The following is a 68,862-nucleotide window of genomic DNA, read 5'->3' on the forward strand; positions in this document are numbered from 1 at the left end:
GTGGAACTCGGCGACGCTCGGCCGTGACGACTTCAACACGTCCAGCCGAGATTGGAGCTCGGCGACGCTCAGATCCAGCACGTTCCAGCCGACGTGGAACTCGGCGATGCTCGGACGACACGACTTCGGCACGGCTAGTCGAGATCGAGCTCGGCGGCGACGCCTCGGCGGCGACGCCGCGACTTCAACACGTCCTGTCGAGTTGGAACTCGGCGGTGCGAGGCTCCAGCATACCCCAGCCGACGTGGAACTCGGCGATGCTCGGACGACACGACTTCACACGTCCAGTCGAGTTGGAGCTCGGCGACGCTCAGATCCAGCACGTTCCAGCCGACGTGGAACTCGGCGATGCTCGGCCGACACGACTTCACACGTCCAGTCGTGTTGGAGCTCGGCGACGCTCAGATCCAGCACGTTCCAGCCGACGTGGAACTCGGCGATGCTCGGCCGACACGACTTCGGCACGGCTAGTCGAGATCGAGCTCGGCGACGCTCGGCGGAGGCGACTTCAACACGTCCTGTCGAGTTGGAACTCGGCGGTGCGAGGCTCCAGCATGGCCCAGCCGACGTGGAACTCGGCGACCCACTGCTGAGCCGACTTCGATACGTCCCGATGAGATCAAGCTCGGCGACGCTCGGTCGAGCCGATTTCGACACGCCCAGTCGAGTTGGAACCCGGCGACGCTCGGTCAAGCTGACTTCGACACGTCCAGCCGCGAATGAGCTCGGCGGCACGAGGCTCCACCACGCTGTGGCCGACGTGGAACTCGGCAACACCCGGCCGTGACGTCCAGCCGAGATTGAGCACGGCGGCGCGAGGCTCCACCACGCTCTGGCTGACGTGGAACTCGGCGACGCTCGGCCGACACGACTTCACACGTCCAGTCGAGTTGGAGCTCGGCGACGCTCAGATCCAGCACGTTCCAGCCGACGTGGAACTCGGCGATGCTCGGCCGACACGACTTCACACGTCCAGTCGTGTTGGAGCTCGGCGACGCTCAGATCCAGCACGTTCCAGCCGACGTGGAACTCGGCGATGCTCGGACGACACGACTTCACACGTCCAGTCGTGTTGGAGCTCGGCGACGCTCAGATCCAGCACGTTCCAGCCGACGTGGAACTCGGCGATGCTCGGACGACACGACTTCGGCACGGCTAGTCGAGATCGAGCTCGGCGACGCTCGGCGGAGGCGACTTCAACACGTCCAGCCGAGATTGGACACGGCGGTGCGAGGCTCCAGCATACCCCAGCCGACGTGGAACTCGGCGATGCTCGGACGACACGACTTCACACGTCCAGTCGAGTTGGAGCTCGGCGACGCTCAGATCCAGCACGTTCCAGCCGACGTGGAACTCGGCGATGCTCGGACGACACGACTTCACACGTCCAGTCGAGTTGGAGCTCGGCAACGCTCGGATCCAGCACGTTCCAGCCGACGTGGAACTCGGCGATGCTCGGCCGACACGACTTCACACGTCCAGTCGAGTTGGACTCGGCGGACGCGAGGCTCCAGCATACCCCAGCCGACGTGGAACTCGGCGACGCTCGGACGACACGACTTCACACGTCCCGTCGAGTTGGAGCTCGGCGACGCTCAGATCCAGCACGTTCCAGCCGACGTGGAACTCGGCGATGCTCGGCCGACACGACTTCACACGTCCAGTCGTGTTGGAGCTCGGCAACGCTCAGATCCAGCACGTTCCAGCCGACGTGGAACTCGGCGATGCTCGGACGACACGACTTCACACGTCCAGTCGAGTTGGACTCGGCGGTGCGAGGCTCCAGCATACCCCAGCCGACGTGGAACTCGGCGACGCTCGGACGACACGACTTCACACGTCCCGTCGAGTTGGAGCTCGGCGACGCTCAGATCCAGCACGTTCCAGCCGACGTGGAACTCGGCGATGCTCGGCCGACACGACTTCGGCACGGCTAGTCGAGATCGAGCTCGGCGACGCTCGGCGGAGGCGACTTCAACACGTCCTGTCGAGTTGGAACTCGGCGGTGCGAGGCTCCAGCATGGCCCAGCCGACGTGGAACTCGGCGACGCTCTGCTGAGCCGACTTCGATACGTCCCGATGAGATCAAGCTCGGCGACGCTCGGTCGAGCCGATTTCGACACGCCCAGTCGAGTTGGAACTCGGCGACGCTCGGTCAAGCTGACTTCGACACGTCCAGCCGCGATTGAGCTCGGCGGCACGAGGCTCCACCACGCTGTGGCCGACGGGGAACTCGGCGACGCTCGGCCGTGACGACTTTGACACGTCCTGCCGAGATTGGACTCGGCGGCGCGAGGCTCCACCACGCTCTGGCCGACGTGGAACTCGGCGACGCTCGGCCGTGACGACTTCAACACGTCCAGCCGAGATTGGACTCGGCGGTGCGAGGCTCCACCACGCTCTGGCCGACGTGGAACTCGGCGACGCTCGGCCGTGACGACTTCAACACGTCCAGTCGTGTTGGAGCTCGGCGACGCTCAGATCCAGCACGTTCCAGCCGACGTGGAACTCGGCGATGCTCGGCCGACACGACTTCGGCACGGCTAGTCGAGATCGAGCTCGGCGACGCTCGGCGGAGGCGACTTCAACACGTCCTGTCGAGTTGGAACTCGGCGGTGCGAGGCTCCAGCATGGCCCAGCCGACGTGGAACTCGGCGATGCTCGGACGACACGACTTCACACGTCCCGTCGAGTTGGAGCTCGGCGACGCTCAGATCCAGCACGTTCCAGCCGACGTGGAACTCGGCGATGCTCGGCCGACACGACTTCACACGTCCAGTCGAGTTGGAGCTCGGCAACGCTCGGATCCAGCACGTTCCAGCCGACGTGGAACTCGGCGATGCTCGGCCGACACGACTTCACACGTCCAGTCGAGTTGGACTCGGCGGTGCGAGGCTCCAGCATACCCCAGCCGACGTGGAACTCGGCGACGCTCGGACGACACGACTTCACACGTCCCGTCGAGTTGGAGCTCGGCGACGCTCAGATCCAGCACGTTCCAGCCGACGTGGAACTCGGCGATGCTCGGCCGACACGACTTCACACGTCCAGTCGTGTTGGAGCTCGGCAACGCTCGGATCCAGCACGTTCCAGCCGACGTGGAACTCGGCGATGCTCGGCCGACACGACTTCACACGTCCAGTCGAGTTGGAGCTCGGCGACGCTCAGATCCAGCACGTTCCAGCCGACGTGGAACTCGGCGATGCTCGGACGACACGACTTCACACGTCCAGTCGAGTTGGAGCTCGGCGACGCTCAGATCCAGCACGTTCCAGCCGACGTGGAACTCGGCGATGCTCGGCCGACACGACTTCACACGTCCAGTCGTGTTGGAGCTCGGCGACGCTCAGATCCAGCACGTTCCAGCCGACGTGGAACTCGGCGATGCTCGGCCGACACGACTTCGGCACGGCTAGTCGAGATCGAGCTCGGCGACGCTCGGCGGAGGCGACTTCAACACGTCCTGTCGAGTTGGAACTCGGCGGTGCGAGGCTCCAGCATGGCCCAGCCGACGTGGAACTCGGCGACCCTCTGCTGAGCCGACTTCGATACGTCCCGATGAGATCAAGCTCGGCGACGCTCGGTCGAGCCGATTTCGACACGCCCAGTCGAGTTGGAACTCGGCGACGCTCGGTCAAGCTGACTTCGACACGTCCAGCCGCGATTGAGCTCGGCGGCACGAGGCTCCACCACGCTGTGGCCGACGGGGAACTCGGCGACGCTCGGCCGTGACGACTTTGACACGTCCTGCCGAGATTGGACTCGGCGGCGCGAGGCTCCACCACGCTCTGGCCGACGTGGAACTCGGCGACGCTCGGCCGTGACGACTTCAACACGTCCAGCCGAGATTGGACTCGGCGGTGCGAGGCTCCACCACGCTCTGGCCGACGTGGAACTCGGCGACGCTCGGCCGTGACGACTTCAACACGTCCAGTCGTGTTGGAGCTCGGCGACGCTCAGATCCAGCACGTTCCAGCCGACGTGGAACTCGGCGATGCTCGGCCGACACGACTTCGGCACGGCTAGTCGAGATCGAGCTCGGCGACGCTCGGCGGAGGCGACTTCAACACGTCCTGTCGAGTTGGAACTCGGCGGTGCGAGGCTCCAGCATGGCCCAGCCGACGTGGAACTCGGCGACGCTCGGACGACACGACTTCACACGTCCCGTCGAGTTGGAGCTCGGCGACGCTCAGATCCAGCACGTTCCAGCCGACGTGGAACTCGGCGATGCTCGGCCGACACGACTTCACACGTCCAGTCGTGTTGGAGCTCGGCAACGCTCGGATCCAGCACGTTCCAGCCGACGTGGAACTCGGCGATGCTCGGCCGACACGACTTCACACGTCCAGTCGAGTTGGAGCTCGGCGACGCTCAGATCCAGCACGTTCCAGCCGACGTGGAACTCGGCGATGCTCGGACGACACGACTTCGGCACGGCTAGTCGAGATCGAGCTCGGCGACGCTCGGCGGAGGCGACTTCAACACGTCCAGCCGAGATTGGACTCGGCGGTGCGAGGCTCCAGCATACCCCAGCCGACGTGGAACTCGGCGATGCTCGGACGACACGACTTCACACGTCCAGTCGAGTTGGAGCTCGGCGACGCTCAGATCCAGCACGTTCCAGCCGACGTGGAACTCGGCGATGCTCGGCCGACACGACTTCACACGTCCAGTCGAGTTGGAGCTCGGCAACGCTCGGATCCAGCACGTTCCAGCCGACGTGGAACTCGGCGATGCTCGGCCGACACGACTTCACACGTCCAGTCGAGTTGGAGCTCGGCAACGCTCGGATCCAGCACGTTCCAGCCGACGTGGAACTCGGCGATGCTCGGCCGACACGACTTCACACGTCCAGTCGAGTTGGACTCGGCGGTGCGAGGCTCCAGCATACCCCAGCCGACGTGGAACTCGGCGACGCTCGGACGACACGACTTCACACGTCCCGTCGAGTTGGAGCTCGGCGACGCTCAGATCCAGCACGTTCCAGCCGACGTGGAACTCGGCGATGCTCGGCCGACACGACTTCAACACGTCCAGTCGTGTTGGAGCTCGGCAACGCTCGGATCCAGCACGTTCCAGCCGACGTGGAACTCGGCGATGCTCGGCCGACACGACTTCACACGTCCAGTCGAGTTGGAGCTCGGCGACGCTCAGATCCAGCACGTTCCAGCCGACGTGGAACTCGGCGATGCTCGGACGACACGACTTCACACGTCCAGTCGAGTTGGAGCTCGGCGACGCTCAGATCCAGCACGTTCCAGCCGACGTGGAACTCGGCGATGCTCGGCCGACACGACTTCACACGTCCAGTCGAGTTGGAGCTCGGCAACGCTCGGATCCAGCACGTTCCAGCCGACGTGGAACTCGGCGATGCTCGGCCGACACGACTTCACACGTCCAGTCGAGTTGGAGCTCGGCGACGCTCGGATCCAGCACGTTCCAGCCGACGTGGAACTCGGCGATGCTCGGCCGACACGACTTCACACGTCCAGTCGAGTTGGACTCGGCGGTGCGAGGCTCCAGCATACCCCAGCCGACGTGGAACTCGGCGACGCTCGGACGACACGACTTCACACGTCCCGTCGAGTTGGAGCTCGGCGACGCTCAGATCCAGCACGTTCCAGCCGACGTGGAACTCGGCGATGCTCGGCCGACACGACTTCACACGTCCAGTCGTGTTGGAGCTCGGCAACGTTCGGATCCAGCACGTTCCAGCCGACGTGGAACTCGGCGATGCTCGGCCGACACGACTTCACACGTCCAGTCGAGTTGGACTCGGCGGTGCGAGGCTCCAGCATACCCCAGCCGACGTGGAACTCGGCGACGCTCGGACGACACGACTTCACACGTCCAGTCGTGTTGGAGCTCGGCGACGCTCAGATCCAGCACGTTCCAGCCGACGTGGAACTCGGCGATGTTCGGCCGACACGACTTCGGCACGGCTAGTCGAGATCGAGCTCGGCGACGCTCGGCCGACACGACTTCAACACGTCCTGTCGAGTTGGAACTCGGCGGTGCGAGGCTCCAGCATGGCCCAGCCGACGTGGAACTCGGCGACGCTCTGCTGAGCCGACTTCGATACGTCCCGATGAGATCAAGCTCGGCGACGCTCGGTCGAGCCGATTTCGACACGCCCAGTCGAGTTGGAACTCGGCGACGCTCGGTCAAGCTGACTTCGACACGTCCAGCCGCGATTGAGCTCGGCGGCACGAGGCTCCACCACGCTCTGGCCGACGTGGAACTCGGCAACACCCGGCCGTGACGTCCAGCCGAGATTGAGCACGGCGGCGCGAGGCTCCACCACGCTCTGGCCGACGTGGAACTCGGCAACACCCGGCCGTGACGACTTTGACACGTCCTGCCGAGATTGGACTCGGCGGCGTGAGGCTCCACCACGCTCTGGCCGACGTGGAACTCGGCGACGCTCGGCCGTGACGACTTCAACACGTCCAGCCGAGATTGGACTCGGCGGTGCGAGGCTCCAGCATACCCCAGCCGACGTGGAACTCGGCGATGCTCGGACGACACGACTTCACACGTCCAGTCGAGTTGGAGCTCGGCGACGCTCAGATCCAGCACGTTCCAGCCGACGTGGAACTCGGCGATGCTCGGCCGACACGACTTCACACGTCCAGTCGAGTTGGAGCTCGGCAACGCTCGGATCCAGCACGTTCCAGCCGACGTGGAACTCGGCGATGCTCGGCCGACACGACTTCACACGTCCAGTCGAGTTGGACTCGGCGGTGCGAGGCTCCAGCATACCCCAGCCGACGTGGAACTCGGCGACGCTCGGACGACACGACTTCACACGTCCCGTCGAGTTGGAGCTCGGCGACGCTCAGATCCAGCACGTTCCAGCCGACGTGGAACTCGGCGATGCTCGGCCGACACGACTTCACACGTCCAGTCGTGTTGGAGCTCGGCAACGCTCGGATCCAGCACGTTCCAGCCGACGTGGAACTCGGCGATGCTCGGCCGACACGACTTCACACGTCCAGTCGAGTTGGAGCTCGGCGACGCTCAGATCCAGCACGTTCCAGCCGACGTGGAACTCGGCGATGCTCGGACGACACGACTTCACACGTCCAGTCGAGTTGGAGCTCGGCGACGCTCAGATCCAGCACGTTCCAGCCGACGTGGAACTCGGCGATGCTCGGCCGACACGACTTCACACGTCCAGTCGAGTTGGAGCTCGGCAACGCTCGGATCCAGCACGTTCCAGCCGACGTGGAACTCGGCGATGCTCGGCCGACACGACTTCACACGTCCAGTCGAGTTGGAGCTCGGCGACGCTCGGATCCAGCACGTTCCAGCCGACGTGGAACTCGGCGATGCTCGGCCGACACGACTTCACACGTCCAGTCGAGTTGGACTCGGCGGTGCGAGGCTCCAGCATGCCCCAGCCGACGTGGAACTCGGCGACGCTCTGCTGAGCCGACTTCGATACGTCCCGATGAGATCAAGCTCGGCGACGCTCGGTCGAGCCGATTTCGACACGCCCAGTCGAGTTGGAACTCGGCGACGCTCGGTCAAGCTGACTTCGACACGTCCAGCCGCGATTGAGCTCGGCGGCACGAGGCTCCACCACGCTGTGGCCGACGGGGAACTCGGCGACGCTCGGCCGTGACGACTTTGACACGTCCTGCCGAGATTGGACTCGGCGGCGCGAGGCTCCACCACGCTCTGGCCGACGTGGAACTCGGCAACACCCGGCCGTGACGGCTTCGACACGTCCAGCCGAGATTGGAGTCGGCGACGCTCGGCTGAGGCGACTGCCACATGTCCAGTCATGTTGGAACTCGGCGGCGCTCGGCTCTGCCATGCTCCAGCCGACGTTGAACTTAGCATCGGAGCGAGTCGACACCACGTCAACTTCCATTCGAAACCGACTTCCTCGGCTGGCACTTCGCCTGCATCGGGTACGCCATGCTTTCACTCCATGCTTCTCGACTCAGTCTCCACTCAACTCCATTTCGGTATCATGCAATCATATAATCATACAGTTGACGCAGTATCCTTCATCGTCTCGACTCGGCCTGCTGTCTTCACCGAGTCGGCGGATCATCATTTGGTGCAATAGCTTTAGTTCACATCCGCAACTTGCGCCAATTGCAGACGGATTTCACGTGTCTTCTATTGCAGACAATCGAATGGCAAAATGCCCCACGAGATGTCTGACAACAGTTCCCAATTCGGGCTTTTCCCACTCGATGCCCTCGTCGCTCTAAGTAATAGGGGCGGACGATCCCCTGGAGCAACGTCTTGAATGTCGTCGTCCGCGTCATTACCGAGCTCAGCTGCGAAGTTACACTGGGCGGGACGCGAGTTACACACGTACCCAACCAGCGGCGAGATCTCACCGACTCCGCTAATCAACTCGGCGATCAACTTCGCATTGCCGAACTCGGCGTTTTCATCATCACCAACCCTTCCTCGATCTTGGGCATTGTCCCCGCCTAACTGGACAGTGCCGGTCACTTCCATCGTCATGTCAATGCTCGGCTCACCAGCTGAGTTCGTCCTCGCGAGAGGCGAACCTCCAGCCGTCGCTGGGCAGGCCCAACTCGGCGGTGACCTTCCCTCGACCATCCTGCTCAGTACTCGAAACTTGGTTTACTTGGCACCAGCGAATTCAAGCACACCCTGCTCCCGGGTCGCGGCACCAGTTGTGGTGTTGTAGCACACACAAAATCGTCAAATGTGGATACTAGCACAAACCACAACAATAGCCGAGCTAGTCGGCTCTTGTTGTTGGCCTGCGCTGAGTTGCCCCAAGCGGTTCGGCCCTTCTGGGACAGAAGTGGCTCGCCTCCGCCGAGACCAAGTACCTCAAGCCAGTCAAATCACGGAGGTCAGCTGAGCTACCTGCCTCCGGGTTCAGAAATCCTGTGCCCTCCACCAAAGGATGGACGACGGCGCGCGAGCGCTTTTACAGGTCGCCGGGGCAGAAGCAACCCGACTTGAAGAGTAACGGCACCCGGGCTGTCCGGCGTACCGGCTCGCCGACCTGGCGAGACTTGTTCCTTTCGCGCTTGGCGAGATTTGCCCAACCCGGGCCGACTTATCTCTTGGCGCTGCCAGTCGAGTACCCTACAAGCTATGCCTCTCGGGTACCGACGGCAGGCATAATCCGACCCCGTGCAGGGACTTACCGGAAAGTGTGCACGTGTTGTGGGCCTAGAAAATTCTGCTCTGTTTGTTCTTAAGTCTCCTGGGCGCCCTGAAAGGGCCCTCCACTATTCCTAAGGTCCTATACAAATATCAAGTGAAATGGAGTGGTTTCGGATCTCGGCCGACCCTTCACCCTCTCAGCGACGCTTCGAACTCGGCGGAGCCGGATAAGTTGTCCGGATAACCCGGCGAGCTCGACGGGGAGGTCTCGCCGACTCGGTTGAGTGCTGCTGGGCTCGCCGGGCTCACGCTTGGTCCTCTTGTGCGCCTTCTGGCCGTGCACCGCGTCGTCTGGGCGGCCAGCGGCTCTGTTTAGCCGAGCTCAAGGCCTGGAAACTACCTTGAACTCGGCTGAGCGTCTCCTAGCGTCCCTGCACTCGGCCCGCTGTACGTGCGTCTTCTCCTTGCGTGGTGCCACCCGTCCTTGGTCTCCGGTGCTCTTGATTCCCAGTCAGTCGGCCGCAGTGCGCTCGTGAAGCCTGCGAGCTCGGCGGACTGGCACAGTGTACCCATCCAGTCGAGTAGTACCGTCGGTTCCGCTATTAGGCGGATTTGGTACACTGTTCCACTTGGGTGCTCCACAAAACTGATGTTTCCTACACCACAGTAGGTGCTGCCGAGCTATTGAACTTTGAAAATACACCGTGCATCGCACACGAGTTGCACCTTGTTGTGTCTGGAGCACTACCGAAGAATAAGTCATCCGAGACAGAACGTCCAGCGTTGGCATCGCTTATTGACGACGAGGAAGACTCAACTACCATTGAATATGAGGGCGACGATGACCTTGATGAATATGAGAGAAGTGACATGGAGCGACTTAGAGACCTCGCAATTGACGAAGTTCTAGAGTTTGCAGATGAAGTACTCGTTGGTCTGGAGAAAACGCCATGGAGACTATGTGCGAAATCGTTCAATCATTTCGATCGTTGTCTGTGTACTTCAGAAGGTCAGCGAAAGCACGCAACCGGCTCATTGAGATTCAGAAAAAAGTGACAGCAACTCTGTGGCAGTTAACATGGTTGTCGACCGTCCAACACGCTGGAATAGCTGCTACGACATGTTGGAGCGATGACTAAAGCTTCAAGGACCGTTAGATGGATTTTTTCAACACTTGCATTCTGCAGACGGGCACATGGAGTTTAAAGATATGCGCAACAAGCTTTCGAAGCCAAAGCATAAGGATTGACTGGCAATTGACCGTATGTGCCTCCTTCTGAGGCAGTTTGCAAGAGTGTCGACAATGCTAGGCGCTCAACGTTATCCTAGTCTACCGCTTGTCATGTCTGCTATTACTGGTGTTGAGACTGTTCTTCAGAACAAGAATCTCGTGGACGGCAACCTAAATGGCGCTGGAAGCGAAGCTTATGTCGATGAAGTACGAGTGTTGATGACGGATGTGCAAGCCACTATTCTTCGCGTGTTTCAAAGTCGATTTGGTAAGCTAAAGAACACCGATCTGACCTGGATTGCGTACCTGGATCCCCGCGTAGCGAAGACAATGAATCACGTGAGGCCACATGAACGACTTCAAACTGATGAAATGTTTATGAAAGCTGCCGTTGAGCGCGCAAATGTCACTCCGTCGACACCCCCGCATACCCAGCAATTTTCTACAGAGCAAACACGAAGCTCAGCCTATATTGGCGACGCAATGTTTGGACCCCTTCAGCCCTGTGCCGCATCACGAACAGAGCAGGCATGCAGAGAAGAATTTGGCAAGTATCTCGCTGCTGCTAAAACTATAGTGATATCACAAAAAGACCGGGACAAGTTCGACGCACTTGCATGGTGGCGTACCAACAAATCAACTTACCCGAACATCGCTAGGCTTGCAAGGAAGTGGCTCGGAGCAGTAGCAACAAGTGTACCTTCGGAGAGAGCGTTCTCTACTAGCGGAAACATCGTAACCGCGAAACGAAGCTCTTTCGCACCAGAGCTAGTTCGGGAGCTTGTCTTCATCACAGAAAACTCACGCAGGCTGAGCAAGTAAGCGTTAAATTCAATCGTATTCAGCAGAAAACGAAAAATTTGCATCTACTGAAGTAATTGTGTTTGATTCTTCCTCGCTACAACTACCTTACTCTGTTTCCGGATCGTTGGTGTAATCAATCAGCTGTTTGTTAACTTGGGCTTCTTGTCCTACGTCAATGCAATTTCTACCAGTCGTCTCCGTCTCCGTCGTCTCAACAGTCACCTCGCTCGTGGACGGCACCTCCTCGGTTGTCTCGATCGTCACTCCCGTCATCTCCTCGGGCTTGAAGTCGGTCGTCTCAACCGTCTCGACCGTCTCGGTGGTCACTTCCGTGGTTTCCCCCTCGGTCGTCTCGGTCGTGCCCGCAGTTGGCTTGCGCTTCGGATTGCGGTGTTTCTTCGACTTGGGTTTCGTGTCCTTCGTCAACCCCGTATCATCCACAATCTCAATCATCGCACTCGTCATCTCGCTCGTGGACGGCATCTCCTCGGTAGTGTCCGTGGTATCCTCCGAGGTAGCCATACTTTCTTGGCCACTTTGACCGTTCAGCGGTCACATCCTTCTCCTCCGTGGCCCTCCTGTTCTTGGTCTCCTTGTTGGAGTGCGCCGAGCGCTGTTCTACGACCTATGAGGCGGTCTGAGGCCGCGGAGCTCAACAAAGTCCTCGTGTAGCGGGTTGCCTAGTGCCAGCGTCAGCAGGTTACTTGTGTGGAGCGATAGCGAATGTTGTAGCAGCACAGCAGTTCATGAGCCCGTGGGCGCGGTCTGTCGACATACTGGTCCTCGTCGCTGTCGCTAGCGTCGCTCGGTGGCGTCTGCTCGTTCAGCGGCGTCGTCCTTTACTTCGGATGGTTGCTCTCCGTCACCTCCAGCTCACGTGATGTGGACCACACACGACAAGACGTTAACGATCACGTTTTTGGATGTTTAGAAACCTGCCAAGGGGCGTGGAGGCTAAGTAGGTTTTTCGCTAAACTTCGACAGCTCTACAAATATCCACGATTTGAGTGACATGTGGCCGGTACGTGGTAGGGTTTGGGCTTCTGACCGATGGGTCCTGGCCTAGAATTGGCTAGGACCTCGTCACAAGCTCGCCTTGAGCACCGGATCCATCTTCCTTATCGACGGCCCGAACTCTTCTTGCTGTTGGGGCTCAGTCAGAGGGCGGCGTCGACGCCGCTCTCAACTTGATGCCGCTACTACTGGTGGCGCTCGGACAGACAGTGGCGTCGGCGCCGCTCCCGACGTGCTACTGCTGCTACTACTACCGGTGGTGCTTAGACTGAGGGCGGCGTCAACGCCGCCCTCCTGTTGCTGCTGCGGCAGTGTTGGGCTTTACAAATATAGACCCCCTTCTGCTGCGTTTTGGTTGTGAGGCTCAAGTCAAGTGACCCTTCTGACTAGCCACGTTTGAGAGCCAGTAAATGGTTGTGATGATATGACTGTATCATGGAACGTGGATAGCCCTGTGGAAAGGCTGGTTTGATTCAGGCCCTTTTGGATATTGATGTGGGCCTCATCTCGTTTTGCATGTGTACTTTTCTCTGAATGGACTCCCCTCCTCATTCCTTGGAGCTTCGCAGCAGCTTGTAGTGTAATCTGATCGGGAAATCGCCTTCAAAGAGGGAACTGCCGGCAACGAGACGGTCGTATGCCTCGACAATGGATTTAAAGGTTGCTGCAAAGGCCGCTCAAAATCCAGTTCCAACTTCATATTGATGCTTCTGAGTAAGCTGATCGCCGGACTAAATGAAGTGATGAAAGAACTCATCGGAGAACTGCATATAAATTAGTCAGAATATGCGGTGCCGAGGTCAATGAGCTTCGCCAGAATTGGTGCCCCGCTTTCCTAGCTGTTGCTGCTACACAAAACGGTCAATCCCACCTTTGGATATGACACATGCATTGAGAATGGCCACGCGGTCCCCTTTTTTGTGTTCTTTGCGACCGACAACTTGCTAGAAGTACACTCGAGCTTCAACTGATCCACTGTCCAGTTGTTGTAGGCTTCAGATGTCGGAACTGGTACGGTTCGCTATCTGATTTTTGTATTCTCTCAATTATCTGTTCGTAGGCGCCACCACTGCACGCATCATTGTCTCCATCATTACGAATGGTTGATCACAACATACTATCACACAAACACACCACTTTATAGCCAATTTATAGATAATGACCAAGTTAGGAACCAACTTTGGCGCATGCTCTGTTTACGCCTATCCGCGGTGGGATCATACCCCTAGAATCCTTGTTAGGAATGGGCCTCATAGCCTACAGTCAGCTTTCCGCCATCGCCAGTAGTGATGATGGCTCCAGGTTCTTGTTCTTGTCCTGGTGGCTTATATTTAGACACTTTGTTCGGAAGCTGGTGGAAGCTGGCACTTTTACGTCTAAGTGAGTTACCCTAAACTATTCCTAGCGATCGGTTTCCCTTTCTGAGGTCGTGGTGACGGCGGTTTGAGGAGATGCGGTTGCAGGGGATATCCATTGTGGGTGTGACATCGGGTTTCCTGGGGATATAGTGATGGCCGGAAATAGACGTACATGGCGTTGTATCGGGTGTCGCCCTAGGCGAGAATCAAACCCTCAGTGGAACGCTTGATCTTCGTGGGTTTTACCCACTAGGAGCGTCTCGCTATCGCCACTAGTGATGATTGGGTGTAGCCGTAGCCTAAGACTATTTCCTCTTTGCACGCGATGGCGACACTGTGTTGTAGCCATAGTCAAAAACCAACTCCTCGCCAACGGTGGTGTACCGCAAAATGATGAATGATGCGCACTATGAACTCAGCGCGTTTCTTGTTTTGCGGTGCACGAGGGTACGTAGTCTGCCTTGTCCCCGCAACAGCGGAAGCCATACTACCAAGATCTGATCAGAGCGCAGCGGTAAATAGTGCAGTAATACCGCGGATGTTATCGTTTCCAGTGCCAGTATCGCTGGATACGTGCTGTCCACTGAGTGTCAGACGGAACCGAAGTTGGCCGCATCGTGCGTCTCGCAAGCACGATGAACTGGTACGGAATTTACTAACGGAAAATGCCAATTAGTATTGCGGTGCCAAATAGAATGCCCCCTGTAGAATGCGATCATCTCGTTGACTATACAATTCCTATTGTACCTACGCCAATTAGTATACCTCACGTTGGCATCCTAGAGCACGATATCCGGCACTTGCGCTGCGGAAATATTGTCAGTTTTCAATTCGCTGTCAACAACAAGCATCTGCACCAACCAACCAACGCCACCATGCCTGGATCCCGCCTCGCCAAGATCATGTCGGAGAAGAAGGAGGTCGTCACGTGGATTGAGGAGCACCGAGAGGTCCCAGCAAGGGCTGCCAGGACAAACTCTCGACTATCATTAACGAATGGAAATCATCGGACCTCGTGCAGTACACGAAAGGTGGAAACCCGAAGCAGCGTCCAGTTACAGACGTTGCTCAGTGGGTGTAAACAGCCTGGAAAGATGTGCGTGGCGACGTTGTTACTCGGTATGTGGCAGCGGTAGGATTCGCTCCCTGCTAAAGATTGGCACATCAGTCGCCACGACGTCTATGGAGAACTATTTTGCCGCAAGTGGCTCTCTCGCGACGATGATTCCGCTGACAACGATGTTGAAGAGGATCTTCTCGAAAATCTGGACGAGTTCACGATTTGGGACTCCGAGGATTCCGCCTAGGCAATAGTTTACCTCCTCCTAATTGTGACCCCTGCAAAGAATGAAGTGTGTTCAATTCGATTGTATGTACAATGCCCTAATGGCATTTTTCGTAACAGAGGATTCCTTGCGTGTAGCGCTGGTGCCGTTGGTGGTGGTGGTGCTGCTGCTGGATAGATCTTGAAGTGATTGGGGCACCACGGCATCCGTTTCCTCATGCCGACGCTCATGCTGCTGCTAGGCCAGTACCAGGAGGCCTACGACTTCATCAAGTGGCACACGAAAGTCTACCAGGAGTCGAACTATGACTATGGCAACATGGAGCTGCCCTACCTGGACTTGCACGGCGCCGACATGACGGAGGACGCGATGCCAGTGGCATGCGGCGATGTGTTCTACACAAGCTCCCTCGTGTACATCAAGATGGTGCTGGTCAAGGCTGTCCAGGACGCCATCGCCGCCCACGAGCTGGCGACTCGTGCATCGCTCCCTGCGGTTGTTACTGACGCGCTGGGGCATTCCTGGCACCAAATGGGAATACGCGGAGCCTCGCCGACCTCAAGGAGCTCCACAGAAAGCTCACGAGACAAATGATGGAGCTGTTCTCGCTCGCGCACACCCAGAACAAGCACTTCTGGGACGCGATGCTGGACCCGTTCCCGCTTATCATGGCGCCTGAACCTCCGTACTACTCGGACGGTGACGCCAACAAAGTCAAGATCAGAACGCCATGCTGTGGCACGACCACCTCGATTTCATCCGTGAGCACCTTGGGAAACTGAACTGAGTTTTTTTTTTTTCACGAGATGCCGCTCAAGCACTGCTTCCTTGATTGCCATTTTGACACTGAAGCATGAACTTCAACTTCTTTCCTCGTCTGTAGCGATTGAGCTAGTCGTCTGGTGATGTTTTGCAGCCACCCGTTTCTAAATGATAGTAATGATGGTAAAGTCACCAGCATTCCAAGTTGAAGTCGTTTATTACTGTTCAAAGTCAAGGGGGTCTTATACGGAGGCCAATGGCCTCAGGCCTTCTTCTCCTGCGAACCTCTCACTTTCCAATCCACCACCACAACCAAAACTCCAAGCCCCACCATTCCAAGATGCTCCCTCAACTGCGGCGCTGCATTCTCTCTACGAACAGAACTATGCTCCAGTTGCAGCAGCGCTCGATGAGTTTCAAGGTGCGAGTCGGACCTATCGAGTCCCCAAAACTTCCTATCGCCCAGCAGCAGCGCGTGCAGCAAACGTGGGGCATATCTGGCAATGAGACGCTGGAGAAGCTGCGTGTGGCTACTCCTGGACTCACGTACATCTCGGTAGCTCCGTCTGCATTTTTCGACGAGGTGGCTCAGGCACAAGGCAGCAGCAGCGACCAACTTGTCGCGGTGGCGAGAGTGTCGAGCGACGCTCGCGACCTGTTAGAGCGCGTTGATGTTCTAGCGCGAGGCTCCAGCCGCCTTCTCATCGGCTTCGACCTCCGTCCGCCTCGCGGGTGGCCGGTTGAAGAGCCGACCGAGCCTGGAAAGCACCTGCTGACCGAAATCTTTGTGCGCGAAGCCTCGGAGCTCCGCAATCTCGCAGCGTTTGGCGGTGGGCCACTTGTGGTGACTGACAACGAGGACGGAAGTGTTCTGGTGAACGACCGGCCGTACGGGAAGATCAAGCTGGCTGCGCTTCGTGGGAGTCGGGTTTTCGTGACGCAGCAGCAGGGACTCCGAGTTGGCAATTTGTCCTTGCTTGCTGGCAGGGGCGGTCAGCTCTACCTGTCAACACCAGAGCTTACGGCGAGAGATCGCATTCGTGCGGCAGCTGCAGGACGCTGGGGTGGCTCCAGTATCATCGTGCAGTCGCCTAAGTTGTCCACGCCAAGCTTTGGAGCGGCTGTGACTGGGTCGGGGAAGATCCGCTTCGCGTCAAACTCGGACGAAGACGACTGCCACTGTGAAACCCAGTCGATTCTTATCGCAGGTAGCGGCACAATCGATACGGGGGATATCACGTCAAAATCTGCGCGCGTGGCCATCCTTGGTTCGGGTTCGGCGACATTGCAGACGACGGAGTGGCTGACAACCGGGACGCTGGGAGCTGCGAGAGTAAATTATCTGGAGCCTGGACCGGAGCGCGTGCGAGGAAGCACCTCGTCGCTTCGAGCGCTGACTGCGGCCACCAAGGCGCAGCATGACGCGGAGCGTGCAGCGATAGTAGTTGCAACGACCCCACCGACGCGAGAAAGCGCCTTTGAGGACAGCGGATCCAATCTCGGACGCTGGTGGTGGGCTCCTTGGGGAAGATGCCATTCGTACGGATTCCACAGACGACAGATGCAGCAAGACAAACGCTGGCACGACGAGTACGCTTACTGAGACTGGTGGGTCTGCGGCATAGCTGGGAAGGATCCGATACGAGAGGCCTGGGTTCTTGATCCGCATCCACCCCAGCCATAGCCAGTAGTTGAAAGCAACACACACATCTACTCATATACATCGTTCACATTCAGCAATGAAGGAAGCATCCAGCCTAAGACAGGCCTCTTCCGTGCGTCTACCCTTGCCTAATCCACTTTCCCGCCCTCTACTTACCGAATGATTGCCGTCCTGCCTGTCATTTTTACCCCCGTACTCATGCCTTCCTTGAGCAAATTGTTGTATTCCGGCCTCGATCAGTCAGTCACTGGTTAAATTAGTGCTGAGTGCCTCTTTTGTTGCTGCCGAAGACACATCTAGGACATGCGTAGCTGGTAGTCGCCGTTCTGCGTGATGTAGCGCACCCATGGCAGTGCCTGGTAGCCGCTCTTTTCGATGATCTTGAGGTAGCGCACCTGGATGCCCGAGACTGTGAAGTAGGGGATCTCGAACTTGACCTGGATGGGCGCCTTCCAGTCGTCTGTGGCCTCGTGGTTGTCCACACTAGGTAGACCAAAGTGTGCGCGCATGAGGTACTCGCGAGAGCCGTTGAACTGCTTGATGGACCAGACGATGGCGTCGCGGTCGGGCACGTACGTCACCGAGCCAATGCTGCACTTGAAGCTGGGCGAGTCGACATCCGGCGGCACGGGAATCACGATCTCCACGTTGTTCGCGATACTGCGGCTCTTGAATTGCGACTTGGCCTTCACCATGTACTCGATACGTGACCGCGAGTGCGGCTCCACGACGGCCTCCACCCAGATCAGCGGCTTGACGTGCGTAGCCAGACGGTAGGTCATGAGGTCGAACTCTCCGTCCGGCGGGATGAACGAGATGGTCCGGTCCGACTCGAAGCGCGCGAGCCGCACACACTGGTGGAACTTGATGTCCTCCATCTCCACGGCCTTGCCCTTGCTGGAGGAGCGTCCCGTGGCTTCGAACAGCGCCTTGTCGTTGAGGCCGAGCTTGAGCTCGGGCATGCCCGACAGGAAGCTCTTCATCTTGACGGCGCCGATGATCTCCGAGTGCAGCACGGTGCCGTTGCTGGACACGAGCAGGTTGAGCTTCTCCACGACGTCCAGGAAGATCTCGTTCTTGCGGTGCTTGATGCCCTCGCTGCGCCACGAGACGGCGTTGGTGAGCGCCGTGGGGGGGCGCGGGGCCGCCTCGAGGCGGTGGCCCTCCTGCGTGATGTACTCGCGCAGGATGCGCGCCTCCGTGGTCTGCGGGTAGCCGTGGTCCATGGTCTCGTCCAGCAGCTCGAAGATGATGACGAAGTTGTCGCGGATGCTCTCCTCCTCCAGCTCGCCGAAGTAGTCGCGGAAGACCTGGCAGATGCGCGTGAGGTACATGAGCATGAGCGCCACGTTCGAGTTCACCTTGGTCACCGTCATCAGGTACAGGTTGTTGTGCTGCGCAGGCGGTGTATACATGGGTCGACACACGGGTGAGTATGCACTACTATAGTATACAGTATACACGCATGGTAGGGCCGGCCCACCTTGAGGTAGACGAAGGTGTAGCCGTCCTCCGTGAACACCGGGCGCTGCTCCGAGTCGTCCTTGTCCTGCACGTAGCGCGTGAACTTGGAGGAGGCGGACATGGGGATGTCCCCGCGGTAGTTGCGCGAGATGATGACCTTGCCCTTCAGGTCGGTGATGAACACGGCCGACAGCACCATGGCGTCCTCCCCTGCGCTCTACTCTGCTCTACGACGGATTCCGGACTGCCGCGTGGTATCTACAGGCTGAACCGACGGGCGATTGGCTGAAATACGCACTGTTCTGACCAATGAGGGGGCGCTGTTCTCCACGTCGAAGTAGCAACCCCTCAATAACAATTCAACGGATTTTACATGCATCTTAATAGTGATAGTGTAACCCTTATCTAATTATTGTATCTACATGAATTAGCTAATTTTCTGCGCTGTCATACTTGATAGCCTTGCAGCTTTCTGCCGTATCGGTTGGCGGCGAGAGTATCGGGCGGTTGCAGGTTGCTGCCGTCATTTTGGTCCGACGCCATGGCGGACTGCGTGACTATCGGCGGCGCCGCCGTGGCCGTGCGCAGCGTGCGCGACGCCGAGCAGGGCGTGTACGAATACGTGGAGGAGCAGCACCCGCTGCCGCGGGCGCCGGGGCGCGCGCTGGCGCTGCCCGTGCGGCTGAGCGGCTGGCTGTGGCGCCGCGAGGGGCTGGGCATCTTCCGGCGCTACCGGCGGCGCTTCTGCGTGTTCCGCGCGCAGCAGGCGGCGCTCTTCGTGTTCTCGGACGACGACACGGTGAACGGCAAGCTGCTGCGGCGCCTGGTGCTCACGCGCGTGACGCTCACGAGCCGCGCGGACCGCAGCTTCGTGGCGCAGGGCTTCGTGCAGGACCGCGAGCTGCACAAGAAGGCGTCCGACTCGATGGCGCGGCGCGCGGGCAGCCTGCTGCTGCCGGGAGACAGCCAGCGCTTCTACCCGCCCGAGGAGGAGCGCTTCAAGGCCGTGTCCGCCAAGGCCTGCAGCGTCTGGACGCACTGCTTCAAGTACCACATGAAGAGCTACGCGCTGCGCCGGCGCCAGGCGCAGCAGCAGCAACAACAGCAGCAGGAGCAGCAGCAGGAAGAGGCAGAAGCTGAGGCACTGGAGGCAGAGCAGGACCAAGAGCAGGAGCAGGAGCAGGAGCAGGAGGCTGAGCTGGAGATGGACCCGGACTTCGTCTTCGAAGACGCTGGGAAGGCCAGCAGCAAGCGGCGCCACTCGCTGCCCGGCAGCAGCTTCCGCAGCTTCACCAGCAGCGGCAGCGGACTGTTCTCGGCCGTGAGGTCGCGCAGCAGGAGCAGAGGGAAGCTATTGGTGCGGTGCAGAGAGAGCGCGGACGGGGACGACAGCGACGCGCCCAAGTCGGCGCCTCCGATTCAGTTCGATCAGGATCTCGGACCGCACGTGCGCGTCACAGCCACGTACAGACCGACGTCGGGGGCTGGAGATGAGGACCTGGCGTCGAGAGTTGCGACGGAGATCTCGCAGAGCTTGAAACAGGAGCAAGGCCCCGAGGTTATAGAGGAGGAGGAGAACCCCATGCTGCTGTCGGAGCTGCCGTGCATTTCGTCCGTTTGGGAAGACGAAGAGCTGCTCTCGCACCGCATCGACTTCGATGCAATTGTCAAGCAGGAGAAGCTGGCTGCTGGCGCTTGTGGAGAGGTGTGGAGGGCCATGCACAGATCACAGGAGGTGGTGGTCAAGAACTTGCGCAAGGAAATCATGGCGGCTGCAAAGTCGCCTACACCGTCCTGTGCAAGCGGCGTCAACGCGGCCTACCGGAGCCGGCGTGCCATTTTGGACTTTGTTGAAGAAATCCGCATCATGTCACGGCTTGAGCATAACCGTATCGTCGAGTTCCGCGGCGCGGCGCTGAGTTCAGAGCGCGACCTGTTGCTGGTCATGGAATATTTACCGCGTGGTGATCTACGAACATATCTTAACGCTGTTAAGCGTAAGGGGGATACTTGTTCGGCCTCACCTGGAAGCTCTGGGAGCGGTCGTGATCAATTTCAAAGCATCTGGACGTGGACAAAACCTCAATGGCGCTTGGCTATCGACATCATCGAGGGGCTAGTGTACTTGCACTCACTAAACCCGCCACTGGTGCACGGCGACCTCAAGTCTGCAAACGTTTTGTTGCGTAGTAACCTACGTGCAAAGCTGACGGATTTCGGTCTCTCACGTTATCTTCCATCTGCAGATGATGAAGATGTGGAGGCAGCAGATGCACTGGCAGCAGGAGGCGACGAGCATACGAGTGCAAGTATAAACGCGTCTCGATACGGCTCACGAGCACGTGGTACAGGACGCTGGATGGCACCAGAGTTGCTGACCAGTGGAGCTCAATCTTCTATGGCATCGGATGTGTATTCCTTCGGTATCGTTTTATCGGAGATTGACACATGCGAACTACCATTTTACGAGCGTGAGAAACTGGCAGCTCGATCGCTTCCGGCAACTGCCACCAGTGAAGGCAGCAGTGAAGATGGCGAGGCTCGTTTGATGAACGAGAGTGCTGTGGTGCACAAAATCGTCTCCGAGGGCTGGAAGCCTTCGTTTCGTGTGACGTGTCCGGAGGTTATCAAGAAGCTCGCCCATGACTGCCTGTTGCCAGATCCGAGTGCACGTCCGACGTCGCTGGCAGTTGCGCACAGAATCCGCAAGGCCGCCGTCAAGCGCGAACGTCCCGAGGCGTTAGCAGCGCAGGCCAAGGCCACCACTTCGCTGCGTATTCGCTGAGCGCCCAAATACAACGACAATTATTTAAGCTGGCAGTTCAACATTAGAGGCACAACCAAGCGAAACACACAATGGGATGTGGAAAATGCACGTGACGGTATTCGTTTATCTCGTGGATACATTGACGTGAGTACAAACCAAGAATTCAATTCGTTGGTTGGACATTGCACCAAGTGCGCCATGATGTTCTCTATATCTATCTCAGTAATACGCGTTCTCGTCGTGCCAGCGTTAGTCTTGCTACATCTGTCGTCGGTAGAATCTGTACGAATGGCATCTTCCCCAAGGAGCCCACCACCAGCGGTCGAGATTGGATCCGCTGTCCTCAAAGGCGCTTTCTCGCGTCGGTGGGGTCGTTGAAACTACTATCGCTGCACGCTCCGCGTCATGCTGCGCCTTGGTGGCCGCAGTCAGCGCTCGAAGCGACGAGGTGCTTCCTCGCACGCGCTCCGGTCCAGGCTCCAGATAATTTACTCTCGCAGCTCCCAGCGTCCCGGTTGTCAGCCACTCCGTCGTCTGCAATGTCGCCGAACCCGAACCAAGGATGGCCACGCGCGCAGATTTTGACGTGATATCCCCCGTATCGATTGTGCCGCTACCTGCGATAAGAATCGACTGGGTTTCACAGCGGCAGTCGTCTTCGTCCGAGTTTGACGCGAAGCGGATCTTCCCCGACCCAGTCACAGCCGCTCCAAAGCTTGGCGTGGACAACTTAGGCGACTGCACGATGATACTGGAGCCACCCCAGCGTCCTGCAGCTGCCGCACGAATGCGATCTCTCGCCGTAAGCTCTGGCGTTGACAGGTAGAACCGACCGCCCCTGCCAGCAAGCAAGGACAAATTGCCAACTCGGAGTCCCTGCTGCTGCGTCACGAAAACCCGACTCCCACGAAGCGCAGCCAGCTTGATCTTCCCGTACGGCCGGTCGTTCACCAGAACACTTCCGTCCTCGTTGTCAGTCACCACAAGTGGCCCACCGCCAAACGCTGCGAGATTGCGGAGCTCCGAGGCTTCGCGCACAAAGATTTCGGTCAGCAGGTGCTTTCCAGGCTCGGTCGGCTCTTCAACCGGCCACCCGCGAGGCGGACGGAGGTCGAAGCCGATGAGAAGGCGGCTGGAGCCTCGCGCTAGAACATCAACGCGCTCTAACAGGTCGCGAGCGTCGCTCGACACTCTCGCCACCGCGACAAGTTGGTCGCTGCTGCTGCCTTGTGCCTGAGCCACCTCGTCGAAAAATGCAGACGGAGCTACCGAGATGTACGTGAGTCCAGGAGTAGCCACACGCAGCTTCTCCAGCGTCTCATTGCCAGATATGCCCCACGTTTGCTGCACGCGCTGCTGCTGGGCGATAGGAAGTTTTGGGGACTCGATAGGTCCGACTCGCACCTTGAAACTCATCGAGCGCTGCTGCAACTGGAGCATAGTTCTGTTCGTAGAGAGAATGCAGCGCCGCAGTTGGGGGAGCATCTTGGAATGGTGGGGCTTGGAGTTTTGGTTGTGGTGGTGGATTGGAAAGTGAGAGGTTCGCAGGAGAAGAAGGCCTGAGGCCATTGGCCTCCAAATAAGACCCCCTTGACTTTGAACAGTAATAGACGACTTCAACTTGGAATGCTGGTGACTTTACCATCATTACTATCATTTAGAAACGGGTGGCTGCACAACAACTAGCTCAATCGCTACAGACGAGGAAAGAAGTTGAAGCTCATGCTTCAGTGTCAAAATGACAATCAAGGAAGCAGTGCTTGAGCGGCATCTCGTGAAAAAAAAAAAAACTCAGTTCAGTTTCCCAAGGTGCTCACGGATGAAATCGAGGTGGTCGTGCCACAGCATGGCGTTCTGCTCCACCCACATCTTGACTTTGTTGGCGTCACCGTCTGAGTAGTACGGAGGTTCAGGCGCCATGATAAGCGGGAACGGGTCCAGCATCGCGTCCCAGAAGTGCTTGTTCTGGGTGTGCGCGAGCGAGAACAGCTCCATCATTTGTCTCGTGAGCTTTCTGTGGAGCTCCTTGAGGTCGGCGAGGCGTATTCCCATTTGGTGCCAGGAATGCCCCAGCGCGTCAGTAACAACCGCAGGGAGCGATGCACGAGCCGCCAGCTCGTGGGCGGCGATGGCGTCCTGGACAGCCTTGACCAGCACCATCTTGATGGACACGAGGGAGCTTGTGTAGAACACATCGCCGCATGCCACTGGCATCGCGTCCTCCGGCATGTCGGCGCCGTGCAAGTCCAGGTAGGGCAGCTCCATGTTGCCATAGTCATAGTTCGACTCCTGGTAGATTTTCGTGTGCCACTTGATGAAGTCGTAGGCCTCCTGGTACTGGCCCAGCAGCAGCATGAGCGTCGGCATGAGGAAGCGGATACCGACATTGTCACTGCGACACAGACGCAGACTGTCCATAGCTTCGGCCAGCGCCGCCTCGATGGCCGCACGGGAGTCCATGGAGGACAGAGAGCGGATGATCTCCATCTTGGCACCATGTATGGGCGCGTGTTAAGCAGCCCCCAGAAGTGGCCGACGTGCGTCTCGAAGGCGTTAGCAGGCGCCGGCCAGTTGTCCTCTTCATCAGCCTCGCGGATCTGTACGGCCTCTATTTCCATCAGGCCGCGCACCTTCTCGATGAGTCTGCAGAACGCGCGAAGTCCGCGATCTGGTGCTCGCGGCCGCAGTACAGCACCGACTCGCAGCGTGAACACTTGGTAAGCGACTCAGCCGACACGCCCGCACGCGGGCCGCATACCTGGCAGGAAGTCTGCAGGGATTGGCACAAAACGGACAATTGCAGAGGACTTGTGTACTTCGACGTATTTAAAAAGTGTCAGCTTGAGAATGAGGAATGTTACGATACGGTACATATTTACATTCGGCAAACCTTTTCCATTTTGGTCTACCCAAATACTTAAGTAACCATTTTTGGTAGGGGTGATGGCGGATAAGGTGGTGGCGAATAACAACTCCCCTTGGTTAACAATGCAGGATAAACACCGTCTCGTTATCATCCTCTATCAGGATCTTCTCGTTTCTAACTGTGTGTGTAGCTGCTTACCGGTGGGCAAGCTTGGTGGAGAGCGTGGACATGGCCTTAACCTTGCCATCGGGCACCATGAACATAACGATAGGCTTGTCGTCCGAGACGTAGGGCACATCGATGCGGAAGTAGCCGCGGCGCTCGAGCTGCACGACCTGGCCCTCCTTCATGTTGCGCAGCTCGTGGTCGCCCACCGCGTGCATCTCGGCGCGCGTGGTCTCCGTGAGGAAGTCCTGGAAGTCGTCGCCCTCCTCGAGTTTGGGCTTGTTGAGTAGGTGGTCGAACTCAACGAGCGTGAGCGGGACAAGGTCAGGCACATCGGCCAACCACGTGACCTTGAGCTTGGTCTTCTTGAAGTCGCCCTCCGGGTGGTTCTCGGCCTCGACGCTCGTGATGGTGCCGTCGGCAGCCTTGTTGATCTTCTTGACGATGATGTTACCGTGGCGCATGAGCGTCACCTCCTCGCCCTCCACGAAGTTGTCCACATCGTCGCGCTCAAGCAGCAGCTTGTTGCAGAAGCGGACCATCTTGTTGCCCATGGATGGGTCCTTCGGGTGGCGGGCCACGGGGATGCCAATCACCTCGCTCGACACGTTTGTCAGCGTAAGCGGCACCGACGACTCCTTGGCGATCGCGAAGTAGCGCGGGGCCGTCGGGTCCAACACACGCTTGTTGAGCGTCCAGAACTTGTCCCACTCCATGTCGGTGATACGGCGCGACGCACCTTGGCTCAGGATGAACTCGCGTAGTGCCTCCACCTGTACACCACGACGCAGGACGCCCTGCACAGTGGGGAAACGCGGGTCCCTCCAGCTCTCCACGTGACCGTTGTCCACGAACCACTGCAACTTTCGCTTCGACAGCACCGAGTACACGAAGTTCATGCGCGCGAAGCCCTGGATGATCACCTTACGCAGACGGAGCGTGTCCAACACCCACTGATACTGGAAGTCGCGGTCGTTGTACTCGGTCGTACGCAGTGCGTGGGTCACGCCCTCGATCGAGTCCACAATGGGGCACGCCAGATCGTACGTCGGGTACGCCTGGTACTTGGTGCCCGTGCGGTGGTGCGGCGTCGGGTTCAGACGGAAGAACACGGGGTCACGCATCGTCTTGTTCTTGGCCTGCATGTCGATCTTGCCGCGCATGCAGTAGCCCTGGGCCTCCGGGGCGTTCTTCAGCATCTTCTCGAACAGCGCCAGGTTCTCCTCCGGCGTCTGGTCGCGGCACTTGGAGTTGATACCCTCCATGCGCTCCTCACGCATCTGCTCCTGCGACGTGTTGTCCATGTACGCGTTACCCTCACGGATCATCTGGCGCGCGAAGTCCGCGATCTTCGGGAAGTAGTCCGACGTGTAGGTCACCACATCGGGCACGACGTCCACGCGCTTCAGGTCGGCAATAATACTCTGCTCAAACTCGTCCTTCTCCTTGCTAGGGTTCGTGTCATCGAAGCGCAGGATCAGCTTGCCGTGGTAGTGACGCGCGTAGTAGTTGTTCAGCATGCACGCCTTGATGTGGCCAATGTGCAGGTATCCAGACGGCTCAGGGGGGAAGCGCGTGACGACCTGGCCTTCCACGGCGTCCTTCAGGGGCGGGCAGCTGCCCGAGTCCTTCACCTTCTTCGCGGCTCCAGCCGAGGCGGGCGCCTTGATGGGCTTCAGAGCCTTCAGCGAGCCGTCCACCTTGGCGAACAGCGCCTGCTGGGCCTCAAGGTAAGCCAGCCAGCGGGTCACGTTCGGGAACGGCGTCAGGTCCAGCTTCTTCTGCAGCGGGGCGATCTGCGCCCACACGCCAATGTCCGCGAGCGACAGCGCGTGGCCCACGATGAACGTCTGCGTCTTGAGCACGCGGTCGAGAATCTGGAGACCGCCGTCGTCCTCCAGGTTGGCGCCGAGACGCGTGAGAGCGAAGTCCAGCCAGGCGTCGATCTGCGAGGGAGGCAGCGCAGCCTCCGAGGCTGCGGCGTCCTTGGCGGCCACGCCGTACAGGCCCAGCTCGGGCTTGGTGCGGGCCAGGTAGCGCGCGATGGCGAAGTCGCCCGACACGATGCGGCCGTCCGCCAGCGTGAGCGTGGGCACCACGGCAGCGCTGGCCGCGTCACGGCCGAAGTTGCGGAAGCCCGGCGCGTACTTGACGAGCTGCGCCACGACGAAGCTGGCGCGCGGCAGCTGGCCGGCGCTGGAGAAGACGATGACGCCGTCGTCCTCGGCCGAGGGCGTGGGCAGCTCGATGCCTGCGTGCGTAGCCTTCTTCAGGGCCTTCTTGCCGGCGGGAGCAGCAGCCGTGAGGGCCGCAGCAGCAGAAGCAGCGGCAGCAGGGGCCGCCGCAGCGGCGGGGGACTCGTCGGCCACGCCGGCCTTGAGCGCGTGCTTGTGCGCCTTCTTGCGCTCCTTGTTGAGCTCCTTCTTGGACTTCTTGCTGGGGTCCTTGGGCGCCTGCGGCTCCGCCTTCTTCTCCTTCTTGGGCTTGGCGGGCGGGCCGAAGTCCTTGCCCGTGACCTCCTTGAACTGGGCCTTGAGCGCCAGCAGCTGCGCCACGGCCGCCTTGATCTCCTCAGCCTTGCTGGCATCCTTGGCCGCCTTCAGGTCGCGCACCTTGTCGCCGGCGGCCGCGATCTGCGCCGTCAGCTCCGCCTCCGTGGCCATGGTCGGCTGGTCTCTGCTGGTGTTTTACCGGTACTCGAGTCTTGCGCTTGGGGCGGCGGAACCACGAATGACGCCAAGCGATCTTGAGCCGCTGGGTGCGCGGAGGGAAAAACAAGCGGTAGCTGGGAGCGTACCGGTACCAGCAAGCGGTAGCGCTGCTCGTGTCGCAGCTGAACCAAGCAGCGCCGCCACACGAGCTTTACACGAGGCTTCCGGTTTCTGGGAGCATACCGCACACCATCGGTAATGAAACCGGTTTTATAGTGTGGTACACAGTAATGTAGCCATATGGGGGGGTCACTCCAACGTCAATTACAGGGACTCACAGATCTTTTTCTATCGCGCCTTCGCACTCAGTGCTACAAGCAGGAAATACAGATCTTGTCGACAAGTCGAAGTGATCATTTCCGCGCGATTCCACCGTTTAAAGTCGATCTACTTCTTGGTGGGCAACTTGTTGGCACCCCGGCATTACCGGGGTGCCGTCAAAACCGCACGATTTGGCAAGCAACCACTAGCGAAATGCAACAAGACATGACAGGATCAATGTTTGTATTGTTAGAGTAAGTATGCAACAACGACGTAGGAGGGGCTGCCTATAGCCTGCTGCCGCTGGATCCATTAACTAGGACTTCACCTTCCGCACGACCAAGAACCCACAATCCGGCACGCTGCTTGTCAACGCCATCGATGCCATGAAAATTTGCTCAGCAGTTCTTCAGCTTTGCCGACCAGGATTGCGTGAGTCTGCCACCTCAAGGTCTGCAAACGCTATCAATCACATCAAGCCGCTCACATGGACCCAAACTTCCTCAGAACGGCTCGGTCCGTCCGCGGCCATTATTTGCAATCGCCTTCGATCTGCGCGTCCGGCTCGGCTCACTCTCAACTCGTCATGTACAGCATCGCCAGCTGCAGTTTGCGTTTCACGGTTGCATTTCACACTCTCCGTCCCCGACCCACTGTGTCTCACACACCAATCGGTGGCTGTATCCCTCTGGTTTACTCAAACCTACGTCACGAGGGCTATCCGACCCGGACAGACGGTCAAGTGGGCGCGTGCCTCGGAGGCCCAAGAAGCGGCGAGCCACTTCGCAGCTCGCCCCCAGCACCAGCGCCAGCTCATTCACACATAGAGAAGCTCCCGGCCATGAGCGCGCACCTACTGCTCCGGTACGACAGCAACGAGGAGACTGGAGCGGCCCAACCGCCATGCCCCTGCTAAGTTCGACTGCGCGACTAGCTCAACTAACCTTCTCCCCCTCTGCGTGTTCAGCAGCTCGTGGGCCTCTCGGCGACGCGCGCTGACGTCGCTGTACACCGCTCCAGCACGCCGCCTCGTAGTCCGCGATCTACACGCTCTATGCCGCTCTACCGCGGCGTCCTCGTCCAGTGCCCTGCTGCCGGCGCTGCCGCTGCACCACACAGCCTACCGATGGCACGGCCACGGCCACAGCCACGGCGTGCTGGAGGAGGAGACGGAGGAGACGGCCGAGGAGACGGCGCTGCGTCTGAAGCTGTCGGCGGCCGACGTCAAGGCCGCGGACCGCATCACGTGGATCGGCGTGTGGCTCAACGTGGTGCTCAGCGGCCTGAAAGGCGCCGCGGGCGTGGCCTTCCACTCGTCCGGCCTGCTGGCGGACGCCGCGCACTCGATGAGCGACCTGGTCAGCGACTTTGTCACGCTCGTGTCGCTCAAGTACTGCGCGCGGCCGCCCGACGAGCTGCAGCCGTACGGGTACGGCAAGTACGAGACCATCGGGGCGCTGTCGGTGTCGCTGCTGCTGGTCGGAGGCTCGCTGGGCATCATGGCGCACTCGCTGGACTCGCTGCTGGTGCTGATGGAGCCGGCGGCGGCGTCGACGACCGAGATCGTGGCGGAAGTGGCGGAGCTGGTGGAGAAAATGGACCCGGAGGCGGTGGAGAGTCTGGCCAAGTCGGTGCACTCGCACGCGCACGGCATGGTGATGCACCCGGCGGCGTTGGGCATTGCAGCGTTGTCGGTGGCGGCCAAGGAGGCGCTGTACCGCACAACGATTAACATCGGTCGACGGGTGCACTCGAGCGTGCTGATCGCGAACGCCTGGCACCACCGCAGTGATGCCGTGACGAGCGTCGTGGCGATGGGCGGTATTGGATTGAGCCTCGCGGGCTTCCCGTTGTTCGATCCGCTGGCGGGTATTGCTGTCGGTGGCATTATTCTCAAGATGGGTGCGGAAATGGGCTGGGACGCTACCAAGGAGCTGTGCGACGCCAAGTTGCCTGATACGATCATCAGAAGCCTGGAGAAGGCTGTAGACGAAGTGGTTGGAAATAGTAACGGGGAGGTACTGGGCGTTCGTCAATTGCGCAGTCGCATGGTCGGCCGACATGTCCACGTGGATCTCACCTTGGTGGTCGATGACGCGGCCCCAGTGCACCGAACTGTCGAGTGGAAGCAGAAGGTGAAAGGTGCTATCAAGCACAAGATGCCGCGCGTGAAGGACATCGTCGTGGAGATTGCCACGCCTGAGCAGTTGGCGGCAACGGCAGCGGCCGAAGCGAAGGAGGCCCACGACCATGCCGCGCACAGCCATCTGTAGACAAAGAGCGTCCGTTTTGAAAAGTTAGACCGCTCTACAGTAAAATCTATCGAATCCATGCAAGCTACTTAGCACATACCTCCTCAATGCAAGCGCAACTTCAAACAATGAATCCCTGGAAGCGTTAGTCATCCGAACTCGTGTTGTGTTGAAACTGTGGGCGGCAAGGGGTATTACAGTTCGACAATCGTGCCTGCAGACTTCTAAGACCTGGTACAAGTTCTGGACCCATGAACGATGCAGCTTCACGTGAATGACTTCGATGATACATACAGTCTGCTTCATGGTGCCTGCAGTACATGTAGTGCGACCACACTTTGGTCGCGTCGTCATACAGTCGGAGGTTTAACATTTTGACAATGGTGAGCGAGGGAACAGGTTACAGTCGGTACAGCATGGACAAGTATCGCCAGCTGCAGGTCTGCCTGACCAAGGTCCAATCTCCCTCGACGGTGTGTCCTACGAAGCACAGTGCTACGCGGTCCGAGCGCATGACATCCTGCGTCCAAATGTGACGAACGCAGCCTTTCCAATTCCGTGCAGCAGCTTTGCCCAAAGAAAGTGGCGTTTCCCGACTTGTTTATACGGTTGTATAATTCAAAATTGCCGGCTAAAATTAATATATAATTTTACCGGGCTTTCATAAGCAGGAGCGCAGGGAGCCGCGCGCGAAGCGCGGTGGGGCTCAATCCAAGCGAGCGGAGCGAGCTGAACCCCGCGCTCGGCAGAGTTTTGTGCCTCACTGTAGGCTGGGTGACACATGTACTCAAGTTCCCGACTCGACTATTTTATCTGGACATGTATAGCAGCGTTTAACACAGCGTAACAAAAGATGCGGATCGGTTGCAGGAGTACGCACTACTGCGACGTCCTGCTGTTGGAAGCAACACGTGCCTTTCCCAAAACGAGTACCAAATTGCAACTCTGTCCCAAAAGGAGGCAGCCACCATTGCGCTCGCATATTGCTGGTGCGAGCAGCTGCACCCTGGGCAACGCACCGTGGTGCACTCGATGAACTGGCGTGCCGACTCGCACGTGGGCACGATGGACTCGGCCGCGAGGTGGTTGTTGTCGGTGATGTGCGGCACCGTTGTCGCTCGCCCGCTTGGACAATATCCGCAGCAGTGGCTGCTGATCCATACTTATACGTGTACACATTTTTGGACGAGTACTCCTTTTGGGACGGAGCTGCAAATCGGTACTCTTTTTGGAAAAGCTCTCTGCGGCAGACTGGATTCACGCGAATGTCTGGTGGCTGCATCTGGCGCGCAGAGAGGACGATCTCGGTTCGTACGCGTGCAGAAATCTACCAGGGTAATCGCTCGAAGTGTCCAAGCTGACATTACAGCGCAGCAATCGACCCGAGTTCCTCCCGTTTCTGTACTTTACGACTTTCCCCACCGCAACTTTGCGGCCGGCTGCCTCGACATGCGCCTCCCAGCCTCGGAGCTTTGACCCAGAAGCCGAAGGGTGTAGAATGCTAGTGCCGCGCTGTGAACGCCGCGTTGCATGCTGTCGGCAGGCTGCCTGCCAGGCTATCGTCTGGCTGCTATGTGACCCTTGCCCGTGTGGCACGTGGCAGCGAGAGACCCACATGATCCCATCTTGAAGTCGGCCGACGTCGGTCAAGTATGCACTGGTCAGCTCCACACGACATGTACTAGTGGTGCTAGCGGTTGCCAGTAACACTGGCAGCAAGCAGGCGTTGGTGCGTGGTTCGCAAAGGCGGAGAACGTCGGGAACTAGGCGGCATGGGCATTCACGACGGCGCCGTAGAAAGATTATCGGCGACGGCGCCACCGTCCGTCCAAGTCTTGTCCCACGACGGCAAAACAAAACCGCAAACAAAACCGCGAGCCATACAAACCCGCTATCACCACTGGACCGCACTCGCACTCGCGACGAAAAGCCCGTCTCCCGTCGGATCGGAGCCAGCCGGCCCGGCCCGCCAGCCAGTCGGCCAGTACTCAATCAGAAGACACAAGGCGGACTTGGACCCATGACCAGCGCGCTGCCGGCGTGTGCGGGCGCCTTCACGCGCGCGCACTGCCCGCACCCTCGGCTCTTCGAGGAGGAATACAAGCGGTGAGTGCGCTATCCGAAGCATTGTCTTCCGCTCGGTGACGCAGCGAAATACAATCGAGGACCTCGTTGATCCCGCACGCCTGCCGAACGCGCGCACACGCTGTTCGGAGCCAATAATGGCGCTCTCCAGGTTGTTGCCGCCTTCAACTTCATCTCTGGTGTCTGACTGTTGTGTGTTGCGCCCCGGGCTGCTGTGTATTCTGCTGTGCTGGCTGATCATGGGCTCGGGCGTCGCTGGTCTCGTGCGTCCAGGAGTAATCGGAACCGAGGCACCAAGGTCGGTGCTGTGCATCCAGGGCGCTGGGCCTCGTCGTGCCTGTAGTTACAGCTCTCCTTCGGTTGCGTTGTTGCTGTTCTCTCATCCGTTCCCCCTTCTTGTTGCTCTATTGAACTGCTTATCCTACCTTAACTTAAACAACCGCCAGATCTTGCGGTGCGTCGCTGCAGCCCAAAGCAGCCTCGGTTCATTGCCAATGAAGCCCACCTAACATCCATCTCTACTGGTGCAGGTGCTTTCCCCACTGTTGTCCGCATCATGTGGACAGGAGCTACTGCGGGTCGCCGCTCGAAGTCGTGTTGCGTTTCGGAGACGAGTCGGATGTCGCCCAAGCTGTCGACCAGGACAACCGAGGTCTCGGAGCACCATTTGACGTCACCAACATCTTCGTGTTCGCGCGCTTCGAGACCGTGGATGGGAAGCCTCTGAGCGGAGCGCACTCGCTGCGCTACATGCGCAGTGTTTCCCAGAGCGAGATGAACCCCGAGGCCTCGTGGATCGAGGGTGTGCGGCAGACGGCGACAGATAGACAGCAGTACTCGCAGCAACTGCACGGCCGCCAACCGGCTTCGCGGCTGTCGAGTGCTAGGGAATCAACTCGCCCCGACTCAGCTACGTTCGTGCTAAACGGTCAGGCATTCGCCAAATGGTACTATCACTGGGAGAGCGGCGCCAACAAGGTGCAGCGCGCTACCAAGCACGCGCTCAAAGCTTACGTATTCTATCAAACACAAGAAGCAGCAGTTCAAGTGACAGGTTTGCAGCATCGCCAACAGCATCAAGCTTCCGCCAGCGCCCAACAGGGTTCAACAGGAGAAGGAACGCTCGAGTTGCTCTGCGTCGTGACGTCTCCACCATTCACGGTGGTCTCGTATCGTCGCGCACCGCTGGAGGCTTCCGCCGGTAGCCCCGGTACTCTAGGTCTGGGAGGCATCGATGCGTCCGTAGCGCTAATGCCGCATTACGCGACGGATACGGTCCACCCCGTGGATGCTAGGCTGCGCCGCCTTGTGCAGCACCAGATATCTCGAGCGTTCCGAGAGTACAACCAGCAGCAGCAGCGTCAGGGTGAGCCGCGTGGCGCTTCGGACGACTTGTTCGCGTCAGTAGGGACATCGCGCTTACAGGACGAGCAGAAAGAGGAGGAGGAGGAAGACCGATCTGGCAGCGAGGAGCGAGGCTCGTTCGATCGGTACCGGCAGCTTCAGGAGCGCGAAGGGCTGCGATTCCGCCTGCTAACGCCGGAAGATGCTGCGCTCTCCGGGTCACCATTGCATAGCCAAATCCAACCCCGTGAGCCGCGACTCGTTTTTGACAGCACGAGGCGCAGAGATGACAACCAACACTGGCGTGACGTGAGTAGGGACGGTGACGATGATAACGCCATGGACGACGATTATGACGACGACGGCATCCGTAGCGACGCAGTTCCACAGCTACTCACACCTCGAAGTTGGGCGGTGCATGGCGCGTTGGCCTACGAAGGCAAAGCTGCGGGGCCGATAGGAATGCCTCCGTCAACGACAGATCCAGTGCGGCACGCCGAAAACGCCGCGAGAGTAACCATTCAACGTTTCAAGCAGCAGCAGCGCCAATTGGACAACCACCACCGCGAGCTGCAGCAGCTGACCGACCTGGCTATTATCCATTTTTTCGTATCCCGTGTCACAGCCAGCACTGCGAGGAGTTTGGCGAACCTAGAGGTGGTCTTTACGATAGCGATCTCGCAGCATTGGCGATATGCCAGTGGCGGGGCCACGCACCTCGCTAGATTGATACTTTCTCTTTCAAATGCCGAGACCGAAGATCGGCTCCGCACCGCGTCAGCGTCTCGGGGCGACACAGGGGGATCTTTGGCTGCCACCAAGCGCGAGGAACTGATGCTGGTATTGGGCGAGGTGTGTGTTTGGGCCTTCTCGCCGGAGAACCTCGGGTTGATGCAAAACTTACTGTCGGCATGCCACCCGCTGTTGCTTGAGAATCTGCGGCTCAGTACTTCAGGTGCAGTGGAAGACGATGGAAAGGAGCTCCGTACAGCGTTTTTGAAATGTGTCGGGCGCTGCTGGGACGTGCTGGATGCCTTTCTGCAGACCCCGCGAGCGACGCAAACGACGATCCGCAGCGCGCGCGACCTAAGCGACGCCGTCTTGGGCGTTGTGTACAGTGATCCAGAACTGGATGAGTTGCGGGCCGGGTTGAGAGCCATGCTCCAACGGCCAACGATAGTGCTTGAAGATAGCAAGGAGAACGGCATCGCAAGTTCGGACGGTCGAGGGGCAGCTATTCCGCGATTCAACCTCGCTGGCTGGCAGGGCTTCGTGGCTCAAGTGAGAGAAGGCTATCTGGTGCGTTGGTCGATATGATATGTGACTTGCAGCGGTGGACAGTAATGCTAACGGAGGTATGTTTGCGGTACCGCGATGTGCAGAGAGATCAATACTCGGGGCGGGGTCTCCCATGGAGCCCTGTGCAGGGCGCGAACGCGCAACCAAGTCGATGGGAGGCTGACTGGCTGCTGCAACCCGGCAGTTTGTCGGTCACTTCCCATGCGGACAACCCGAGACGCACTGCTCTCACGCAGGTGGGAGCCGTGTCGCCGAGGCGATCGGCCGTGCCATCGATCTGGACATCGTGTTTGGCGTTATCGCAACTACTGCACTTAAAACTAGCGGTTGTGGGTGATCCGCTGCACACTCTTTACGTGCGTAGCAATGACCAAACTACTTTTATGACGGTGGTTAACACTGTACTAACGCGACGTCGTGCGTAGGTCCAAGCGGAGCCGTCGGTGCTTTCTCCTGACAATGCGTGGCTTCGACTCATTTGTGATGGTCGTGTGCGCGTAGCTCCAGTGGCCCCCAACGGCTTGACGAGCTTGATGGGCGGTGCCTCAAACGGCTTCGGTGGCGACTACGTAGCATATCGGCTAGAGCATCGCGCTTCGGCGGACACTGGTAGCGGGAGGGCCGACGACGGTAGTAGACTAACGATTCAGGCGCCAGGCAACGCGAGTGACCACAACTCGATGTGCGTGGAGTTTTACTGGTACCCACTTCAGAAGGAACACGCTCAAGTGGAGGATGGTCTCTTGGCGTTCCGGAGCGTGACGACGTTGAAGATAGCGACCAGTGGCGCATTCATGGAGGGGCGAATGGAGTTGGAGCGCGGCTTCGTAGCGCGTGAGGCCATCGCAGCGGCGGACGCTTCCAGGCTGGAGCTTTGGACCCCCACGGAGCGCGTGCAGGCCGTGGCTCAATGGTCACCGTGGCTGTCTGTCGAGGGCGTCTACGCGCGGAAATGAGCGGCGGTTGTCCCTGTGTATCGTCCTCGTGGCAATATGAGTGTCAACTACGTTCAAGCGGGTTCACGGTACACATGTGTAATACCAGTCGATGCATCTAAACTGACAAGAAAATAAACATTAGTGATCGTAGATGAATCATGTTTGCTTATCCTGTACGGTATCTTGGACATCAACAGCTCTGACAAAGAAAACGACTAGTGTGGGGCGTTTCGCTGTTACTTAGCACTAAATTTTACTACACACTAACTAACTGTATGTGGTATTTCATGTAATACATGTATGTTTAACGGTGACCGTACTGGTAGAGCTATTCAGCCGATAAATGCCAAATTTCAGTATTGCCAATTGCCAAACCAAAAATAGCTTTCCTACCCGGAGCTATTTCTGCGGGCAAATTTGGCCGTGAAAATAGCAATGGGTAGAGTGAGCGACTTCGGCTCACTATCAAGGTACAAACTATCGGATATCGGAAGAAAAAGCCCTCTATGGGGCCTGGATCGAAGTTAGCAATGACGGGGGCACTTGTTCGGCGCCCAATCAGGTTGTGAGCCCCAGGATGTGAAGGTACCTCCATACCACGAGGTGTTCATTCAATGGCGGCCATGAAAGCAGCTTCGCCTTCAACAACTTCGTCCAGGAAAGTTTCCACTCATCTCGCACCAGTATCACAATTCATTACCTCGCGATATGTGTGGCAGGAAAATAGGAGTACCGCGTAGGCTTTCACTCGCCATAGCCAAATCTATAATTGCCACATAGTTTGCCCGCCAAATTTAGAATGGGGATAGCTCTAGTGGTACGTAAGTTATCCGATACTGTACGAAACAAATTGTATAATATTTGATACGCTTGTACAGCACGAGTGCATACACGAATGAACGTAGTTGACACTCATATTGCCACGAGGACGATACACAGGGACAACCGCCGCTCATTTCCGCGCGTAGACGCCCTCGACAGACAGCCACGGTGACCATTGAGCCACGGCCTGCACGCGCTCCGTGGGGGTCCAAAGCTCCAGCCTGGAAGCGTCCGCCGCTGCGATGGCCTCACGCGCTACGAAGCCGCGCTCCAACTCCATTCGCCCCTCCATGAATGCGCCACTGGTCGCTATCTTCAACGTCGTCACGCTCCGGAACGCCAAGAGACCATCCTCCACTTGAGCGTGTTCCTTCTGAAGTGGGTACCAGTAAAACTCCACGCACATCGAGTTGTGGTCACTCGCGTTGCCTGGCGCCTGAATCGTTAGTCTACTACCGTCGTCGGCCCTCCCGCTACCAGTGTCCGCCGAAGCGCGATGCTCTAGCCGATATGCTACGTAGTCGCCACCGAAGCCGTTTGAGGCACCGCCCATCAAGCTCGTCAAGCCGTTGGGGGCCACTGGAGCTACGCGCACACGACCATCACAAATGAGTCGAAGCCACGCATTGTCAGGAGAAAGCACCGACGGCTCCGCTTGGACCTACGCACGACGTCGCGTTAGTACAGTGTTAACCACCGTCATAAAAGTAGTTTGGTCATTGCTACGCACGTAAAGAGTGTGCAGCGGATCACCCACAACCGCTAGTTTTAAGTGCAGTAGTTGCGATAACGCCAAACACGATGTCCAGATCGATGGCACGGCCGATCGCCTCGGCGACACGGCTCCCACCTGCGTGAGAGCAGTGCGTCTCGGGTTGTCCGCATGGGAAGTGACCGACAAACTGCCGGGTTGCAGCAGCCAGTCAGCCTCCCATCGACTTGGTTGCGCGTTCGCGCCCTGCACAGGGCTCCATGGGAGACCCCGCCCCGAGTATTGATCTCTCTGCACATCGCGGTACCGCAAACATACCTCCGTTAGCATTACTGTCCACCGCTGCAAGTCACATATCATATCGACCAACGCACCAGATAGCCTTCTCTCACTTGAGCCACGAAGCCCTGCCAGCCAGCGAGGTTGAATCGCGGAATAGCTGCCCCTCGACCGTCCGAACTTGCGATGCCGTTCTCCTTGCTATCTTCAAGCACTATCGTTGGCCGTTGGAGCATGGCTCTCAACCCGGCCCGCAACTCATCCAGTTCTGGATCACTGTACACAACGCCCAAGACGGCGTCGCTTAGGTCGCGCGCGCTGCGGATCGTCGTTTGCGTCGCTCGCGGGGTCTGCAGAAAGGCATCCAGCACGTCCCAGCAGCGCCCGACACATTTCAAAAACGCTGTACGGAGCTCCTTTCCATCGTCTTCCACTGCACCTGAAGTACTGAGCCGCAGATTCTCAAGCAACAGCGGGTGGCATGCCGACAGTAAGTTTTGCATCAACCCGAGGTTCTCCGGCGAGAAGGCCCAAACACACACCTCGCCCAATACCAGCATCAGTTCCTCGCGCTTGGTGGCAGCCAAAGATCCCCCTGTGTCGCCCCGAGACGCTGACGCGGTGCGGAGCCGATCTTCGGTCTCGGCATTTGAAAGAGAAAGTATCAATCTAGCGAGGTGCGTGGCCCCGCCACTGGCATATCGCCAATGCTGCGAGATCGCTATCGTAAAGACCACCTCTAGGTTCGCCAAACTCCTCGCAGTGCTGGCTGTGACACGGGATACGAAAAAATGGATAATAGCCAGGTCGGTCAGCTGCTGCAGCTCGCGGTGGTGGTTGTCCAATTGGCGCTGCTGCTGCTTGAAACGTTGAATGGTTACTCTCGCGGCGTTTTCGGCGTGCCGCACTGGATCTGTCGTTGACGGAGGCATTCCTATCGGCCCCGCAGCTTTGCCTTCGTAGGCCAACGCGCCATGCACCGCCCAACTTCGAGGTGTGAGTAGCTGTGGAACTGCGTCGCTACGGATGCCGTCGTCGTCATAATCGTCGTCCATGGCGTTATCATCGTCACCGTCCCTACTCACGTCACGCCAGTGTTGGTTGTCATCTCTGCGCCTCGTGCTGTCAAAAACGAGTCGCGGCTCACGGGGTTGGATTTGGCTATGCAATGGTGACCCGGAGAGCGCAGCATCTTCCGGCGTTAGCAGGCGGAATCGCAGCCCTTCGCGCTCCTGAAGCTGCCGGTACCGATCGAACGAGCCTCGCTCCTCGCTGCCAGATCGGTCTTCCTCCTCCTCCTCTTTCTGCTCGTCCTGTAAGCGCGATGTCCCTACTGACGCGAACAAGTCGTCCGAAGCGCCACGCGGCTCACCCTGACGCTGCTGCTGCTGGTTGTACTCTCGGAACGCTCGAGATATCTGGTGCTGCACAAGGCGGCGCAGCCTAGCATCCACGGGGTGGACCGTATCCGTCGCGTAATGCGGCATTAGCGCTACGGACGCATCGATGCCTCCCAGACCTAGAGTACCGGGGCTACCGGCGGAAGCCTCCAGCGGTGCGCGACGATACGAGACCACCGTGAATGGTGGAGACGTCACGACGCAGAGCAACTCGAGCGTTCCTTCTCCTGTTGAACCCTGTTGGGCGCTGGCGGAAGCTTGATGCTGTTGGCGATGCTGCAAACCTGTCACTTGAACTGCTGCTTCTTGTGTTTGATAGAATACGTAAGCTTTGAGCGCGTGCTTGGTAGCGCGCTGCACCTTGTTGGCGCCGCTCTCCCAGTGATAGTACCATTTGGCGAATGCCTGACCGTTTAGCACGAACGTAGCTGAGTCGGGGCGAGTTGATTCCCTAGCACTCGACAGCCGCGAAGCCGGTTGGCGGCCGTGCAGTTGCTGCGAGTACTGCTGTCTATCTGTCGCCGTCTGCCGCACACCCTCGATCCACGAGGCCTCGGGGTTCATCTCGCTCTGGGAAACACTGCGCATGTAGCGCAGCGAGTGCGCTCCGCTCAGAGGCTTCCCATCCACGGTCTCGAAGCGCGCGAACACGAAGATGTTGGTGACGTCAAATGGTGCTCCGAGACCTCGGTTGTCCTGGTCGACAGCTTGGGCGACATCCGACTCGTCTCCGAAACGCAACACGACTTCGAGCGGCGACCCGCAGTAGCTCCTGTCCACATGATGCGGACAACAGTGGGGAAAGCACCTGCACCAGTAGAGATGGATGTTAGGTGGGCTTCATTGGCAATGAACCGAGGCTGCTTTGGGCTGCAGCGACGCACCGCAAGATCTGGCGGTTGTTTAAGTTAAGGTAGGATAAGCAGTTCAATAGAGCAACAAGAAGGGGGAACGGATGAGAGAACAGCAACAACGCAACCGAAGGAGAGCTGTAACTACAGGCACGACGAGGCCCAGCGCCCTGGATGCACAGCACCGACCTTGGTGCCTCGGTTCCGATTACTCCTGGACGCACGAGACCAGCGACGCCCGAGCCCATGATCAGCCAGCACAGCAGAATACACAGCAGCCCGGGGCGCAACACACAACAGTCAGACACCAGAGATGAAGTTGAAGGCGGCAACAACCTGGAGAGCGCCATTATTGGCTCCGAACAGCGTGTGCGCGCGTTCGGCAGGCGTGCGGGATCAACGAGGTCCTCGATTGTATTTCGCTGCGTCACCGAGCGGAAGACAATGCTTCGGATAGCGCACTCACCGCTTGTATTCCTCCTCGAAGAGCCGAGGGTGCGGGCAGTGCGCGCGCGTGAAGGCGCCCGCACACGCCGGCAGCGCGCTGGTCATGGGTCCAAGTCCGCCTTGTGTCTTCTGATTGAGTACTGGCCGACTGGCTGGCGGGCCGGGCCGGCTGGCTCCGATCCGACGGGAGACGGGCTTTTCGTCGCGAGTGCGAGTGCGGTCCAGTGGTGATAGCGGGTTTGTATGGCTCGCGGTTTTGTTTGCGGTTTTGTTTTGCCGTCGTGGGACAAGACTTGGACGGACGGTGGCGCCGTCGCCGATAATCTTTCTACGGCGCCGTCGTGAATGCCCATGCCGCCTAGTTCCCGACGTTCTCCGCCTTTGCGAACCACGCACCAACGCCTGCTTGCTGCCAGTGTTACTGGCAACCGCTAGCACCACTAGTACATGTCGTGTGGAGCTGACCAGTGCATACTTGACCGACGTCGGCCGACTTCAAGATGGGATCATGTGGGTCTCTCGCTGCCACGTGCCACACGGGCAAGGGTCACATAGCAGCCAGACGATAGCCTGGCAGGCAGCCTGCCGACAGCATGCAACGCGGCGTTCACAGCGCGGCACTAGCATTCTACATCCTTCGGCTTCTGGGTCAAAGCTCCGAGGCTGGGAGGCGCATGTCGAGGCAGCCGGCCGCAAAGTTGCGGTGGGGAAAGTCGTAAAGTACAGAAACGGGAGGAACTCGGGTCGATTGCTGCGCTGTAATGTCAGCTTGGACACTTCGAGCGATTACCCTGGTAGATTTCTGCACGCGTACGAACCGAGGTCGTCCTCTGCGCGCCAGATGCAGCCACCAGACATTCGCGTGAATCCAGAGTCTGGTGCAGGGAATTGGAATGACTGGCGATCGCCACCTTTGGATGCGAATGATGCCATCGCTTCTTCTCCTTCCGTTGTTGCACCTGGTATAAGGGTGTACACCGTGCTGTGCTGTGTTTGCACGTCCAGAATGTTGCATTCACCACCAGAGAATCTGATCGATACAATACACGCCTGTTCGACAGCCTGTCGTGTGCAGATGACGAAACTCGTCGGGACCCCTCTCTCAGCTGCGTAAAAAAAGTGTTAAACCTATGCTCATCGAAGAGCTGTATGAACGGTGCGACCAGAACGCCGCTGCAGCAAAAGGATACAGTGTACATGTAATAGCGCGCGCAGGTAAGTCGTTCATAAGGATCCGGGAGATGTTGTACGAGTTCTTGGAATGCGCGATTGTCGTACCCATTGCAGGCCACAGTTTCGATACCTTTCTGATGACTTAAGTGCAAGATTTCATGAAATCTTTCATTTCAGTTGATGTGGCAGGCTGGCTTTCCAAAAACTCGAAGCAATGGGACTCTCATTGCTTGGCGACCTATTGCACAGACGGTATATAATACAGTCGCATGGATACAGTACTGGCAGCGCAGAACTCCATGGCGTGCCCGCCATACCACTATAGTAGTGCAATAGTAGCACCGATCCGAAAACGGAACCACATTTTTAAGGCAACCTCCATCTGCAACAAAACGAGTGCAAAAGCGTCCAAAGTCGTACGACCCCGAGGTCACGGCTTTGACATCGTTCATTTGTTTAGTGGGGCGTCAGAAACACTTAACTCGGGTGGATAATTGAATCAGAATAACACCACAGAGCTCCCTTCTTCTGCATTATGTTTCGTGGCAGCCCAATGCAAACAGGCTTGGAAACACCGGACTTGACGGAGAACACCACCGAAGTCCGCAGAAGGTAGGCTGGAACACGTTCATTCGAGCACCGAAACACCGAATCGGGGCGCCATATCCTGGAAGCTCACGGGTCGGGTTCGCAATATATCGTTCCGCAAACAAGACCAACCCGACCCATATGCAAACTGTTTGTGGCGTATCTGCCCTATTTATGGTGAAGTATTAACCAATCGGCAGGCACAGACGCCTCGAAGTCGAATTCTAACAGCTTCGACGTGTCTTTGGCGCTGTGCACACTTCAATTCGGAGCGCAGCGAGCTCGCTCATTCTTCTTTACATATAACCATCCAGCCTAACGCGTCGCAATGACAGTACCATCTCGCCGCTCTGACCCGCCCAACATGTGCACTTGCCCGATCTGCATCAGCGACGTTCATCCATCCAGCGGCTCCGACCAGCGTCGTCGTCTTGCGGGGCCTCCTCCCTCGCCACCGCCTTATTGTCCACCTAAGCAATAGCAGCGCCATCCATGAGCGTCCCGTCCGGAGCGGCCGCCCCCGTGCCGCTGCAGTCCGCGCCCGTGCAGCTCCAGGCGCCCGTGCAGCTGCTGCCCGCCGCCGCCTCCGCCGGTGCGCAGACGCTCGAGCAGCTCCTGCAGCACTTCGTGCGCGTGTACGAGGAGCGGCTACTCGTGGACATCGCCGCCAACCTGTACCGCGAGTTCGCGCGCGGCGGCGGCATCCAGCGCGAGGATATCGGCAAGCTGCTGTCGCACTTCCCGCCCAAGGTCGTGGAGGGCGTGTTCGCGCGCTACGACCAGGCGGGACGCGGCGTCGTGGACGCGCGCGCGTTCCTGGCGCTGGTGCGCTACCTCAACTTCGGCAACGGCTTCTGCGACTCGTGCTTCGCGCCCATCGGCGAGCACGAGCGCGGCTTCATGTGCCTCGAGTGCAGGGCGGGGGGCTACATCCTCTGCGCGCGCTGCTACCCGCGCGGCGTGAGCGGCGAGGTGCACCCGGCGACGCACCGCTTCGTGCCGGCCCAGGAGATGCTGGAGATGCTGGCGCCGCCGCCCGAAGACAGGGACCAGCTGCCCAACGGAGTGGGCGTGTTCCTGCGCACGCACATCGCCACGCTGTTCGCGCAGATGGACACGGACCGAGACGGCCGCATCACACAGAGCGAGTTCCGCGCCTTCCAGAGAGCCCAGGGCTGCGCCGACAGCTACATCGACTTCCTGCTGAGCTTCGGAGGGAGCCCCGACGGAATGATCTCCAAGAAGGAGCTGCTGTACCTCGTCACAGGCCAGAAGATGACCCGCCAGTGCGACGAGTGCGGCGCGCTCAAGTTCGTCGGCCAGGACCAAATTCTCAGTTGCGTTCAGTGTTTATCGGATTACGACGTTTGCGCACTGTGTTGGCAAAGTGGGCGCTGCCAGCACGAGCACGCCAACTTCCGCATGTCGGAGCCGTTCCAGCTTCGATTTGCCGGTTTGTTCTATCGCTACTCCCATGACGACCTGTGGCTGCTCTCCGTGGGCAGCTACGAGCTCTGGGCCCCGTATGAGCCATTCCTCGGCGACCACCTACGCGTGTACGCAAGGCTGGGTCCGCCGCAGGCGTACGGCCACTACATGTTGCCCAAGTTCACACAGCCGCAGTCTGCAGCATTCTTCGAGCGACACTACGGCGCTGCCACTGTGGCCAACAATGCGGCTAGCAGCGGACAGCAGCAGCAAACAAATACTAGCGAGGGGTTCCCCACCGGCCTGGATATTTTCAACGAGCAGATCCCAGATTTCACCCAGGACACGACACCAGCGCCTCAGCCACCGTTCGACTGGGCCGGTGCCACGGGAGAAGTGCTTTCGTGGTTTTACTAGATGCGGGATGTGAACAGACCGGACCATACTTAGGCTCTCGACTCCAGACGCTTTGCCCAGGATATGCGCGTTTCGATTCTCGACGTCAATCCAGAAGATATGCATATATGCAGCCAGCATTATTAATACATGGATCTAGTTAGTGGTGCGCTTTTGTGGTAGCACCGAAACCAACCGAAGCCGGGTCATTGAATTAGGCAGAATTATTTAACTACGATAGTCCTGATTCCGTGACACTCTTGCCAACGCGACAAGTTGTAGCCATTGGCCTGCCCCCCCCAAAAAAAAAAAAAAAAAAAAAAAAGAAAACGATAGTTTAGCGACAGTTGCTGTGCCGGTCGGGCGTTTTGTTGGTGTTCTTGATAGTCGCTAACATTTGCAAACTGTTCGTTAGTGTATATTTCATGATAACATGTGGGTAGAACGGTATTCTTCTCATGCGAAGTTCACTCTGTGGAGCACAGCACAGTAGTTTCAGACTTGAACACACAGTAGTTTCACAACGGACGCATGGTGCCCACTGGTAAGGGTCGCCATGCCAGCGGTCGCAGGGGCAACGACCAAGTAGGAGCTGTAGGAGAGGCAACTTTCTAATACACACTTTTGCATTCAACAGCACAAAAGACCACAAAGTATACTTTGGTTGCGAGCAGTTCGCAATCGGTAGTCAAGTAGACCAAGGATGTCGCGCTTCAGGCTGGACAGCGATGGCGACGCGGAGATGACGGTTCCACAGCCGGTCTACGAATACATCGGGCCGCCCAAGTTGGTCGACTGGGATCAAGCTTCGCTCGTGAAGTGGCGAACGGCTCGAGAGCAGTATGAGGAGAACATTCACGAGCGCTGTGAGTGGACGGGTGAAGACTACAAGGCCGTCGTAAGAAGTGTGCGCAGCGCGGTCGACCCCGATATGATGACGTTTTTAGCCACGTACGAGATCGGCAAGGACAAGTCTCAGATCACGGATGAGGATATCATGGTCAAGGTCAAGGAGAGGTGCGAGACGACTAATCGCGACTATCTCGCTAACCCAACCGCGCTGTTCACTCAGAATCTGAAGATGGACTTGATGGTTAAAGACATACCCGATCGAGTGGCCAAGTACTTCAGGCAGTTCGAGAAGATTATAGCGGATAACGGATTTCATGAGCATCTGAGCCGAGGTTCACCCTCTGATGACGACTACGTGGCACGGATGAAGCAGCGGACCAAGATCTTGGTCGATAATCTATCGCCACCTATGCTACGGGATGAAATCAAAGGCATGCTGGAGCTAGTGAAATTTCGTCACATCCGGACCAACGACCAGGCATTGTACAAGTTGATCCTGGAACGTGCCGAGCTGCAGCAGTTATTTTACAATCGGTTTAGGCAGGCCGACTCGGCTAAAGCAGCTCCTAGGACGAGCAACGGCAAAGGAGGCAAGGGGCCGTCAACGCAGGAGAACACCCGGTCTGACTCCGGGCAACGCAGCTCAAATGAAGGTGGGAAGGCGACAGCAGGGCCAGGTAACAGCGGCCAGGGTCAAAACCAGCCCCGAAAATGGGGATCGGGACGACCGCCACCACGTACGGGTTGTCTACACTGCAAGCAAGATCACTGGCTACGAGATTGCCCAGTAGCCACATCAGAAGAGAAGGAGGCAGCTCGTGCAACCCAGCAGTCCAAAAGCTGGAAGGTGAAGAGGGCTGCTGTCGGCAAACACGATGACATCGGTGAGTTTGCAGAAAAGGGAGCGACCCCGACGAAGGGAGCGGGTGATGAGGAATACTCGGTCGTGATTAATGGAGCTGTGGAGATTTCGATGTGTCCTGACACGGGTGCAGACAAGTGCATACCTCCAGCTACAGCGGTCAACCAAGTACGTGCAGCAGGGGGGTATGCTCGAGACGACACGCCTGATACAACCTGAGCCTGTCGAAGGAGTCGGCGGCAAAATCACCCTGTGTCATGAAGCAGCACAAATAGATGTGCAAATCCGAACCTCTGCAGGACCGGTCAATCTCTACAAGCTAGATTATCTAGTAGTCGAAGGAGAAACGCAATTTCTCCTGAGCAAGAAGGTGATGAAGCGCCTGGGAATTGATGTCAAGCGCGCTTTTGAGCAGCTGGCAAACACCGGTATTGAGCTCAATCACGATGATTTCCCTGATGAGCCAGAAGTGGGTGAAGTGGTGGATGCAGATATTGAACGGGAGCTAGATCGCATGTGTAAGGAGGTCAACGAGGCGCTGAGTGATGACCAGTACAAGGATTTCCGAGCTGAGGTGATCAAGTTGAGTAAGGAGTTCACGAGACTCTATCGTACACGGATCGGACATGACGAGCCAGCTTTGGTGGAGCCCCTGGTGGTCACACTAAAGAAGGGAGAAGAACCGGTTCGCTGCAAGCCACGACGATATCCGCCAGCGCAACTTAAATTTCTGGAAGAGCATGCCGCACAACTGCTCAAGTTTGGGTTCGTCAAGAAAAATAATCTCAGCAAATGGGCGTCAAATGCAGTACCAGTGCTGAAGCCGGGCAGTAACAACGAGTTCCGGGGGACCAACAATTACATCAAGATCAACAATAAGACAGTGCCAATTGCGGGTACTATGCCGCACTTCTCAATTATCCTGAAGCATGTATCTGGCGTCAAGTTCATCGCCAAGTTTGACATGTTCAAGGGGTTCTGGCAGATCATGCTCGCAGAGGAATGCCAAGAGATGTTCAGCTTCATGACACACGATGGCGTCTACACACCATTGCGCGTGTCTCAAGGAGCGACAGATTCGGCGCTACATTTCCAGAATCAAATGCAGACGGTCTACAAGCCGCTACTGTACAAGGGAGCGCTCATCTGGATCGATGACATCATTGTGTATGGCCGGACGGAAGAGGAATTTTTGGCAAACCTCAGGTTGTTTTACGAGCTCACTGCAAAGCACCGCCTGAAACTTAATGCCAAGAAGAGCGTCCTTATGGCGTTTGAGGTGTCGTGGTGTGGGCGAATTATTGACGGCCAAGGTATTAGACAGGACCCAGAAAGGCTATCGGCTTTAGTTTCGCTGCCACTACCTCAGACAGCAGCCGATCTCCAACGATTTCTGTGCGCGTGTAACTGGATCCGAGACAGTATCGCGGACTTCGCGAGGGTTTTCGAGCCAATACAGTCCAAGTTGAACGGAGCTTTGGTGAACCGGAGCAGGAAAAAATATTCGGTCAGAGCAGTAGCTTTGACGTGGTCTGAGGATGAGCGGGGGGCATACTCGTTTGCTCTCCAGGCAATCGCAGCCTCAGCTAAGCTCTACTTTCCAGAAGACAAGACAACAATTTGTCTCCTGACCGACGCCAGCGACTATGGATGGTCAATTATCCTGACACAAGTGCGCGACTGGAGAAACGACATCCCAGTAGAAGAGCAGGCGCACGAACTCTTAATTTGCCAGGGCGGTGTCTTCCGGGGAGCGCAGATTCACTGGTCTGTGGTTGAGAAAGAAGCGTACCCAATTGTGCACGCGTGCATCTCACTCGACTACATTTTAGAGAGAGAAGGAGGATTCAAAGCATTTTGCGATCACTCTAACCTGATTCAAATTTTCTCGCCGTCGGAGGATGTCAAAAAACACACTCGAGGCAAATTACTCCGGTGGGCACTACGTATATCGTGTCTGAGATACACGATCGAGCATATTGATGGAGAACACAACCTCTGGGCGGATATAGTGTCGAGATGGACACCACATGGATCAGCACCAGCGACGATGACGGTTCGCGTCAAAGCAGCGAGAGCAGTAGGTCAAGGGTCTTTGTCGAGGCTCCGACCCTTGCAAGATGATCAGTTTGAATGGCCAACTTTGGAATCAATCCAAGAAGCTCAAGCATCAGCAGAAAACCCAGGATCAGGGTTTGAGAAGGATGAACAAGGTGTTTGGGTGGCGGACGGCAAGATATGGCTGCCACCTAGCAGAGAAGATCTCATTTTGCGTGTGATGATTATCGCTCATTGTGGTACGCGAGCCCACCGCGGAGCAGATGCCATGCTTCAGTTGCTACGCGACGAATTTGTGGTAGAAGATTTGCGGGTGCGTGTGGAACAATTCGTGAGCGACTGCTTCTTGTGTAAGCACGTTAAAGGAGGGAAGCTAATTCAGCGTCCCTGGAACAGCACTCATACAGCTACACGCCGGAATGAATTACTGCACATGGACTTCTTGCAGATGGGGGAGAGCTACGGCGAGTCACAGTATCTACTCGTCCTTAAAGACGACTTGTCTCACTACTGTGAGCTGGTTGCATGTGAGAGTGACCACGGATTGGTTGCGGCCTCGACAGTGCTCGACTGGTATAAGCGCTTCGGACTGCCAGAAACCTGGATGTCGGACAACGGATCTCACTTTCGGAACACTCTCATGGAAGATCTGAAGAGCAGGCTCGGAGCCCAACAACGTTTTGTACCTGTATACACACCCTGGCTAAACGGCACGATAGAGCGCTTGAATCGCGATGTACTTCAAGTGGTCCGAGTACTTCTGCTGGAATTCCAACTGGACTCGCGAAACTGGGAATATTTGCTGCCCGTGATACAATCCAATTTAAACCAGGCCCCTGTCCGATCGTTAATGGGAAGTCCCCGATGGAGGTTTTCACTGGTTTGGATCGTGAACCCATTGTTAATGTGGTTCTGAAGCCGCGAGCACGAGCAGGGACGTATGAGGTGGTGCAGGGCGAGTTACAGCAACACGAGGCCCAACTAGATGCACTACGCTCGAGTTTGAACGAGCTTCATGCAGAAATTGTCGAGACGAAGGAACGTCGTCGACTACAGCAGCAGGCCGCGAAGAAGGGGCGTGAGTGCACATTTTCAGTGGGCGACTTCGTTCTCTGGTCGAGGGCAGATCCACGAATGTCCGGGGGAAAGCTGATGGTTCGATGGGTAGGGCCTTTCGGGATTGTCCAAGAGCTTCCGACTAGCTTCATGATCGAGCACCTACTGACGGGTGACAAATTTGATGTGCATGCGATCCGACTAAAGCATTATGCCGACAGAATGCTCGAGGTCACGGAAGAATTAAAGCACCATGTCGCGTTGCAAGGGATCAACCTCGGTGTTCGTGCAGTGCTCGATGCGAAGTACCATCGCAAAGCAAAAGAATGGCAGCTTCTAGTAAGCTGGCAAGGCCTTGAAGACAGTGAAAACTCGTGGGAGGCATTCAATGGCATCTACGCTGCAGTCCCTGACAAGGTGGCACAATACGCTGACAATTGCGCAGACAATGGTTTCAAGAAATTCTTGAAGAGCCTTCAAGACAACATTGGAGTGTGATCAAGTCTTGGAGGGCAGTGTGGAGCACAGCATAGTAGTTTCAGACTTGAACACACAGTAGTTTCACAACGGACGCATTGCGCCCACTGGTAAGGGTCGCCATGCCAGCGGTCGCAGGGGCAACGACCAAGTAGGAGCTGTAGGAGAGGCAACTTTCTAATACACACTATCGCTTTTGCATTCAACAGCACAAAAGACCACACACTCTTGGAATAGTTGGCTGATACACGAATGCTTGTTTCATTGCCCAGACCAATTAACTAAACACAAATAGATAGATGTAATATGACGTGAGATGATCTGAGCAATATGCTCGCGCTAAGTAACTTTTAAGTTAAAATTGAAGTGGGTGGGTGGGTGGGGGAGTCGTGATAAACAAACACGTTTGCAAAACCAGCGCACTACTTAATACGTATTCTAGTGGAGCATCACGAATACGTGTTGCTTGATGGGGCGACACCTCAAAATATGTGGACACATATTTTTGGCGACGCCCCCTCGCGTTTCCTGGACCATCATCGCCGCCATGGCGAAAATGATGACGACACCCACAGGCGGAGGCAAGCAACGGTCTGTCAAACGAGGGGGCAGCGAACAGCTGAGCGGTGTGTGTTTTGTAATATGTGGCTGTAGCGTGATACGGTGTCGCGTGACGCAAGAGCACTCGGGATCTACCGCGGCTGCTATCGAGTTACTCTTGTCGCTCAAGCCATATACCATTCTCTAATGGGTCTAATCATTTGCTGATGCAGGGTGCTGTTGCGGTGGAAATGGCAGGCCTACACGCACAGGCATACTTCGCGCCAAGTTAAAGCCGTATGTTCCGCGGCCGTCAACGGACCGCGCTCCCTGTGGTCCTCGATGCCGACCTCCGAACCCTTCCCGTAAACTACCACCTTCGACGAGCTGCCGATCTTTATCTATTACGCTGTCACGCACAAGACCCGAAGGAATTGGAGACGACTTATCCAGTCCCTCCTCGCCTACACACCTTCAGAAGAGAGAGATCTGACGTATGCGAACGCTACACTAGCCAGGAGGCTCAATAAGTTGACTCTTAACTAGCGTAATGAACGCGAGACCACGTTTACTAAAACTACACGCACAAGCAGAACTCCGCCGCAACCTCTCCTCCCTGGAGCAGGTTGCACAGTGGTCGTAGTGCGGCGGCAGCAGCTGCAGACTTTTTACACCTACTTCTTACGCAGCGCCGTTTATACGAGATATATTAAGGATTGCTGTTTTTTCCAGCTAAACCAGGTCCTACTAAGCGGTCTTAACAGACCTTCAATTGTGCTAAACTGTACAGCATTTTCAGCAAAGTGTCCCACTCTCAATGTTCGTAAACAGAGCATTTTTTGCAAAAAACGGCCTCTAGTTGACAAGATTCTAATTGAACACCTAACCCATTCTCAAAACTGATAAGTCCCTTCGTAAAAACGTAAATCAGAATGTAAATTAGAGTAATATACCACACACAAATCCATAAAACAGAGTCCATGATTATAAGGGGGCTTCGCCCCAATTATACACCTCTGCCACCTCTAAAGTACACAGTACTATAATAGAAACGCAACACTTTGATTTTGCCTTAAGGTGGATGCTCTACACACCAAAGTGGTCAAGTACCGTATCCCATCGACTCGCCGCGCCTCGCAGCAGCCACTGCCTGAGCGCAGTGAAGCGTCATCTTGTTCACAAGACAAATATCCATGCAGCTCTCTGCTGCTTGCCCAAACAACTGTATGCGCAGCCCCACTATCTGACTGCGGGGAACTTTGAGTATGTTATTGTGACTTAGCGCAAGATAGCGCTTATTCGCTACTTCCAGAACGCTGAAGCAACCTGTAATACAGTCGTACGAGACCATCGTTAGTATGGTAGGATATAATGTTAACAGATGCATGAAACGCACCTTCAATCGGGTTGCACATCGGAGAATACGGCATGAGACGGGGAAGCACAAGGTCGTGGTGCTCGCGCACCAGCTCCTTCGTCTGACTGTGAGCCGGGGGATTGTCGAGCATGATTACGGCTGGCTTGCCAGCGAAAGGCTCATGGTAGGTCGAGTGCGCCTTTCGCAGCATCGTAGACAGTGTCGACGAATGCAGCCCTTTTCTCCATCTCGATGCTTCCGCGCTGGATCTCGCGCGGTAAAGTGTAATTCAAGAAAAGTTCTCCGAGGGGGGGGGGGGGCGATGCCCATCCATCGCCAGCTAGGACCGGGACGGATCCAGATCCATGAAGTGCGATGAAAGGAGAAGACGGGAGAGGACGCGTGATCTGGCGAAGTGATGCCCGAGTGTCAGGAGGGCGAAGACATCTGATCCGGTGTGGTCGCTATCGATCAGAGCAAGTAGGGGCTACCGGATCTGGAACCGAACTGAGTCGGCAAGCGTAGAGCCGGAGGGACACACGCGTTAGCGCGAGAAACGACGAGATCGGCGAAGTGGGACCGCTACAGGGCAGGATCGGTGGCAGATCGGGACGGATTATCGATCGGGCATACGGATCGAGGCAGATTGTTGATCGGCATACAGGTTTGGGGAAGATCGTCGATCGGCATACATGTTTGGGAAGATTCGCGATCGGCATACAGCTTCGGGCGGATCGCCGATGGGCGGAGGATGGGAAGCATAGGAAGGCACAGCCAGGGCAAGAATCCGGTTAGCGTCTAGTTGTAGGATTAGAGTAGGGAAGTTGCAAAGTGACAGAGACCCAAATGCTGGCGCACGCGCAATGCTTGCTCCTGCAGGCGCTCGCGATTGCTGGTGGACGCGCGGAGTCTCCTCATCCAGTCGCAGTCCGTTTGGACTACATAGATTCCGCTTTGAATTGAAATCTAACATTTAACATGAAATTCGAATTTTCATTGTTATGTTGAATTGCACAATTACCACCTTGAGGTAACAGAGGTGTACAATGTGCTAGTTGAAGCGTTTGGCTACGAACCGGTCACCGAAAACTAAATGAAACAAATTTAGATTAATTATTTTTATCCAGGTAAGATATGCAACTACCATATCTCATTTGGAAGAACTATGGCAGACCTCCTGAAATGCGACTTCAACGACAGCCGGAGCTCAAATTGCCTCTCAAGAAGTTTAATTCGTTATATCTGAAGTATTTCTCGGTTCCAGTGAAAGACCTAGCGTACTACTCAGCTCTGCGAGTCTCCATCGGACGAAACAGCAACCTCTGCAGGACAAAAGAATCCTGTAGGATTTGTAGAGAAGAAAAAGGTTGATGTAGTTGCACCGCTGTCTACGAAGAAGAAACCAGTAGGAAGACCAAGCAGAAAGAAAGTACACACCAAGAACCCGTCGACGCTATTGTTCATCAAGCCGTTGCGCACACGTACGACACCACGATTCGATGAGTCTGCTGATCCTGAAAGCACTGAAGCGCCTCAGCCAAGCAGACAACCTCATCAACCAACTTCCTCCACGAGACTGATAAAAAGACCGCGGTAGCCAAGTTGCCTGCATACTGCGCACTCTGCCCAGTATTTATTGAGGATACCTACGAAATTTCATCCCAATAATGCATCTTAATAGGATTTGCGAGCCCCGGGTTGTTTTGGTGACCCGAGTTGTCGCCGGACGTGTATCTGATTGGTAGGAACATTAGCCAAGAGGATGTATATGTAGGAATGACCTACCTTGTTGTAGGTATTGTGAAACCAAGTTAAAATAGACACGACAGACGTAGGGTGGCCGTAACAGCTTCTCGAAGTTTCCATCCGTCTGAACCGTGGGGGCGGCACTCTTCGCCCCCCTTATTTTTCCTGTTAAATTGGTAGCGCTTGTTGACCTCAGCAACCTGACCACAAGGGGCCCATTCCGACGATCGCTCAGCTACGTGCTGAGATATACCGGCTGACGGCAGTGCGCATGCGAGTGTCAAGCAATCTGCCTAAGTTCACCGGCAAGAGGGGAGATTACGTTCGCGAATGTCGGTTCCAGATCGAGAATGCCTGCCGCATCAACCGCGTCTAGATCGGCGACACAAGCTACCGGGAATTGCCGGGTCGGCTATGGAGAAGCCTGCTTCCGGATGGTACCTGAACTGGTCTTCGACAAGAAGCGAGAAGCACACGAAGGGGTTTCCGTGAGCATGTGCTCAAACACTTCGAAGCGTCGAACAACCATGCTGTATTACGTGAGAAGCTTCACCGACTCAAGCAGACTGCACACATCGAGACCTACAACGGCGAATATTCTGTTCTCACCTTTCGGGTTAAAGGCATGAGCATACTCGATGCTATGCAAGCGATTTCAAGTCTCGTACTCGTAGTTACGTCAAGCTCGAGAACCCCGAGAATCTGAGTGAAGCCATGGACCTAGCCGTCAAGTACGAAGTTACGCATGTCGTTGAAGACGTGGACGGCCGACAGTCTCGTCACGACAAGGGAAAAAGTCGCAGCCGATCAAGCTCCCAAAGGAACAAACCATTTCATGAGACATCCTTTTTAACAAAGGACACTTAAAGTCGAGATCTGATTCCTAGCCTACCAGAGGTTGCACCCGCTTTCACTGCAAGAAGTCTAGCCACACCAAAGCCAATTGCTTCATCTGGAAGGAGGAATTAGAGAAGCAGGGAAACTGGCGATCACGTCACTGAAGAAGGGCCCTATCGTAGATGAGAGCGTAACAGGAAAAGTTATGTTTGAGAATATCAGTCTTACCGTTTTGTGTGAAACGGTAGTGACCCAACTTTGGCTCATACGTTAGCTTACACGTTGCGCTACGTGTTTGAGGAAGCGTAGGAGTTAATAATACACAAGTATAATATAAATCAAATAAAGACACCAAGTAGCCTACTTAGGGTAAAATGAGAACTGTATTATTTATAAATTGATCTTCCTCCTAAATCTGCTAAAACTGTTTATCATCTATGAAAGGGTTGACAGCGGCTGGCTGTCAGAGCCCCGCCAATATGCACGTCTCTAATTGGTAGAAATATGAAGCTTTCTACCAAAAGGATCTTCGGGTATGTGTGGACCACTCATTGTGGTGGCCCACTTCAATGTAGCCATTGGTGTGACGTGAGGAAGTATCTAAAACCTTTAACAGATATTTTATCTTTTAAAAATCACAAGTGGCTTGTAGCCACTTGTGCGTGTAACCCCGTTACACCATCCCCCCCTTAAGGTTAGATGCGCGGGGTCCCCGCATGTCAATCTCTGAATTGACCATTTATCAAGTCTCCGCGTTTGCAGAAGAAACCCGCGCTCATTCAACGATGAGCGTGCCCCAAGAAAAGAAGTACGCGAAGGCGATGGAGAGTCAACTCTCCATCGATGACTACTTCGAGCGCCAGAAGGCGAAGTATGGCGACGACGATGAAGACATGGAGGACGAGAAGGACTCGTCCTCAAAGCGCAAGCTTACTCGCTCCGAAATCCGAAACTGTATGTTTAGGCAGGTTTTGAGTAGCTAACAATACCAATGAACTTACTTTGAATTCATTTGTGTTGCCTCAGCCCACATTGTCTGCGTTCAGCTTCTGTTGATCAACAGAAGCTGCTATTGCATCCTGGACACACCTAATTACGGCTTGTCTTTTGGTAATGAAGTCAATCGCATCCGAGCTGAACTCGTTCAGCTTGCTCTTGTGGAGTAGCGCCCTCACAGAAATCTGCGAAGTCGTCCTCGCACAAACCCGTCGCGTCCGCTGTCGGTGGGCGCGTCGGATATTTCCCCGGGACTTGAGTAGCGTATCTCAGGATAGGGTAACGAGTAGCTCGAGCTTGGAGCGTGAAGTCTTCCTTACTGGGACGGTCTTGTCCTTGATCTGTCTTTTCTCCTTTCTTGCCCTTGAACACGTGCAGTTATCGGTGCGTCGCGTCCTTGGGGTGCGTGGCGTTATCGGGGCCGACGCGGTCTTGTGCGGCGTTATCGGGGCCGGCACGGGTCTTCGCCTTCAGCGGCGCGTTATCGGGCGTGCTTGAGCGGTATCGTTTAACGTGTCCCTCCTGTTGGGTACGGGTCTGAGGGTGAGTACACCGACGACCGAGAGGACGGGGGGCCGCGTTATCGGGGCGGCTCTGCTGCCAGCACTCGGAAGCCTTGGACCGAAAGGGAGAAATCCACTTGAGCGGCACAAAGAAGATTCGGGACTGAGCTTTACACCTATCCTATGCTACCGACTGACTACTTGAAGATTGCTAAGCTACGGTTCCATGCCTAACCCTACTTCGATGACCCATGCCCTGATTTATGACGCGGGATCTCTGAGACGGGGTCATCTAGACCACGTCTCAGGGATTCCTAGGACGGGGTCGTCCTAGACCTGAGACGGGGTAACTCAAGCGGGGTGTCACTAAAGTGAGGTAGTCCGAGAGCCCTGAATGACAGCTCCGACTCAGTCTTGGCATCTGAGGTGTCTTTCACCCTTTCCGCAGAAGATTCCGTACAGGTCGCGTTCTTTCACTCTGGGCAACGGTCGTCTGGCGGGCCTCGCTCGTCACTTCTCGTCTCGCGGTCTCCTCTCCGCAAGAGGCTCGGCCTCTCCGTGGTTCTTCGCGGTATCTGCGCCCTGCGCAGACCCGTGGTCCTTGTTCCTTGTGGAGTCTGTGTTCTGCACAGACTCGTTTTCCTTGTTCTGGGTGTAGGCGCCCTGCGCCGACCCTTGGTTTTCCTGCCAAGGTCTGCGCGGGGCGCAGACCTGGTTGTCTAGTTCCTTGTTGTTGCGGCTGACACTGTGCAGGTGTCAGCGGTTTTCTGCGGCTGCTGTGTTCCAGTCGTAGATCCTCCCCAACTTAAAGTGGGAGCCACCACTCCGCGTAAACTCGGTAGACGTGGATGCCGCATGGCATTCACGTAAAACGGTGTATGCCCGGTCGAGGCATGCACTGAGTTATTGATGGCAAACTCTGCCATCGATAAACACTCGCTCCAGTATTGGAACGAGTGAGCATAGCCCTTCAAAATGTCGACGAGCACGCGATTCACGCGCTCGGTTTGGCCATCCGTCTGCGGATGATCCGCAGTCGACATGGAAAGTTGGCTCCCAAGAAGTGTAAACACTTCTTGCCACAGGCGCGCTGTGAAGCGCGGGTCTCTGACCAACACGATGTCGTTCGGCATGCCATGGTGTTTGAGCACCATGTCGACGAACAGACGGACCATCTGCTTCGCGGTCACTTCTGCCGGCACCGCAGCAATATGTACTATCTTGTTGAAGCGGTCGACGAAGACCACAACACCGGTATTCCCTCCGCTGTCCGGGGGAAGGCCAAAGATGAAGCCCAAAGACATGGACTTCCAACACTCCGACGGAGTCGGTAGTGATTGCAAAGGAGCCTGCTCGAATGACGCAGGCTTTACGCGTTGGCACACCTCGCAAGCACGGACGTACTTGCGCACCCACTTATACTGGTGGTGCCAGTAGAAGTCGCGCGTGAGAAGGACGTATGTCTTCTCACATCCGAGATGTCCCGCAGACGGGGCATCGTGATACTCGTACATGATCCTGAGTCGCAGGTCATGGTCATTCGGTACGAAAACGCGATCCGCGTTGTCGTCGACTGCATAAAGAAGCAGTATTCCGTCGTGCACCCGATAGCGGTGTGCACGCGCACGAAGGTGCTTGGGCAGCTTCTGAAGAGTTTCGTGTCCGCGTCGTGCGCGTACGCGGCCTTCACATCGTCCAACAGAGACGATGTGGATTTGCTCGATCGCATGACGTCAATGGCATTGACGTCAGCAGCTTCTGCGTAGTCCGGCCGACGTGATAACGCGTTGGCCACTACATTCAATCTTCCGGGTTTGTATTCGACCCGGAAGTTATACTCCGCAAAGAATGAGAGCCATCTCGCCATTCTTTGTGATATGTGTGGCGCCTTCACTGCAGTGCGCAGTGATGCATGGTCGGTGTAGACCACAAATGGTCTACTTCCAAGCAAATACACTCGGAACTTTGCGGGTGCGTATTTCATGGCCAGGAGTTCCTTGTCATGCACCGGATAGTTGCGCTCAGCTGGCTTCATCTGACGCGACTGGTAATAGACGACACGATCACGGCCCTCGTTATCGTGCTGCATCAACGCACATCCGATCGCAAAATCGGATGCGTCACACACGACGTGAAATGGGCGATCTTGGTCAGCCACTGCCAAGATCGGCGCCTCAATCAACCCCCGCTTGACTGCATCGAATGCCTTTTGGCAATCGGTTGTCCAGTTCCACACAGCTTCCTTCATAAGAAGCTGTGACAGCGGGCGGATCTTGCCCGCGTAATCCTCCACGTACTTGCACAAGTACGTGGCCAAGCCAAGGAACTGCCTCAGTTCCTTGACACTTGAAGGCGTTGGCCATTCATTAATCACTCTGACCTTTTCCGGGTCAGGGCGAACACCATTCTTCCCTACGAGACACCCGAGGACGGGTATCTCGCTCGCCCCGAAGATACACTTCTTCAGGTTCGCATAGAGCTTATGCTTTCGCATAAGCTCAAGTAGCTTCCGGAGATGCACCCTGTGCATCTCTATGTCGGTCTTCTCGTCCACAGCCCGGCTGTGGATGAATACATCATCGAAGTAGCTCGGTGCGAAGTCGCGCACCGAGCGCAACAAGTGCGTCACGCACATGTTGAAAGTCGCAGGGGCGTTCTTAAGCCCCTGTGGCATTACTAGCCATTCCCAGAGCATGCCGCTTGGCGTGCTCACTGCCGTGAGAGGGATATCGCTCTCACGCATTAGGATTTGATAGAATCCATCTCGTAAGTCGAGAGCACTGTAAACGGTGCTCCCGGCCATCGAATCGATAATAACATCTTTTCGCGGTATCGGCGTCTGCGCCGGTACCGTCGCATCGTTCAGCTTGTTATACGCATGAACGATGCGCCATCCGCCCTGTGGCTTTTTGACACAGAACGTCGGAGTACTGTGCGGGGACTTTGATTCCCGCACTTGTCCTGCTTTGCGACGATTTTCAAAGAAGTCGTCGATCGCTTTTACTTGTTCTCGCGACAGTGGCCACTGCCCCGTAACACAATACTTCGTGCCCGGCACGAGATCAATCTCGTGCTGAATGCCCTTATCCTGCGGAAGCTCCGCAGGAATCTCTTCCGGGAGTACGTCTTTGTACTCCCTCAACAATTCGTAATAGGGACTCGACTTCAGCGAGTCCCAACCTTGTACCTCGAAGCGCTCTCGCTTCGTCTTCGCACTGAGAGTGTCTTCACTCTCAGTGGTACTTCCCATGAAGAGCTGCCTCAGCTCTTCGCTCTCGCTTTCCGTTCTTTCGCTGTTCGAAAGAACGCAGACCTGCTCGATGCGTCCATCGTGCAAGTCGCGCGTGAAGCGCTTCCAGCTCATGGCTGGAAGCGAAGTCAACTCCGACGCCGTCGTCAGAGGACTAGCGAGTTCCATGTCACGATACTGGAATCCAGTATCGGTGCGCGTCAAGACGCTTAACGTCCCGACATCCGGCGTCACCGCCTCCGTCTGCCCAGCAGACTGCTCTTGATGCGTCTCGGTCCCGGACCGAGACTTTCGCAGCGTTCTCCGCTTGCGCCGTCTTCTTGTTGTGCGGAGCCCGGCTCCGCACAGTTGTTCTTCTGGTCCAGGCCGGCCGTGGACAGTTGTTCGCCGGCGGACCCTGTCCGCGGGCGCGCGGTATCAAGCCCGGCTTGATCGCATGGCGCTTCGCCGTGCAGCCCGTCTGTACGACAGCATGCAAATTGTGTCAGTGCGGTTCGTTTGCAACCGTCCGCACTGTTTGCAGCGTCAACTCCCGGAGTTGACACGCCTTCGTCACCTCGACGCCATTCATTGGCGGAGCCCCTCATGACCGAGGGTGCGTCGGCTCCCGGAGCCGACGCGTCGTTGTCGACCTGACCACTTCGGGTCAGGGACTGTCCCTTACACGCTTGAACGTGGGTATTGGTCCCCGGAACCAGTACGTCTATTTCTTCTGACGTCGGCAGCATCACCGACGTGGATTCCACTTGTGCGCATCCTCGCGCACCCCTTGGGCACCCCGGGACAGCAGCATTAAGCGCTGTCTCGACTGGCGAGTCGCGCGCACCTGCTGGTGCGTGCGCTGCGGTAACAGGGCCATCACTCTCTGTTCCGCTGTCGCGACCGAAGCGCACGAGCGTGCGCTTCTTCCAGTCTATTACCGGATCATGCTGTGCAAGCCACGGCATGCCCATAACAACGTCGAACTTATCGTCCAGGTCCAGGACGATAAAGTGTTCGACAACCACTCGTTGTCTGTACGAGAAGCGCACGTTCACGACGCGCTTCTCAGTCTTCACGATGGCACCTGTTGCCAGTCGTGCTTCCAGAAGACTTCGAGGTATATTTACCTCCTCGAAGTCAAGTCTCGGCAGGCTCCGTAGTCGAACAAAGTTGTTCGACGCGCCGGAATCTACCAAAGCTCGAAGAGAGTCACTCGCTCTCTTCGAGTAAACCTTCAGGATGACTAGGTTCGTCCTGTCATCTTGTTTCGTGCAGCGAGAGCTGGTCTCACTGGGGGGCTGCAGTCCTCAGTGTCGCGTGCCCAATGTCGGCACGCGTGACTTCATTACCAGTAGGGCGCCCCGCGCCTACTGGATGTTCGCGTTTTTTGTTGGTCCGCGGCGATGCCTAGCATCGCCTCGATGGCCACCATTGTAGTGCACGGGAGCCGTGCACTCTCTGGCAAAGTGACCGATCCTTCCGCAACGAAAGCATCGCACGTTACCTCCCTGCTGCTGGTAGCCAGTAGTTGTTGCGTTCGAGGGGTCCATTGGTTCTGGACCTGCCGTCCTCACTACCGGGTGCGGTTGCGGCCTCGGCACGTTCGCATGGAGTTTAGCCTGCCGCAGGCTAAACTCTTTTTGCATGGCAAGGGTGATTGCAGCTTCGAGAGTACTCGGGTACTCTCGGAAGAGATAGGTCTTCACGGGCCCATCTCTAAGTCCCTTCATGAACGTGACGACCTTGGTCACCTCGTCAATCGGGTTAGTCACGATATTTGAGACCAAGTATCGTGCGCGCTGCGCGTAAGCATGATCGTCATGCTTACCCTGCTGAAGGTCGAGGAACTCCGCCCTCGACCGGAACTCATTTTGCGGGGGCTCAAACGCTTGTTTGAGCGCCTCTTTGAATATCTCGTACGCGCTAAAGCACGTAGGATCGGAGAGTCGGCGTCCGTACGCCCAACTCCTCGCGCGTCCGCCAAGACAGGACATGGCGAACGCGACCTTCGACAGCGGGTCGACGATGCGTCGAGCCGCTATGGCTGTGTCGAGCTCGACAAGCCATCGGAGGAGAGGCTCGCCCTCTCTTCCTACATAATTGCTCACGCTCAATTTCAATGATTGAGCACGCGGTGTCGTCCCTGACGACGCCGTCACTGAGGAAGCAGCATCACGCTGCTCCTTCATGATGAATCCTAGAGCAACACCATGTTGCTCCGTCGGCGATAGCGTACGCAGCATCGTAGCTATCGCCGCTTCTCCAATGACTATTGACAGTCGTTGGAGGGCCTCCCACTCTGGATCCAACAGGTGGGGGCAGTCCGCGCGTGCAACATGCGTTACAGGCGTATTGGAACTCTCCATGGGCACGTCCATGCCCATGGGGTTCTCGGCTCCGCGTTCGTACACCTCGTACGAACGTCAAGCCGTCGGTCGTCGGAAGGACTACAAAGTGCTACCAGGTGTAGTGGGTCTAACTTGACTCACTACTTTAGCTTACACGTCGCGCTACGTGTATGAGGAAGCATAGGAGTTTATTAATAATTTGAATTAATTATACTTGAGTCCACAAGTATAATATAAATCAAATAAAGACTCCAAGTAGCTAGTTTAAGGTAAAATGAGAACTGTATAGTTTGTAAATTGATCTTCCTCCTAAATCTGCTAAAACTGTTTATCATCTATGAAAGGGGTTGGCAGCGGCTGGCTGTCAGAGCCCCGCTAATATGCACGTCTCTAATTGGTAGAAAGATGCTGCTTTTTACCAATAGGATCTTTGGGTATGTGTAAACCACTCATTGTGGTGGTCCACTTCAATGTATCCATTGGTGTGCCTTACACCAATGTGAGGTAGTATCTAAAAGCTTTAACAGATATTTATCTGTTAAACCATAAGTGACTGTTGTCACTTGTGACCGTTGTCATGGCCAAGCGATAGTTGTCACTTGTGACCGTTGTCATGCACAAGTGACTGGTGTCACTTGTGTGTGTGTAACCCTGTTACATCAAGGTGCCCCGACCGTTCTCTGCAACATATAAAAACGTATGGGAAAATCTACCCTTCGCGGTATACGGGCGCAAAATGTGCTCTTTAGGAGATTTTCGAAACACGATAGTGTGTACCCCTTTTAAATGGCGCTTTCTGTGCCCTTTCTACTCAAATTCAAGCTAGTAATGTGCCATCTTGTATAACAGCTCGAAAAAGGTAAGGAGAATAATCATCATGTAATCATTTTCTATACAAATATTATGTACTACGCATCAATACACTGTATTATACAAATCACAGTAGATGACATGTCCCACGAAACAAGCGAACGTAGTACCTTGATTTCGTTAGAGGGCGAATTTTGTTTTACGCTTTAATGCCTTAGATTTGTATAGTATAGTTAATAGATGTGGCTCGGGATAGGGTTAACATGATCAAAAGTTGCAATAACATTGCTGACAAGAGTTATGCACTGGAACTGTCACTGGGCTCCGGTGCTGCCTCAATGCCATAGCTCCTTCTTCATTCGTCCTCCTGAATCTCATGGGGCGCCGATGCAACCAGTATCATCTCCTTTGTGCCCAGAAGCACCTACGTGGTCTAAGCTACACTAAGATCAGCTGTTTCTCGGGATACCAATGATTTCCGTTTGCAACATCGTCAAGTTCTTAAAGCGGCATGGGCATTCAGTTGTTTCGCCCCGCTGTGGCCGCAAAAGCTCATGGACACTCGTCCGGCCCACCGAATCGTTCGTGCAGTGGAAGCCAACCGCGTCATCTGAGGATCGTAGCTCGCCGCTCAAGTTGTCATGGATATTGGGAAGAAGATCTCGCGCTGGGCAATCCGCTCGAGGATCTGTGCTGTTGGTCTGAACGGCCTCTCTACAAGAAAGAAGTCATGCGTATCGCCACGCCGTCGCAGGGCGCGTTTGACCGAAAAATACGACAGCTTAATGGCGAACGACCGGGAAGACGTGGTGTTCACGGATGAGACCAAAGTAGAGCTCTATGATACGACTACGGGCGTCCGTGTGGTGCCGAGCTCACGAGAGCTTCTAGGAGCAATGTGTGCTGTCCACGTTTAAAAGTTGCCAATAGTCGTTCATGGTGTGGGGTTCTGCCAGCCGTAACGGCGTTGGGACGCTGCATATCTGTTCGGGGTCCGTCGCGGGGTAGTACCACGGAATGATATTAAGGTCCGAAATCCCGATAACGAAGCGGGTGAATGACCTACCGAGTCCCACACCTTTAGTCCAGGACAATGCTCTGGTGCAACGAGCTAAAAAAAGACGAATAGCGCCTGGACGAGCTCAAGCTGCAGGGCGAAGGACACCCGGTCCTACGCTCAGACTCCAATCCAATTGAGAACGTCTGAGCTGAGTTCAAGCTCGGACAGAATAAGACCTCCGCCTCTTCGCTGGATGACCTGAAGGTGAAGCTGAGTGCCATCTGGTCCGAGCTGGACGACGACATGACTAAGAAGTGCGTGATGGAGATGCCGAAGTGCCTTGACGCGGTGAAGAAAACGCGCGGAAGGCACACGAATTACTAGGCTCAGATTGCGCTAAAACGTTTTGACTGATTTGAATATTCGTGATCGATGGGAATAGTGGGTGCATTCACTTTTACACACGGCAGGTAAAAACGCTTACTTATTGTTTTCTATCGGTTTTGCATGAATATCGCAATGTTATACGAAGACGCCGTCACGGACGTTGTGCTGTCCAAGTCGCGCGCAAAACCGATGCCTATAGCCTACAGGAGGTCTAGAAAGCGCATTTCAACATAGGGGTACCTTCAATTACCGGGCCCGCCGTACCTCCGAGCATAACCCTCCTGATTCTTGTGTCAAACATCAGTACATAAGTTGCTCCGTTGTAGCTGTTCATTTCTTTTTCATCCTGCCCAAATGTAGTCGATCGTTGGCAGCTTCCACCACAACAGTTTGAAGCTTCATTTAACGTGATGATATATCGCATGTTAGTACCGCGTCTAAAATAAACTTCGTTGAATTGTCGACCTTGGTGCATGAGACAAGTTCCACCGACAGGCAAGGCAGATCAACAAGTAGAATTACCACTGCCTAACCACAATTGCATTTCCAAACAAAAACGGGGTCGTTGATATTTGAAAGTCAATCAATCTTAAATTAAACATATCGAATTGATTTGTAACATCATTACGAAGTACAATACTGTTTTTATGTTCCAGTTTGTTAGCGTACAAGAATACGATGTAGTAAAACCCATCCACTTATCAATAATGGCCATATTAGTTTTGAGCATTTGCATACACATAAATGCGTCTTTCTAACCTTGAAATATCCAGTCACAGCTTTAGGCACAGCGGCCTGTACAATACTGTCACTATTTATACCGCGCAGTACCCACTACAAGGCGAAACAACGTCCTCTACACTGTTCGGCTCGACTGAGGAGAAAAATTGGTTTTCGAGATTAGAAGTCGTAAACGAGCTATTTGTCACCACTGACGTCCGCTTGGTGGTTCAAGCAGAGTGACTACCGGGACTTAATGTCCCGTCTTTGTATAAAACAACCGTGCCTGAGACAGGCATTGTTGTTTTAAACAAAGACGGGACATTTAACGTCACTTTATCAGATTTCAGAAGACCCGCGTAGTTTACATATCAAAATTCGCACACAGCTTAAGTACGGCAAAACTTGAAATTCGCATACTAGGCTCGCTTTGGTTAAATACGATTGACAAGTTTGGTCACTCACAACCTCCCTCTTCTCAAATTGCCAGACGGACACCACGCGGAGTACGGACCTTGCTACCGCAACAGGGGTTCCATGGCTTCTTCGCGTGGTAATCCTCCCAACAAAAGATATATGGTAATAATGCGTGTTGTTGTATGGACACTACTGAGGTCTCTTGTTTCTCTTCATTTCACATGTAGAAGGCAGATATTTCCGTGACAAGTCAAGGATAAGCCTTGACTACGGTACGTCATGCTTGGTATCGAGAAGGATGACAACAGCGATGACGACTTCATTTTGATAGAAGATGACGAATCAGAAGACGATGACCAAGTTTCGTTTGACGAATCCAGTGCTCAACAATCAGGCGAAGTGATTTCTTCCAAGGAACCTTGAGTAAGCTGGTGATAGTAGCTGACATGGTTGTGTGCCTATGGATCAGCACTCACGATACCATCTGGGTAGGGAACGCTGTCTGGGGTTAGGTCGCGCCACTAAGAAGCTTAGGTTTTTGTCATTGTTTTAAGGTCATGATTGCAGCATTGCATGACTACGCCTTTGCTCGTCCAAACTGGGAATAGTCTCAAGCAAAACGATACTGTAATATTTGTTTTTCCCGCAAAATTGATACTACCGCCGCTAGTCATCAACGAATCAGATAATAGTCGCGTCCAAAGTGAACATGTGCGCCTACTTAAATCGACTTGATCTACGCACCGTCGATCATGTCCTCCATAGCCACCGCCGCTTTCACGGAATCGCGCGTATGCAGTTTTATCTTGGTCACCACTGTTAACGTGATGTACTTCATGCTCGCGTGCGCGACGCGCTCCAAGAAGTGCTCGTACGCCGTTGGTTACGCCGTCGCAGTCCATCGTATTTGAGTAGCCACAAATCGCTTCATGTCCGAGAGCCTAGTGCGCTTTGGTGTGCACTTTCAGCACCGAGAGGCTACGTTGCGCATCGGTGCGTAAGGCGGGGGCCGCAGGAGCACGAGGACATCGTGCGGGGCCGCGCGCTCCTCCGGTTGGCGGTGATCGGAGGCGTTGTTACGCGCGACAACGATGTTCTTACTACCGTAGTTTTCGTTGAAGACAGACGACTTGACGATTGTGTAGATCTCACCAACGAACGTTGCGTTCTGCTCTACCCGAATGCTCACGCGCTTCTGCTTGCATAACAGAACTCTCATCGCCGAGTTGACGTGGACGGTACTTGCAGATTGGCGCGCTTGGATAGTGACAGCACCGACGTAACTCGATTGCTCTTCTTTGCACAATCCCGACCTCGCTTGCAGTAGACGTTGTAGTTTGTTTCTCCGAACTAGACGCTGAAGTCTCCATCTTGCCGGTGCTTTTTCTGCGTGTTCGCAAAGACCTGGCGTATAGTCTTGTTGACCAGGTTGTTGTAGGTCATAGGCGTCTGGCTGACCGTGTACGTCACACCACACAAGTGGCGGTTGCTGGCGGACGTCGGCAGCTCATGCCGAACACACCACATGGTCTCCAACGTTAACGTGCAGTTGTTGTTGACGTGGCTCTCGGGCTTCGCCGTCGCCCCGCCGTGACGTTCACCGCCCTGCTGTGTACGCCACCACATGGCCGTTATTTGGCGCGGCGGCCAGCGGTAGTACGGTTGGCCACGACCCGCGAGATGCCGTTGCTCGCGGCGACTTGAAGCCCGTCAGCGCAGCCAGCATAGTGGGCAGCGAGAATGCGGACCTTCTCCGCTGGCGAGTGCTGGGAGAGTGAGGCTTGGCGGGATATCTGAGCGCAAGTGGGGGGGGGGGATGGAGTTGGGAGAGACGCCTGTCTTGGTCGGAGTACAGAGCTCCTTGGCGCGCCTTACCGCGCAGTTTTATGCTTCCGCGTTCACCAGTGATTCTGCGAGCGCGGGAGCACGCAAGCTTCGAAGGCCGGATTCGGGGTCTCCGTTTGTGTGCAACTCTTTTCTGATTCGTTGATGATTGGCAGCAGTGTGAATTTTGCGGAAACTAAATAATGACGTTACCGGAAACTGTGACCATCAGCCCTATCAAGTGACCATGACGGATGCCAAGGTGATGCGCTTAAGAATGCTATCGGTCATCACGTACTACTCTCAGGGGCGCTTTATGTCATCGGAAGATACCGCAGCGCGTCGACGAAACTCACCAACAGCAACTTAAACACCGCTGACTCTGATGAACAACTCATATTTTAAATGCATCTAATACAATACCCTTTTATCCTCTTCTCCACAATCTCCAGCAACACACCAAAGGAAACATCGCCATGGTATATATAGTGTTTAAGTCGTCATCAGCCAGACGTGCTTCTAGCTCGCAGCTGAGCCCTTCGCGTTCTTCAATAAGCCCCTGCAACTATATCGGTGCATACTGCATCTTCTCCATGTTTGCCTTCATCTTATCCACTGTTTTTTATAGAACCTTAATTTCTGTAAGCTCCCGCGCAGTTTGAGATGAATGATACTATTTTACTTCTAAAATCCGTCACTGCAGACACACTCATTGCTGGGCTTTGAGGTGAAAGATAACCGACATGATACACCAGGCGTTCAATTCCCCCTTGTGGATTCGCGTATTATGACGACGGCCAACGCAGTAATTGTAAAGTCGTGTAATAGCGATGATAACCTTTGATGAATTTTTCAAGTTAACATGCAGTAGCGATCGGTGTCGATGTCACTTTGGCGTCATGAAGCCGACGGTCAGTTCAATCTTGATACGAAGCTGACTCAGGTACAAAGAAATGTAGCTATCATTTGCTGGGACAGTTCTCAAGGAACCACACATGTCTTTAAGAAGCGCTCCGACGGAACATAGCTGCCACCACCAAGCATGGAACGTCCTGTAGGTAGCGATGCAATATATTGGCTGAGTGAAAACCGGCGTAGATCTCGGTAGTCGCTTGATCCGTCGCCGAACAGAAGATGAAGTGGCTTCAGTTGTCAAAAGCCGCTTCAAAAATGAGTCCCACTGTGCAGTAGTGTCCTGGGAATTCAGACCGAACGTTGCCGGTTTCTTTACGCATTGGCGTCTTGACCCATACCAACATTCCCACAAACAACCGTCAAATAATCTCTCTGGATCGCATGTTCTAAATGCAGCAGCACCCTCCTCTATGGCTGCTTCCCTCCTTGGCAACTGAATACCCAGGTCAGCACGACCTAGGACAGTATCGACACCTTTGTACAAACAGCGATAGAAAGAAGCAACGCGAATGTGTTCAATCTCGCATACGTCCAAATAGACCCCCCCCCCCCTCCTGAGGGTGTGCAATGAAGCACACCCTCAGGAGAAATTGGAGTCTCTCCAGTGTGTATAGATATGAGCAGTCGCAGTGATGTGCTTATCAGAACTCATGCTCTTTTCGGTGACCAGCGCGGCGGCATGTCAGTTGTTACTTACCAGAATTCAGTTGCGAACTGTTGGCACATGCTTAATGTGGATGTTGAAGTAGAATTCGTTCGCAAGGAGAACTAGGAGAGATCCTAAGATTACGAGGAGTGTAGGTAAAACTTCGAGCATCTAATTCAAACTCAGTTGTGATTTTTCTATCAAGCGTCCAAGGCATTCAGTAGCCACGTGACAATTTGCTCGAGCAAATCATAACTTCACAACTACGTCTACGACACTACCATTCCGAGATAACGTTCGCACAGTTGAAGCAAAACGGCACGATGGTGTAGCAAAAGGTGCCAGTGTTCGGAAAAGGGCCTGGAAAGACTTGCAGCTGTGGGTCCTGCACCTACAGGAGTACTCGGCTTTCCTGCAGTACGGGTACTGCTCCTCCTGTTTGATGAGGACTACCATTTCATCAACGACTTTGTCCGCGAAGAGATCCAGCTCCGGCCGGACGTTGCAATCGCTGGCCATCAGCAGTTCACAGCGAGCACTGTCCAGTCTGCACGCGCGGTAAGCTAATGGATAAGCTCACGCAATTAAAGAAGAAGTGCAGAGACATCATGCGGCAATACAGCAGATACACCTGCGCGTGATAACGCTTCTGAGATACGGCGAGAACGAAGCCGTAGAGGAAGAAGATGTCATGCAGGTGTATCAACTTGGTATGCCGATTGATTGGTAGTTCGTGATCAACCGTTTCTGCCTCATTTGGGGCCTGGCTTCCATCGAGACGTGATTTGGACTCATCGAGAGCAACGAGCAAGGCGAAGCTATCATCTGGGGAGGCCGGCCTAAACGCAACGGGCCCAAGTAGCTAAAGGGAACTCATCGCAATAGCGGGGCTCTTCCGCAGTCTGTTGAAACTCGGCACCATCGGAATATCACACTCGAGACAAGGGAGAAGTATTATAGCTACTTGAAGAGAAACAATCATAACGATGGTTACTGCTTCCGGAACTCGGTGTCTTCGGCATTCCGCCCTCGTGGTTGCAGTAACTACTCGGGGAGACGCACCAGGGGCCTAAGCGCCTTGACTACGATGTAGAAGCAGATGGCAGAGATGGCAGCGATGGTGAGAGCACTAATGAAGTGGCAGGCCGCGCAGCTTGCTGCGATGGGTTTCTTCAGTGCTGGAAGTGAGGATACGACGATCGTTATAAGCAGTGAGACAGACAGAGATGCCCTGCAACATGACGAAGCCAGATCGGGCTCCTTGTGGGCAACCATGGAGCCCAGCACTGCAGTACACTGGATGCACCAGGTCGGCGATGGACCGGATGGTTGGCCCCGAGAGCCGACACCTACGGCGAACACTGGACGTTCGTCTTCTGCGGTTAAGGATGCGTGTGTCTACAGCCCAGGATGAAACCGAAGCTTATATGGACGAAGCCTTTGGCAATCTGGAAGTGATCGCGGGTACTTAGCTGATATCCTGGTGACCTGAAAAGCTTCGAGAAGCACCTGCAGCATCGGGCGGGGGAGGGGTCGTCGCCTGGGTGAATTTGTCTCGACGCTACATCGCAAAAAGTACAAGATCTGCGCTTCGGTATTCGAAGAGAATCAACTAAGTGGCGACGGTATTTCTGCACTTATTAGCCACGTAACGGCGATCATGGTCATTGCTGCGCCATACAATCGCCGCGAAGTACGTCGATTCGTGGGAGTGGTCAATTTCTACAGCGATATGTTACCTCGGCAAGCTGGTTATTTGCGTTTCTACCTCTCCAATCTAACCGTTCCGTAGGTATCCCAAC

The 68,862-nt window shown here is 56.0% G+C and overlaps 15 protein-coding genes across 15 annotated transcripts; 8 read left to right on the forward strand and 7 right to left on the reverse strand.

Annotated features, from left to right (window-relative positions):
* Positions 1-11,251: 11,251 nt before the first annotated feature.
* IUM83_09248 (uncharacterized protein) lies at positions 11,252-11,668 on the reverse strand (the record flags this gene model as incomplete). The annotated part of the gene is made up of 1 exon (XM_067933675.1): positions 11,252-11,668. One exon carries the CDS (start codon positions 11,666-11,668, stop codon positions 11,252-11,254), a length of 417 nt encoding a protein of 138 aa, XP_067799819.1.
* Positions 11,669-15,020: 3,352 nt separating this feature from the next.
* IUM83_09249 (Zinc ion binding protein) lies at positions 15,021-15,586 on the forward strand (the record flags this gene model as incomplete). Its single annotated transcript, XM_067933676.1, has 2 exons — positions 15,021-15,299; positions 15,368-15,586. The coding sequence occupies 2 exons, from the start codon at positions 15,021-15,023 to the stop codon at positions 15,584-15,586; spliced, it is 498 nt and encodes a 165-aa protein (XP_067799818.1).
* A 389-nt stretch (positions 15,587-15,975) lies between these two features.
* On the forward strand, positions 15,976-17,169 carry IUM83_09250 (DmX protein 1; the record flags this gene model as incomplete). The annotated part of the gene is made up of 1 exon (XM_067933677.1): positions 15,976-17,169. The coding sequence occupies one exon, from the start codon at positions 15,976-15,978 to the stop codon at positions 17,167-17,169; it is 1,194 nt and encodes a 397-aa protein (XP_067799918.1).
* A 356-nt stretch (positions 17,170-17,525) lies between these two features.
* Positions 17,526-18,892, reverse strand: IUM83_09251 (AP-1 complex subunit mu-1; the record flags this gene model as incomplete). Its single annotated transcript, XM_067933678.1, has 2 exons — positions 17,526-18,623; positions 18,713-18,892. 2 exons carry the CDS (start codon positions 18,890-18,892, stop codon positions 17,526-17,528), a joined length of 1,278 nt encoding a protein of 425 aa, XP_067799919.1.
* Positions 18,893-19,234: 342 nt separating this feature from the next.
* IUM83_09252 (TKL protein kinase) lies at positions 19,235-21,478 on the forward strand (the record flags this gene model as incomplete). The annotated part of the gene is made up of 2 exons (XM_067933679.1): positions 19,235-20,690; positions 20,940-21,478. The coding sequence occupies 2 exons, from the start codon at positions 19,235-19,237 to the stop codon at positions 21,476-21,478; spliced, it is 1,995 nt and encodes a 664-aa protein (XP_067799920.1).
* A 240-nt stretch (positions 21,479-21,718) lies between these two features.
* On the reverse strand, positions 21,719-22,876 carry IUM83_09253 (DmX protein 1; the record flags this gene model as incomplete). Its single annotated transcript, XM_067933680.1, has 1 exon — positions 21,719-22,876. One exon carries the CDS (start codon positions 22,874-22,876, stop codon positions 21,719-21,721), a length of 1,158 nt encoding a protein of 385 aa, XP_067799921.1.
* Positions 22,877-23,251: 375 nt separating this feature from the next.
* On the reverse strand, positions 23,252-23,947 carry IUM83_09254 (Zinc ion binding protein; the record flags this gene model as incomplete). Its single annotated transcript, XM_067933681.1, has 1 exon — positions 23,252-23,947. One exon carries the CDS (start codon positions 23,945-23,947, stop codon positions 23,252-23,254), a length of 696 nt encoding a protein of 231 aa, XP_067799922.1.
* A 573-nt stretch (positions 23,948-24,520) lies between these two features.
* IUM83_09255 (glutamate-tRNA ligase) lies at positions 24,521-27,154 on the reverse strand (the record flags this gene model as incomplete). The annotated part of the gene is made up of 1 exon (XM_067933682.1): positions 24,521-27,154. One exon carries the CDS (start codon positions 27,152-27,154, stop codon positions 24,521-24,523), a length of 2,634 nt encoding a protein of 877 aa, XP_067799923.1.
* A 1,150-nt stretch (positions 27,155-28,304) lies between these two features.
* Positions 28,305-29,736, forward strand: IUM83_09256 (Cation Diffusion Facilitator (CDF) Family; the record flags this gene model as incomplete). The annotated part of the gene is made up of 2 exons (XM_067933683.1): positions 28,305-28,327; positions 28,434-29,736. The coding sequence occupies 2 exons, from the start codon at positions 28,305-28,307 to the stop codon at positions 29,734-29,736; spliced, it is 1,326 nt and encodes a 441-aa protein (XP_067799924.1).
* A 1,999-nt stretch (positions 29,737-31,735) lies between these two features.
* Positions 31,736-35,399, forward strand: IUM83_09257 (uncharacterized protein; the record flags this gene model as incomplete). Its single annotated transcript, XM_067933684.1, has 7 exons — positions 31,736-31,821; positions 32,074-32,098; positions 32,247-32,254; positions 32,331-33,996; positions 34,078-34,443; positions 34,527-34,799; positions 34,869-35,399. The coding sequence occupies 7 exons, from the start codon at positions 31,736-31,738 to the stop codon at positions 35,397-35,399; spliced, it is 2,955 nt and encodes a 984-aa protein (XP_067799925.1).
* Positions 35,400-36,333: 934 nt separating this feature from the next.
* On the reverse strand, positions 36,334-39,997 carry IUM83_09258 (uncharacterized protein; the record flags this gene model as incomplete). The annotated part of the gene is made up of 7 exons (XM_067933685.1): positions 36,334-36,864; positions 36,934-37,206; positions 37,290-37,655; positions 37,737-39,402; positions 39,479-39,486; positions 39,635-39,659; positions 39,912-39,997. 7 exons carry the CDS (start codon positions 39,995-39,997, stop codon positions 36,334-36,336), a joined length of 2,955 nt encoding a protein of 984 aa, XP_067799926.1.
* Positions 39,998-42,145: 2,148 nt separating this feature from the next.
* On the forward strand, positions 42,146-43,498 carry IUM83_09259 (Ca2+ sensor (EF-Hand superfamily); the record flags this gene model as incomplete). Its single annotated transcript, XM_067933686.1, has 2 exons — positions 42,146-42,196; positions 42,266-43,498. 2 exons carry the CDS (start codon positions 42,146-42,148, stop codon positions 43,496-43,498), a joined length of 1,284 nt encoding a protein of 427 aa, XP_067799927.1.
* Positions 43,499-44,180: 682 nt separating this feature from the next.
* Positions 44,181-44,556, forward strand: IUM83_09260 (uncharacterized protein; the record flags this gene model as incomplete). The annotated part of the gene is made up of 2 exons (XM_067933687.1): positions 44,181-44,494; positions 44,550-44,556. 2 exons carry the CDS (start codon positions 44,181-44,183, stop codon positions 44,554-44,556), a joined length of 321 nt encoding a protein of 106 aa, XP_067800024.1.
* Positions 44,557-45,564: 1,008 nt separating this feature from the next.
* On the forward strand, positions 45,565-48,803 carry IUM83_09261 (Gag/polymerase/env Polyprotein; the record flags this gene model as incomplete). Its single annotated transcript, XM_067933688.1, has 3 exons — positions 45,565-46,504; positions 48,184-48,327; positions 48,418-48,803. 3 exons carry the CDS (start codon positions 45,565-45,567, stop codon positions 48,801-48,803), a joined length of 1,470 nt encoding a protein of 489 aa, XP_067799833.1.
* A 16,222-nt stretch (positions 48,804-65,025) lies between these two features.
* Positions 65,026-65,301, reverse strand: IUM83_09262 (Carbonic anhydrase 2; the record flags this gene model as incomplete). The annotated part of the gene is made up of 1 exon (XM_067933689.1): positions 65,026-65,301. The coding sequence occupies one exon, from the start codon at positions 65,299-65,301 to the stop codon at positions 65,026-65,028; it is 276 nt and encodes a 91-aa protein (XP_067800025.1).
* Between the last annotated feature and the right edge of the window lie 3,561 nt (positions 65,302-68,862).

The sequence above is a fragment of the Phytophthora cinnamomi genome (genome assembly GCF_018691715.1).
Source record: "Phytophthora cinnamomi strain GKB4 chromosome Unknown Contig3, whole genome shotgun sequence".
NCBI classification, from domain to species: domain Eukaryota; phylum Oomycota; class Peronosporomycetes; order Peronosporales; family Peronosporaceae; genus Phytophthora; species Phytophthora cinnamomi.